Genomic DNA, 72,089 nt, shown 5'->3' on the forward strand with positions numbered 1-72,089 from the left:
AGCAGTAGTATCCATCCCGATGATAAAATCCTTAGACTACGTTCCTTGTATAGGTGTTTAGGGACGTAAAGTGAGGATAACGGGAATGGGTAATCAGGGTTATTGTTGGTTGATGAAATTAATAAATTTATTGTTGATCGATGAAATTAATAAGTTATTATTATTTGTGGGTTGAAAACCCTATATGCTCTCCAAGCTCCCAAGCCTGACCCACTCAACTTTCTGTTTTACAGGTAGTGGACTCAGAGCATAATTATGATGATGATGAGGGACTTTTGGATTATAGGTCATTAGTTGTAAATAACTGTTGTAAGACTTATAATGTACTATTTATACTTATGTACTGTATCGAACATGACATCCCGAGTCTTTTAATGAAATACATTTCTAAGGAAATGCTTTTGATAAATCTTTATCATATTATTATTTTGGGACAAATTCCGCAATTGTTTTATTAAAAATGTTACTCTGATTTTGAAATAAAGTATAAACAAAACCAGTCTTTTCTGGCTGTGAAATTGAGGATGTCACACAAACATAATACTATCAACATTGGTATGAATAGATGACATGTCAGAAGCCATGGCGGAAAGTAGAAAAGAAAGATAGAAAGTACAAAATGGAATATTCTAAAATGACAATTATCCATCATATAACGGAACGGAGCGGATAAGCATTAATTATACTCTTTAATCAAACGAATTCGCGTGACCGACTAATGGAGGGAAGCATTTAATGAAAGCATATACCTGCACCACACATGACGTTCCGTTTACCAAGGAAGATTTAAGTCTAAATAGTAATAATTCGACATCATTATTCACCTTTTAGACCGTAGGACTTAATGGTATACACGGGCTGGCTCACCAAATAAATACCAACCTAGGTAACAAAACCTTGACCCGAGCAACATTCACTTCCAGGAAAGAACAAAACAGGTGTGGTTGTCTAAAAAGCTACCCATAAGCCAACATCGATATACACTAGGCAAAGACTTGTTGGAGATCACATATCCCATGAAAAGCACAAAGTACAGATCGTGGCAATAAACAAATGAAATGTAGTACAAAGTACATAGATGTCTCTACCCAAACCATGTTAGAAACTAAGTAGAACCTTGAATTAACCCATATCCAGACACCAATATGAAGCCGATCGCCCCAGATGAAAAAGGTAAGCTTGAAATGAATGGGAAATCTATCAATTTTGTTAACTTTATAATCAACATCTAACTTAGGAATCAAATACCAATATTGGGGTCCACCCCTCAGTATCGATTTCTAATATGGTGTTGTTCATCTTTGCAGCGTGCCTTCTAGATTGCACATTAGAGGAGGATTATTTCATTCAACTAAAAAGCATCAGGGAGGCCACATATAAACAATTACCGACTCTTGGCTCGGTGGGGTTCAAATGCCTCTCATTCTTATCAATGATAGTACACAACTATTTGTAAGTGAAATCCTGTATCAGTTGATATAATATAAATAAGTGTGTACTTGTTAAACTTGTCTAAATTAGAGACGAGTGTAAGAATTTCCTTAGTAACTACATGCCAATGGTATTTCCTACAAAATCCTTGCTCTAGCATATACAATATAGAGATTCGCATAATGTTTATATCATCTAACTGATGAAGTAAGTTACTAAACATATGCATAACATCGGCCATTCTCATTAAACGAGAAGGCAACACAATGAAAATACACATTTACTAAATTACGCCGAAGATAGAGTATGGTAAATAGTCCTTGAACCGTAAGTCAGTAATAAGGCAGAAAAATTTCCTGTCAAATCAAAGTTGATAGTCATGCACCAGAAATAGAAGCTCATGCAGGTCAACTAGAGCAAAAGTAGTATATTTCTTGCACATAAGATAATGACAGAGTAAATGGTGACATTCGAAAATTATCAGAATCTTAACATAAGCACTAAAACAAGATGTCTTAAACATAGTTGAAGTTTGTGGTGTGTGTTGCAAACGAGCCATGATTTCACACCCAAGTTCAAGCATGTAGGTTTTAGTCACAACTACTACGTATGTTCTGTCATTCTACAATCAAAAGAATTATATTAGACATTTGTTGCATGTTCCGGACTTAAGTATATGTTTCAGAGGACATTATGGAACATAATTACATATCAACTTTCCGGATCAACATATATATGTTCTGAAGGACATTTCGGATCAATATTCCGGAATTTCATTTTGGATTAGTTCTACGCATTTTCGGACGTGTTCTACATATTCCAGGCTTGATCTTCATATTCTATAGTTGTTCCAGATTATGATAACTATCGGGTCGGAACATAATTACATATCAACTTACCGGGTCGGATCCCTATACCCATTTACTCATTACGAAAAACGGGTCTGGAATGGCTCATTGCGAACCGAGTGGTCATTTTACAAAAGACTTTTTTGCGGTTAGTTTTTTTAAATACCATTAAAAGTGTTTAGATTACTCAAATTCTCTTTTTTTAAAAGATGTCTATATAAAATAAACCGTAATACTAATTAAGAAATAATAATAATAAATTTATTTTTTTATGTACAACCTGTGATTAGAAACCAATAAGATGACGTAATTTTAATATATGCCTATGTTATCATATGATTAAAATAAGTGTTTAACTTATTTTAATAAGTGTTATCATGTATGCCTATGTTATCATATGATTAAAATATGATTAAAATAAGTGTTATATATATGATAACTATAATTTTTTAAATCAACTAAGTAATCGTTATTTTTATAATGAGATAATGATTTAAAAGGGTAATATATGTTTTCATTTGTATATATTTGGTCAGTGAGTTTTTTTTGTCAATATTTGACAATTTAATTTTTTTTTGTCAATATTCAGTCCTTATAACTGACTACTACAGGTTAAGCTGAAAAAATGACTTAATAAGTTAATATATTTTTTAGTGTGTACACATTTAGTCATTATGATCGGTTTCTTTAGATTTTACCCACGACATCTTACATGGAACAATTATTAATGATGCATTCTCATGCATGACTCGTTCTTCACTTATGTCAGTAACCTAATTCACAAATCAGTCAAATAATGTTAGGACCCTACTTTTCTCCAAATAGTACATGTCTTTATCTTCGTTTTTATCTATCTCCATAAAATACAACGAGATTTATTTGTTTTGGAATCGCAAATTCGAGTTGGAAGGAAGCAATTACAAAGAATATCGTTGTCTGCTATGAAAATATATGAAACTTTTTGTCAGTGTGTTCTTTTGTTTTGAAAATGCAAATTCTTTTAACATCTTCCTTAATTCTTTTTGTCTTGGAAATGCAAATTTGAGTTAGAAGGAAACAATCAATATTAAGTCATTTTCTCGGCTTAACCTTGAGTAGCCGATTATAAGGACTGAATGTCGATAAAAAAAACAAATTAAATGGTAAAAAAAAAGAACTCAATAACCATATATATATATATATATATATATATATATATATATATATATATATATATATATATATATATATATATATATATATATATATATATATATATATATATATTACTCTTTTAAATCATTATCTATTTTATAATTAATGGCAAATATATACATTAAAGCTAATATATGTTAATATTACATTTTATTTTACGCATCGCATAAATATTAGACTTGTCATAAAAGATAACAAAAAAAACAATCTTGTAAGGCGTTATCAATTAAATTAACTCTAGAATTAATATATATATATATATATATATATATATATATATATATATATATATATATATATATATATATATATATATATATATATATATATATATATATATCAAAGTTAGAAATAGTGAACATGCAATTTTTTTTTGTTTGTTTGTTAATGTTGCTCCTTATTTTTTTAATCATTTTTACACATTTGGTCCTTGCAATAATTTTTTTTTTTTATATTTTTAGGAACCATTTAATATTCAAAGTTTGACCACAAAACTTTAAGGAATTGACAATTTTGATCATTTTTCTAAAAATTTACTAATTTCAATCCCTTTAATTCTTTAGTCATTTTGACACTTTTGATCCTTACAGTCTAAGATTTTATATTTTTTCATAAAAAACACAAAAAATGGTCCGATGCAAAGTCCGGGTTTGTCATCACATTTAATTTTTTTTTTTATGTTTTCACATCCCTTGTACTTTCTGCCATCTGTCATTTTCTTCTTTTAGAATATTTTTTATATATTGGTCCGCATATTTATTTTTTTGTTTTTTTTCCTGTCTCTATCTATCCGTCTTCGTCTGTCAAAATTAAAGGTCGAATTATCCTACCTGCATTTTTTAACAAAACGATACTCAAATCAGACGCACACAACCCATGCGGAGCATTAGATACATATCTAGTTATAAATTATATAGGTTAAAATGGATATAAATGAAAAGTTGAAATATTATAATTTTAATTGAATTCATGTTTGGTATGCCCAATATTAAGATTTTAAATGCATTTATTTTTACGAGTCTTTGTCGAAAAAATAAAAATCGTATATTTGCCAATAAATAAATAAAATAAAACTCTCCTTCACACCATCTAAATGCAAGCCTATTATCTATTTTTATAAGTCTTTTCTTATGGCCAAAAAAAAAAAAAAAAAAAAAAAAAAAAAAAACTTCCCATCACACCATCTAAATGAAAGCCTATTATTAGCGCTAACTGCTAACTGATTTACATTACATATGCATGTTTCCAACTTTCCATGGAATACTTCTAAGGCTTATACAATCTCCAATCCATTTTTTAAAAAAATCGAATAAAAAATTAAGATAAATAGGGTTTCATTTAATATATATATTCCATTCTTGTAGCTTATATAAATTATCAAACATACCCTTTATATTAATTTGGTTTTAACAAATATATAATATATATTTTCTCATTATAAAAATATTAAATAAATAAGATTATATTTATAACATTTAATTATAAGCTTTTGTAAATACATTATCATATTTTAATATTTCAATATGTAATTACATTCTAATATGAATTTGATAAACAAAATGAAACTTTATATTTATAATTAATTAATATAATTTAATTTATAAAATAATATTATAAGTATTAACTATTATATTTAAATTAAAATTAGTAGATAAAAAAACCGTAAATGTATAAATATATAAAAAAAATGGACTAAAATCGACAACTCAGAGTTCATCCTCATTTATGGTGCTCTACGATTCATTTCACCCAAAATGGGAGAATAAATGAGGTAGTGTTTGAAAGGAATGGAGAAAGAAATGGGGGAAATAATGAAAAATAAGAGTGGGTTGGAGATCCTCTTAACATGCGAATATGTCCACGGCATAAGTTACACCAAACTTTTCAGGAGTAGGGTTGTTATATATATATATATATATATATATATATATATATATATATATATATATATATATATATATATATATATGTCTCGAATTATTTTTTTCTATATATTTCTATTGATTTTCTAGGTTTTAGTGTTTCCAAAAGTTTATGTATTTTCTGCTTTTATATATATATATATATATATACATATATATATATATATATATATATATATATATATATATATTCAAAAAATAAAACACTAAATAAATGGAAATTATACAAACATTACTTTAATATTATTATTCTATTATTAATTTTGAACATTCATAATATTATAATAATTATAAAGCTAATATTAACATATGATTATTCATATATTTATTGTTAAATAACGATATAAAGTTGTATATACAAAATTATATAAGAATAGCAACATAATGAAAGTGTTTTTACACTTTCATTTTATATAGAGTTTTTATTTAAACATTCTTTTATATATATATATATATATATATATATATATATATATATATATATATATATATATATATATATATATATATATAAGAACATGATAAAATTGTATGTGAATAAAAGAGTTTAATCACATTTGATTAATACATAATTATAAAAATTATTAAAAAAATCGTATTTTTATAGAAAAAACATTATATCAATATTAATATTAATTTATAGAAAATTTAAAATTTTAATATGTTTAATAAAAATTGCAATACAAAATGAATGGTCAAAATTCGTTCCCACATTATCAATTTCATAATTTTTCTTGTTTGAAATGAGTTCTCTCTCTCTCTCTCTCTCTCTCTTTCTATATATATATATATATATATATATATATATATATATATATATATATATATATATATATATATATATATCAGTAAGTAAACGTTTTTTAGGTTGATTTGTGTCTAATCATACATTACATACCTCTTATAGCTTATTAACAAAAATTCATTCTCCATGGCTCTGCATAGAGCCTCAACATTATTACAGTACTATGTGCTTATGTTACTTACAATCATGTCGATAGTGAATATATATAGCAACAAAAATTATTGTGGGAACGATAGAATGTTAGCAATGGCACAACAACAACCAACAACAGAAAATGAAGTTGGTGGTGTAATTGGAACAGGGGAAAGGGCTCAACAAGTTATGCAATGCTTCACAGGATGTGGCCAAGAAATCATAGGGTGCGGTGTTACATGCACCCTTGGATCATCTCAAAGTATAGAACCTTGTTTTGTTGATTGTGGTCTCTCTACCTTTGTGTGTATGAATAGTTGTGTCCAACCCCCTGCTCCCCCATCTGAGGCCGATTCTAACCCCAGTCCTAGCCCTGACCCCATCTTGGTTCACTAATGACCGATCTAATTATTAGCTAGCTAGTTGTACTAGCACATACCACCACTCTCTTTTCGATAAACTTCGATGTAGTTTTTTTAATATAACTATTCTTATCCTATCATATGAAGAATGAAAGACACATGTTCCCATTTAATTGTAGAAATGATCTTATTATTATAATAATCTCTTACTTTTAGCAATGTAGTATATATAATTTACTTATCGGGTTACTTATTTATGGTTTATTACATGCAAAACATAGTTTGATTTTATGTTGAACTTATTAGCGTCTTAATGACAATTTACTGAAAAAGAATTCCACAATATAGTAGGTGTGAGCATCCGATGTGTTAGTCTTTTTGGGTTATTCAGTTTGGTGATTGTAACCAAACCAATTGATAACAAAACCGCATTAACTTTGACTTATTCAGACTTGGTTTGAGCGAGTTTGGTTTGGTCACCCCAAATAAAAAAAAAAACATTGTATTTTTTATTTTTGACAATTTATGACACACTTAGGTGCTGTTTGTTTTTTCTGAGGTAAAATGTCTGCAGTCTGCGGACCACATCTGTAGACCTCTGCAGTAGAAGAGGTGGACCAAACGTCTGCAGTCTGAAAAAAGAAGACTGTTTGTTTTTTTAACATCTGCGGGCTATTAAAATAAACTGAAATCTAAATAAACTGATTTTTTAAAACTTCAAAGCGAATTTTTTATATATTTTTACGACTTTATTATAAATATATAACGAATCTAGATCAACTTTTATGTATTATTATATAAAAAATAAAAATAAAAATGGTATTAATTCATATACATATTTGATAAAAACCAACAACTTTGATTGTAAAGTTATAACTAAACATTATAATTAGTGATCAAAGAATTTGATACATAAATAGATGGAAATAAACTTCGATTTTTTCAAATAAATCTATTAAAAACGTACGATAAATATTTTCTCGAGAAATTGATGATACTCTATTAAATAAAGTTTTACAAAATTTTGGCAAAAAAATATAAGAATATATTATGATTTTTTTTCATATTTATATAAACAACTTCAACGACTATTATTATAATAAATTTTTATTTATAAATTTGTTAAAAATATCATGTTTGTATCGTCAAATGTTTTTTTTTAAGTTTTGTAATTTTTTTTTTCATATTGTTTATCATTAATAAAGTTGGAAAAAATATAAATTAGAAAAAAACTTAAAAAAATAAAGATATATATGTTTTTTTAAGCTAGAAGATGTCTGAAGATGTTAGAAGACTCTGGTCCATATCTGCGCCAAGAAGAGGGCGCGCAGACATTTTTAGGTCTGCAGTCTTCAAAAAAACAAACAGTCTACGAAGACTAATGTCTGCGCGGCGCAGACAGAAGACATCTCGCAGATCTGCAGACAAAAAACAAACACTACCTTACTTTTTTTACAAACGGAAAACTAATATACTTTTTATCTACTCTTAATATCAGATATGTCTCATATGAGATTTGAACTCACAACCTTAAAAATGAATGTTACATATCAGGCCAAAGATATTTTGATATATATATATATATATATATATATATATATATATATATATATATATATATATATATATATATATATATATATATATATGAAAATGTATAAAACATTTATTTAATTAGTAACTTATAACCACATATTAGAAAAACAGGAAATAAATAACTAACTAAAAATTAGAAAGTGATTCGTAAACAATAATTTTTTTTATACACAACAATTTATGGTTATCCGAGTTTGTAAAATACAATATTTTAAAGTAAGAATTATTATGTATGAAAAACAACTAGTACGGATCAGCTCTCATCAAAACTACCAATGATATTCATGCCTTGTGGGTGACAGACACGAGGATAGAGGGTTGTTAAATTCGTTATGTTTTAGGCCGTCTTATATATATATTCTAATAAATGAATAGTTTTAATCTTATTGTGACAAGTATCACTCTAATAAAAATCCTCGTTAATATTATTTTATGTGTCATGTAAATATATTAGACAACTATTTCAAAATTCAAATTTATATTTTCTAATTATATGTTTAATTTGAAGTTATAATAACTTTAAAAATTTGATATATCTTAATTAATAATTTATTTAAAATCATTTATTTAAAACAATTGATTAATAATTATATATTTTTATTATGAAAATTTAATTAATTTTATAACCGTGGTTTCCACGGGTTTTATATATATATATATATATATATATATATATATATATATATATATATATATATATATATATATATATATATAACACCCATGTATTTATATATGACTACGAGAAGTCATTCGGACGTATAATAAAATCATTTGCAATTCGATTTATCATACAAATGTTTACGGAAGAACTATAAAGATTACATCATATTAAGTGGACCATATATCTATCAAATATAAATTTGATTTTAAACATTTTAAAAATTGGATTTTTGTGGGATAAGTCTCTGAAGTTAACTTTCATTTGTTTGTGGCTAGACGGGGTGTGTTTTGATCCTAATCCAAACCGAACCCATAAAAATTATAAGGGTTTGGATTATGATTTGTGATTCATTTAGCTGTTGACGACCCTTACCCTTTAACCCTTTTATTAAAAGGGTTGGGTATGGATCACTGCCGATCCGATCCGTTTATACTCCGTCCCGTGTATATTTTAATAATATAAATTTATTATTTATATTATATATTTAAGATTTTTATTTGTTATGTTGTTAATTAGCATATACCATTTACACGATAAGAATGAGTCTTGGAATCAAGGAGACATTCTCGAGGACGTATATTCTCGGCTTTGTAGACTTAATTCTTTATATTCAAAATTTCTGATTCCTTCCGATCGTTGTTTTGTTAAATTGATTTCTAATCGAGATCTACGTGAATTCGTCTTCACCATTGCAATCGACTCCAATGATCGACATTACTAGTGATCAACATTACATAATAAGGTTCATATTCTATTTGACTGAAATCGACTACTTTTCTAATTTTCTGAAATCCAGTTTGAGGTTTCTAACTGAAATCGATGTTTCCCTTTCTAATTGAAATTGAGTTTTGAGGTTTAAATCGACTTTACTTAATCTCTTTCACATTCTATCCGTCGATGTATTGTACAACAATGCCTTTGATGTTGAAATTATTTGAAAAAAAAACATAAAAAAAGTTTCTAGATTGAAATCGTTGTTGCCCTTTCTTTCATTGTTATATGTTTCTAATTGAAGTTAGGTTCATATTGGATTTGATCCGATTTACCCTACTGGTTATTGCTTGTTTATGGAATTAGATCAAATACATGATTTATTATTACTGTGAATATGTGATCACCATATTGCTTATTGTTTACTGTTTCTAATATATTTATATGATTTATTATTGCTTTATCAGTTTTAATAAAAGATGGATGATAATGATATGCAAACAAATGGTACTCAGAATGTCGTAAACATAGATGCTAAAACTCAACTGAATGTTGAAGACAAAGATTAGAGTTTTGCCAAGAAAAGAAAATTAACATCTGATGTGTGGGAAGCCTTTGATAAAATAAAGAAGAAAGATGGGAGTGATGGTGTCAAATGCAAGCATTGTCATAAGGTACCTGTTGTTGGCTCTAAATCTTGAACAACCCACTTGAGAAATCATTTAAATAGATGCAATAGCAAAAACAAAACTGGTATTGCTCAATATATGATATCCACCAAGAAAAGTATTTCTAATTATTCAATTTTAATTGAAAATTTCAAGTTCAATGAAGAGAAAAGTAGGATGGATTTTGCAAAAATGTTGATGAAGCATAACTATCCATTTAACATGCGTGAAAATGAGTACTTTGAGCATTTTGTAAATGGTCTTCAACTAAAGTTTCATCTTCATTGTAGAAATACCGTAAAGTCTGATATACTTCGTGTTCACAAATTTGAAAAAGAGAAACTATATACATACCTTGAAACATTACCTGGCAAGGTTTCGCTTACGACTGATATTTGGACAACTGATCATCAAAATATAGGATACATTTGTTTAACATCTCACTTTATTGATGAGGATTGGATCTTAACTAACAAAATTCTTGCTTATAGATGTATAGATTATCCTCATAATGCAGAGACTCTTTTTAGGCACATCATTGACTGCATACTAGATGGAAGCTTAAAGGAAAGTTGTTCTCCATGGTGCTAGATAATGCTAGTGTCAATTACGCAATGGTGAGGACCTTGAGAGGTTGGCTTTGTGATAGGTCTACAATCCCCTAGAATGGTAAATTATTTCATGTTCGTTGTAGTGCTCATATTCTTAATTTGGTTGTTCAAGATGGTTTAAAAGTTATTGGTGAGTTCATTCACAAGGTAACAGAAACCATAAAATATCTTAAAAATTCTCCATTTGCAACACAAAAGTTTAATAATGCGAAATCTCATTACAAGATTAAGGATAAAAAAAAGTAAAAATGGATTGCCGTACTAGATGGAATTCTACTTTTCCGATGATTAAAAGTGCTTTGGAGATGAAAGATGTATTTTGGTGTTTAGCACAAACAGATGATAATTATAAATTCCATCCAACTAAAGAGGAGTGGGAAGTTGCCCAAGTTATAAGTGATTTCTTAGAGCACTTTTGTAAAGCTACAAATCAGTTTTCTGGTTCTTATTTGTAACGACCCAATTTTTACGTCCGAAAATTTCATTTTTAAGGTATTACTTTAGAAAACATTAATAAATAAAAACATTGTTTGTTCACACCATAACACATCGCAGCCATGTTCTAAAAAGTCAAACCATACATCCCATCAAAATATCAGAGTACAATCCCAGTAAATCTCATAAATGCGGAAACCGAAGAGTGTGTGTATGACGTGCCGCTACCGCGCCGGCTCCTTCCCCTTCGATGTAGAGGTACCTGAAAACAAAACTGTAAATGTAAGCACAAAGCTTAGTGAGTTCCCCCAACGTACCGCATACCATACAAACACATAACATACGTACTGCCAGGCTATTCTGGGGTGCCTGACTACCCGGTACGGCCATTCTGGGGTGCCGTCCTACCCATACGGCCATTCTGGGGTGCCGTCTTACCCGTGTCAAGCCATTCTGGGGTGCTGACTACCCATGTCAAGCCATTCTGGGGTGCTGACTACCCATCGGTCCTAACAACCGATCCTCGGGGACTATTTCACCCCCTACTACTACGATCACATATAACATAACAAGCCAGCATGCAAACATATCATCACGTACTGTCAGACGTATCTGGGGTGTCTGACTACCCTTTGGTCCTAACAACCAAACTCTACTACTATCACATACAACATATCATGCTAGCATATAACATATCAGGTAGTAGCAAACTTAGATGATATCACAAAGACAATCATCTATCATACATCTCCTACTGGTGGGTCGGCATTGTGGCCTTAGACCCACTGCTACTGGATGGTAACTCACCTCAAAGTAGCTGTTGAACTGATCGGGAACTAACTGACTGCTGCTGCTCCGGGAGTCCTCCGGCTGCAATTCCCACAACATACTCAATCAAACACTGCTAACTGTCCTTTAGGTAAAATGACCATTTTACCCCCGGTCTAGCTCTAAACCAAAGCTAGAGTCAATTTTTCAGTTGACCCGACTCGCCGAGTGGGTCACCACTCGCCGAGTCCCTAGCAAACCAATGTCCTGGGTCCCTGGTTCTACTCGTCGAGTCGGGCTATGACTCGACGAGTTCACCTTCTAACTGTCGTTCAACTCCTTCATCCTACTCGCCGAGTTGCATGAACAACTCGTCGAGTTCATCTTCATCCGATGAACACTTTATGCTAAGACTCGCCGAGTTGTATGAACAACTCGCCGAGTCTGTTCTTGATCTATGAAGATTGCCTTGGACTCGCCGAGTCAGGGCATTGACTCGCCGAGTCCTAACATGGGTGAGTTCAGCTCCCAACTCACCGAGTCACCCCCTGTGACTCATGGCTCAACTCGACACATGAAGAAGGGACCAAATCGGTGACTCGCGACCAGACTCGCCGAGTCACCTATGCGACTCGCCGAGTCGTCGCCATGCATCCACCAAATACACAGATTTACTCGGTTTCAGTCCATGCCATTCATAGATCTGGACTTCTAGGACACAAATCACACGTAAAGTTCCCAACTTTACGTGTGGATATTCACTAATGTGGATTTTAGGGTGCAAAATGCCTCAAAAGGGTAGATCTAGGATGAACAAGCCACATGGGGCCATAAAGCTCACAGATCTGAGCTCCTGGAGCTCAATATTGCCTAGATCTAAAGGTTAGTCCACTTATTACGAGTCCTTAAGCACAAACAAGCTTGGAGAATTGCTCAAGAGTGTCCCAAATGACATCCTAAGTATAGAAACAGGGGAAAACGAGATATACCTCAAGGGAAATGTTGAAATGACACAAAGATGGCTGATCTCCTTCTCCTCTTCTTGATCTACTCCTCTTACTCCTCAAAACCTTCAAGAACACACCAAGAACACCTCAATCTCTCAAGGAAACAAGGGAAAACGATGTTGGGGGAGTTATGGGGGTGAATGGGGACGAGTTGGGGTGGAATGAGAGTTTAAATAGGGTGCAAACCCTTGAAACTTAGGGTTTCATCCAGCAGCGGTGACTCGCCGAGTCCAGGATGTGGACTCGCCGAGTCGCCTACTTCCTGAGTCTCGTCCCTACTCGGCGAGTCGGACCCTATGACTCGCCGAGTCCAAGGCTAAATTAGGGCAATGCTCAAATAAAATTCACATACCGGAAACCAGGTGCTACATTATTATCCTACTTCATATATTTTCTTTTCCGATGTTTGTAAAATTAATTTGAAAATGATGAAGTGGGAAACCAATGAGTATCAATTTTTACATAAAATGGCCAACCCAATGAAGATTAAGTTTGACAAATATTGGAATGAATGTTCCTTGGTTTTATTAGTTGTTGTTGTATTAGATCCCAGGTACAAAATGAGTTTAGTTGAGTACTACTATAACAAGATCCACGGTTCTCTTGCTATTCCATATGTTGAAAAAGTTTTTAGTGCTTTGTTGGAGCTTTTCAATGAGTATGATGAGTACTTATCTCATTCTAAAGAAGAATCAAGCCTAAAATTTCATGGTTCTTCAAGTGAGGCACACTTTTCTGATGATGAGTTATGTGGATTTGATTCCTGGTATGAAAAAGAGAAATCTAATGTAGTTGCTACAAGAAAAACTAAGTTGGAGATTTATTTAGAAGAATATTTATTTCCAAGAAGCGAGTCTTTTGATGTCCTAGATTAGTGGAAATTAAATAGTGCCAAACATCCTACTCTTGCAAAGATCGCACGTGACATATCAGCCGTTCCGGCAACTAGTGTTACATCCGAGGCAACATTTAGTAGTGGAGGAAGAATAATTGACGAATGTCGTTCATCCTTAGTACCTGAAACTGTAGAGGCGTTAGTGACTACACAATATTGGCTACCCTCGAGGAAAAAAAAGTATGTTGCTTTAACTCTAGAATAAACTTACTTTTTTTACTTGAAATCGCTTAATATTTACTTGTATGTGGTTACTTTTGTATAGGTGCTTAGTGAGTTGAATGGTCGGATTCTTGATTTTTTGAAGATGCATCTCTACTCTAGGTCTACGTTTTGTCATGCATGTTTGCTATAGTAGACATTTGTTTTTTTTTTAAGAAATGTTATTTGAAGTATTAAGTTGTACTACACATTTATTCTATTTAAGAAATGTTATTTTAATTATTAAGTAAAATGTGATTCATGTGTTTGATTATTTAAAATCATGTGGGTTACAGAGCGGGTTTGGATATCCGTTGATTCGGTGGATAAGAGTATGCGTTTGATTATTCAAAATCCTGTGGGTTAAGGAGCGGGTTTGGATCATCTTTTAAAATTAGTTAAAAGGGTTTGGATCAAGGCTGATCCGCTCCAAACCCGCCCCATTTCCAGGCCTATTTGTGGTTGTTAAACCCCTCACGTGCATTGCATACGAGGGCATACATGTCTTTTTACTTGAGGGACCATTTTTACAATTCCTAAGCTAATATATGGAGACTTCCCTAATGTTCAAGTTCTTCCCCAAACATTGTTCTCCAACTTTCAAGTTGTTCTTCCTTCTCTCTTCTCTCTTTGTTATCGATCGTCTTGTCAGTTAATCACACAATGGTTCTATGTTTTTGTGGTAAGTTTGGTGTTGTTAAATGATCATGGACACCGAAGAACCCAGACATATATTTCTATGCTTTCCCTCAAAAGGTAAAGAAATCCGTTTGCACCTATTTTGATTTGTAATCTAATAACATTTGTTTTTTTCCCATTTTTGAAGGATTCTACTTGTCGCTTCATCAGATGGGTTGATCCCCCCATGTGTGAAAGGTCTAATGTCATTATTCCTGGATTATTGAGAAATATGAATCGAATGCAAGCTTGGTGCACGGATCTACAGATTCTGTTGTTGGCTAGTTAGGTGTTTTTTGTGATTTTGTTCATAATGTCTGTTTTGGTTTAGGTATTAGGGAAATGGGTTGGGTTTTTTTTGTTGAAGATCGATAAAAGTGTGGTTTTTGGGTGAATTAATGGTTTTTGGTATTTTGACCTAGGTTCTTTGTAGTTGTTAATAAGGTCAAAGTAAGTTGTTTATGTAGTAACTGACTTCCTGATATAAATGTGAATTTTATGGAATTGCTTTACAAGAAAGGTTAATGTGAATAATTGACTGCAATTGTGACAACCTGGAATTTTTTTCCTTGTAAAGTCAAGCCAATCAACCTTAAGTCGGACTCACTCTTGTTATCTTTTAGCACTGTTTAGAGTCTGTTTGAGTGTTCTAAGCCTAGTAGATTAAAGGAATGTATGTTAGGAAGTACCTGCTAGAGGCACTGTACAACATTCAATCCTTAAACACTACCAAAAGGAGTTCACGGCCACAACACATGAGTTTTCGGCCGTAAACTCCCCCTTAAGTCTCATTTCCTCCACTTTTGTTTCATTCTTACACTTTCAACTCAAGAAACTTCCATTCTGTCTCAAGTATCATCGAGCCTTTCACTTTGATCTTCAAATATGTAAGTGATTTCTTCCTTTGTTTAGTTGATTCACTCTTTGATCTAGCATCACTCCATGATTTCATCCATGAAATCATCACTTTTTTATTAGATCATCAAGAACACCAAGAACACACACTAGTTCTTTGCACCATATTCACCTCTTTTAGCTTCCAAATTGTAAGTATCGTTTCCATATACTTGATCTCTATTAGAAGCTCTCAATTTAATCAGTGAAACAACCAATTTACCATAAAAATCATGAGTTTACGGCCATGGAATCTCCCTTGGACAGAAACCCATGGTTTCGACATATTTTGGCCGCAAACCCTTCTCATATCCAAGCTTTATACCTTGAACCCTAATGGATGATAGATAGGACCATAAACCACTCTCTTTGGCATAATGTTCATGATTTTATGGCCGTAAACTCCTTGCTTGGCCGTAAACTCATCTATCTTGGCCGTAAACACCAAGTGTGTAGCCGTGAACCCTCTTTCATACAATCACATGTGATTCAACACATCATTTCAAGTGTTTCCTTGTCCCTAAAGTTGTTTCCTTGCATATTAGTTGTTTAAAACACTAAAATCATGCCAATATATGCCGTTATATGTCATTAGGACTCGTTTGTGTCTCGAGAGTTCATTCGTGGAACTTCTCATCTATACATGCATCTTTAACTGAATCACCCACATAAGGTGAATTCATACCCCTATAATCAATCTTTTAAACTGTTTTACATGATTTAGGGGGGGGGGGATACAAGTTGAACACAATTTTAATTGTGTAAATGTTTTGTTATAAACATCTTTTAAAGGATTGCTTATGTTTTATTAAGAGATCAAAACATTTCAAAAACTCTTTTATAGTTATGTTACTTTATAGTTTACAAAACTCCGTTTTTAAAGTACAATCATAACTTAGTAGATAAAATGAGTCTTTTCTTCAAGTATCAACTCAAGTAATCATACTAGTAAACTATAATAGGTATAGTTTAGGGGTTCAGTTTACACTAGAACATAGAGAACATACTATAAAGAGAAACAGGGAGGAAGATACAATACACGATAACAGAGAGAACATGCTAAATACTATAACAGAAGAAAAAATCATGATTAACAACATTATACCAATGATCAGCAACTCATTGTTCTAAACAAAAGGTGATACTAAATGTGGTATACAAGAACAAGATAATTTAATGCGAGACTACTTCACGGATCAGTAATTTGTTTGCTGAAGCCACGTTTTGTAACCATAATCTCTTGGAGGGAGAGCGTATAGTATTGGCACAACCACATCACATTATGACATTAATAAAACGAGCTAGTTTTATGGTATTCAATACTTCAGCAGTGTCAATTTAAAAGACAACTGCAAATTTACATCAATACAAGCGACAAACAGAACAGTCGAGTCATAGTACATTCAGTAAAAAGGGGCCTATAATTCTAAATTTATGATTCCTTAGTGCATACATCAACGATATATATTAATCGGATTTGACAGACAGTAGAATGTGTGCTTTCCGCTTCGTTTCCTGTTCCTTGTTTGATGTGGGCTTAGAGCAGATGCACCCAGTCTACCATCGATTCGATCTTAGTTATATATATATATATATATATATATATATATATATATATATATATATATATATATATATATATATATCGTATACACCAAGTAATCATAAGGAGTACCAGATATGGGTCAGTTCACAATATACAAATTCAATACATCGTTTTCTAGTACAAAAACATACTTTTCAGATAGACCATGAGTAAACTAAACTAGAAACTTACCAAAAATGGGCTTAATCCATTTTATTAGACCAATATAACTTAAAGGACCTTAGGTGGTTAATTCTATAATACCTTGGTCTATACATCAGGGTTATATAATTAATACTTGATAGGTAGTTGGATGTATTCTTTCCTCCTTACTTACTGTTCCTTGTTTGGTTGTGGGCTTAGGGCAGATTTACACAGCTAACTATCTATTCGATATTAGATTATATATAGCTAGTATAAACCAAGTGATTATAGAAGGAACCATTGTGGTTGCCATTTTTTACTAAAAGAAATAAGGGTTTTCTTAAAGAATGTTTTCATCAAATATAAAGGAACTATTGTAGTTAACTCCTTGAGTACCAAGTGAATACGCCAGGGTTATATACAATGATGATCTAACAAACAATGGGAGGTGTGCCTTCCGCCTCATTTCCTATTCCTTGTTTGGTTGTAGGCTTAAGGCAGATACACACAATCGATTGTTTGTTTACTCTGGGTTTTATATAACTGGTATCCATTTAGTACTCATAGAAAGGATTGTAGAGTCATTTTTACTTATCTTTCATCAAATAAGGAAATATATGATTTTCTGGAGGAACATGGGAACTTTTCTAAAAAGAAATTACAACTTAATTACATCACTACAATCTTATGAACTCACCAGGTAAAATGTTGATCTACTCTTTCAAAGTAACTTGTATTCCCAGGAAACTAGTAGACAGGTACGCGCTCTGGGATTCAGAAGATGGAGCATAATATCTTCATGTCTTGTTTTGTTATTTACATATGTAGTCTATGTTTTGTGAACCAAATACTTTGTAAACACTTTCTTTAAAATGAAATGGTTTTTTATTACTTTGATTACTATGATGCATGTCTTGTGATACTAAACATGACGTCCTCCGCCCCCCGAACATTTCCGCCGTTCCGGTTTGGGGGTGTGCGGATTGGTATCAGAGCATTGTTTATAGTGAACTAAGTATATCAAACGATAAAAGATATACAACTAGAAATACAATGGGGCCAAAGTGCTCTGGATAATAATATATTTTAAATATATAACGATATCTTATAAAAGTATACATGCATGCTTATACATATATACATACTAGAACAAGTATCACAAGAAGAACAGAATAGAAGTATTTAAAGGTTGAACATTGTGGTCAAACCTAGACAGTTATGTAATCATATCTAGGATCAATATAGCCTGATCAACTATATTCATTTGAGATATGACCGACATTTTTTTGGTAGTGATGTGGTGTTGCAACAGTCTAAAAACTTACGTAACTCTATTCAAGGGATTCTAGATCAGAACGAAAGATAGAATACTATGGGAGTATTTTATGATACTACAAGACAGCAACAAGTTTAAAACATACCAAGTTCATTACATTAAAATACTATAGGAGTATTTTATGCACTATAAATAACTTATGTGAGAATTTAAAAGACCCTTTTGGTAGGTCTATGATTTCGGAGTATATACTTTCAAGGTTCTATATAATTGAGATTTTATAGACTTAGAATTTGTGATGTATGCTTCACTACATGTTCCTTGTTTGGTTGTGGTTATAGAGTAGGATCACTTATTCAAAGGTCTATTTAATCTTAAATTATATACAACTTGTATACATTGCACAATTATAGGAGGAACCAATAAGGATCACCCCATAATGCTACCCTTAATCTCATAGATTCTTTAGACACTAACATTCTCGTACGACAAACCCTTATAGATGTAACCACTCCATCATGGAAGTCAACATAGAAGTCATGCAGAAACAAGATAAGATTCAACAAAAGCTTTCCAAGAAGTGATTAGCCGAATAAACTAAAACATCTTAATACGTCACACTAATAAATAATACCCATGAATGATTTAGTGTGCTAGTGATTACACTACTCACACTATGTGTTAGGATTACTTTCTTTTCATTCATCCATTATCAGTTGCTCAATTCACATATATTCATTCGAGGATAGCCACTCATGATTCATAAAGTCCATTTCGTATAGATTCCCTTTTATCAATTGTTTCCAGAACCCTAGGAGAGTCAGAACCAGATACATTCAGAGCTAGGATAACATTGTCATTCAGCTTCCTACTTATAACCTCTGTTGTAGACTTATTCCGTCTCATCTTTGTATTCATTGTAGCAAAGATGCCTCCTCGCAGATCGAATAGACGCACTACTCCAATAACTCCAATTCAAAATCCACTACCTCCTCCACAATTCGATCCTGCTGATCTCCAAGCGGCGATATCAGTCGTAGTAGCAGCTGCTTTAGCTCACATCAGTGAAGGTGGTACCAACAGAGCTGGTAGTGGTACCCACTTGACAAACCGTGGAGTTACTCATGGACACCCAAGAGAGTGTTCGTACAATGACTTAATGAACTGCAAACCCAAATCCTTTAATGGAAATGGTAGAATCGTCGCTCTGATGCGATGGTTCGAGAAAACTGATTTGGTCTTCGCAATCTGTTCATGCCCAGAAGGGAGCAAAGTTAAGTTTGTTGCCTACACGTTCTCTGAAAGAGCCCTAACATGGTTGAATAGCCATGTTAAGAAACTGAACCTATCAGTGGCTAACTCGATAGGTTGGGAAAACCTAAAAGAGTTGATGTCGGAAGAATACTGCCTAAGGGGTGAAGTTCAAAAGCTGGAACAAGAACTATGGGAGCATACCATGGTCAGCTCAGACATAGTGGCCTACACTGACAGGTTTAGTGATCTGACAGCACTATGCCTTGAGTTGGTTACTCCAAAAAGTAAGAAGATAGAAAGGTACATTTGGAGTTTATCTACCCCAGTTCACGGAGATGTACTGTCTTCTAAACCAACTACATTCGATAGCGCCAAACGCCTGGCCCAACGACTCATTGACCATGGAGTCCACCATGGCGTTGTAGTCCTTGTTCCCGAGCCATTAAAGGGAGGAGACTATAAACGAAAGTCGGGGAAAAAGAGAAAGGAGCGAACAACTCATGAAACCCCGAAGGAGCAATAAACGGGTACTATATACGCTGCTGCAACACCTGCTGCTCCAGGACCTGCCAGTCGATATGCCGGAACTCTCCCGAAGTGTGGAAAGTACAACTATCACCACACCGGAGTATGTCGGGAAATGCAGTGCCTGAACTGCCACAAAAAGGGACACATAGTCCATTTCTGTAGGGCACTGGCTCAACCGATCTCCCAAGTCCCCGAAGTAGAAGTAAACCAGGCCTGCCATGGCTGTGGTGAGACATGACATTTCAAGAGGGACTTCCCGATAACGAAGAACTCAGACGCAGATGGACGGATTTTGATGATCACCACAGGAGAAGTTTCCCCGGAGTCCCCAGCGACCAGCGATATGTCTTCAAATTATGAATTGATTTAAAAATTAATTTATATTTGTATAAGATTAAAACTTGGGGAAAACATTTAAAAGTAAATATAATAACTCGCTCAGATGAAAAAGTCACAACATTCACAAAGGAACTAAAGATCCGTTCAGGGAAGCTATGATGACTTAATGTATACATCAGGGTTGTGTATAGATGAGATGTTGCAGAATCAGAGTGAGTGATTCCAACTTAATTCTTGTTCCTTGTTTAGTTGTGGATTTGGGGCAGAGTTACTCAGTCGACCGTCTTATTCATCTTAATTATAGTATGTCATGCGATCATAGTGGTACCGAGGAGGGTCATAAAATAGAGTATCAACACTAGTTATCAACACACTGCACTATTAGTACTCACTTATCACGGTACGATTTGCGGCAGTGTTAATATCAAGGTGTAACATCTCAAATTTTCAAATAAAATTTTCATTTAAAATAGAACAACATTATTCGACAAAAGTATTCATTCCAAGTTTATTTCAAAAATACAAATAACGAATCCCCAAGATCTCCAACAATGGCAGTGTGTACGCGTCACGCCGGCGCCTTCCCACGGTCATCACTAGTACCTGAAACACATAAACACAACTGGTAAGCATAAATGCTTAGTGAGTTCCCCAGTATACGACTTACACACATACGCCTTTCCAGGCCCTGACCTTCCGGCCCACATAACATTGCCTTCCGGCCCGTAACATAATCGCCTTCCGGCCCATAACATATCGCCTTCCGGCCCGTATTATATTGCCTTCCGGCCCATAGTGTATTGCCTTCCGGCCCATAACATTTATAAAACATAACACATATAACAACACACACATAGCACATATATCATACATCATACCTGTTCCTTCTATCACATAACATCTCGCCTTCCGGCCCGTATAAACATACATAACATGTATAACATCTACCTTTTCAATTATAGCATAAATCACATATATCACATACGACCTTCCGGTCACACAGTCAAACCCTTCCGGGTGAAGTATAGTGAGAAGAATCACCTCGTAGTATGCAAGCTATAAACCCTTGGAGCTACTCGCACTCGATCCGTTAATCTGCATACTCCCTATAATACCACATACCTTTATTAATGATCTTATCAAACAAGACACTGACCCTACGAAATTACATACAGGTCAACGGTCAACTTGACCGGACTCGTCGAGTGCAAAAGCGACTCGGCGAGTCTAGACGTCCTCCCCAACTTCCCTGTTATTCCCCTTTCTACCCGTCGAGTACCCCCTTGACTCGACGAGGTCCTTGTGAAAGAATTGCGGGGCCACCCCGACTCCACTCGCCGAGTCTAAAGAACGACTCGACGAGTCCCAGTAAGTCTTCAAGCTACTCGCCGAGTCTGAAGAACAACTCGGCGAGTCCTAGTGAATCTTCAAGCTACTCGCCGAGTCTGATCATTGGACTCGATGAGTCCACGCCATGCAGTCAATCAACTGCCTCCTGTAATTCGCATGGTTCCGTAATATATAGATATGGGACTTCCTGGACCTTTACACATACCATTACTGGGATTTAAACACTTGTAACAACAGTATAATCTATCTAATCATTAAATGGGTTTCCTAAACCCTAGATTCGTGTACAACACCAAAACTACAGAAATGGTCCGAGGATTACCTGGAAAACGTGTTCCCTGTGTCCCCAACCTTCAGAGCTCAAACCCCTTGATCCTCCTTTGATCACAACCTTGCCTCTTCTTGCCTAACAACCTCTTCAAGCTTCCACTAGCCTTCACCCTTGCTCCAGATGCCCACAGACGTTTAGGTTATCTTCAATCGGCCAAAAGACGAGACATGACGGCCCTAAAGACATTATATACGATCCAGAATCAAAACGGCTAGGGTTTCAGCTGAACAGCATCGACTCGCCGAGTTCCTAATGGACTCGTCGAGTCCAGTCGCGAATCTGTGTCCAAGACCGTGGTCCTACTCGGCGAGTCAGGCATCAACTCGCCGAGTCCCCCCCCCCCCCTAAATATTCCCCAAAATAGTTTAAAGTAATACCTAAAATTCCGGGCTGTTACAACTCTCCCCCACTAGAACTAGACTTCGCCCTCGAAGTCTCACTCTGCGAATAACTCCGGATGTTGCTCCTGCATTTCACTCTCCGGCTCCCAAGTCATCTCCGATCCCTTCCGATGTTGCCACTGAACCAACACCAGAGGTATCTCCTTGTTCCGCAGAACCTTGATCTTCCGATCCCTGATAGCTACTGGTCTCTCGGCGTAATTCAGGCTCGCATCCACCTGAATATCTTCTAATGGAACCACTGCCGATTCATCGGCTATACACTTCCTCAACTGTGATACGTGAAAGGTATTGTGAATCTGACCCAGCTCCGCTGGCAACTCCAACCGATAAGCTACCCGACCTATCCTTGCAATTACACGAAATGGACCTATGAACCGGGGCCCCAATTTGCCCCTCTTTCTGAACCGAATCACTCCTTTCCAAGGAGAAACCTTTAGGAGAACGAAGTCGCCAACCTGGAATTCGACCTCGGACCGGCGTCTGTCCGCGTAACTCTTCTGTCGACTCTGGGCGGTCAATAACCTCTGCCTCACCTGCTGAATCTGTTCGGTCGTCTGAAGTACGATCTCTGTACTGCCCATCACTCTATGTCCCACTTCTCCCCAGCAAATGGGAGTCCGACACCTCCTACCATACAAAAACTCAAAAGGTGGCATACCAATGCTCGAATGATGGCTGTTGTTGTAGGAAAACTCAGCCAACGGCAAATGCGCATCCCAGCTACCCCCGAAGTCCAACACACACGCTCTAAGCATGTCTTCCAATGTCTGAATCGTCCGCTCGCTCTGACCGTCGGTCTGGGGATGGTATGCGGTACTAAAATGCAGTTTAGTACCCAACTCCTCATGGAATTTCTTCCAGAACCTGGAAGTGAAACGTACATCACGGTCCGAAACAATCGAGATCGGTACCCCATGCCGAGATACTATCTCTCTCACGTATAACTCTGCCAACTTCTCTGCTGATGAACTTTCGCTAATGGCAAGGAAGTGTGCACTCTTTGTCAACCTATCCACAATCACCCAAATCGCATCGACTCCTCTGGCAGTTCTCGGCAATTTAGTGATGAAATCCATCGTGATCTGTTCCCACTTCCACTCAGGAATCTCCAAGGGCTGCAACTTACCATGCGGTCTCTGGTGCTCGGCCTTAACCCTACGGCAGGTCAAACACCTCTCAACGAACCAAGCGACGTCTCTCTTCATGCAAGGTCACCAATACTCCTTTCTCAAATCCAAATACATCTTCGTAGCACCGGGATGGATCGAGAATTTCGATCTGTGAGCCTCCTCCATCAAAGTAACACGGGTACCGCCCACGAATGGTACCCAAATCCGACCCTGAAACGTCAGAAGTCCCCGTCTATCTATAACGAACTCTGAAATTAACCCGACGACCCGCTCCTTCTTCTGCATCCCGGATTTCACAACCTCGGCCTGTGCCCCACGAATAGCATCTAATACCGGAGTCATCACCGTCAATCTCAAACATACGTCCCGCAATGAAGTGCTCTCCGCCCTACGACTCAATGCATCGGCTACCACATTAGCCTTGCCTGGGTGGTATAGGATCTCACAGTCATAATCCTTAACCACGTCTAACCATCTCCTTTGACGCATATTTAGGTTGGGTTGATCCATCAAATACTTCAAACTCTTATGGTCCGTGTAAATAGTACAACGAACCCCGTACAGGTAGTGACGCCAAATTTTGAGGGCGAACACTACTGCCCCCAACTCTAAGTCATGCGTGGGATACCTCGCCTCGTGAGGCTTCAGCTGCCTCGACGCATAGGCTATCACATGGCCCCTCTGCATCAACACTGCACCCAGTCCCGAAATCGATGCGTCGCAATATACGACAAAGTCCTCCATCCCTTCCGGGAGAGCTAATACTGGGGCTTCGCACAGTCTCTGACGAAGTGTCTTGAAGGAAGTCTGCTGCTCGGGTCCCCATGAAAATGTAACACCCTTCCGGGTCAATCTGGTGAGCGGTACCGCAATCTTGGAGAAGTCCCTAATAAACCTCCGATAGTACCCCACCAACCCAAGGAAACTCCTGATCTCAGAAGGTGACTTCGATGCCTCCCAACTCATCACTGCTTCCACCTTGGCCGGATCAACCAATATCCCTGCCTGATTAACAACGTGTCCCAGAAATTGGACCTCCCGCAACCAGAAGTCACATTTGGAGAATTTTGCATATAGCTTCTCCGACCTTAGTATCTCAAGGACCTCCCTCAAATGTCCCTCATGCTGCTCTCTAGACCGCGAATACACCAGAATGTCGTCGATAAATACAATCACAGACCGATCCAGCATCGGCCTGCATACCCTGTTCATAAGGTCCATGAACACTGTTGGGGCATTGGTGAGCCCAAAAGGCATCACCACGAACTCGTAATGCCCATACCGTGTCCTAAATGCTGTCTTCTGGACGTCCTCATCCCGCACTCTTACCTGATGGTACCCTGATCTCAAATCGATCTTGGAAAACCAAGATGCCCCTTGCAACTGATCGAATAGATCATTGATCCTCGGTAACGGATAGCGGTTCTTGACCGTCACCTTGTTCAGCTCTCGGTAATCGATACACATCCGGTGTGAACCATCCTTCTTCTTGACGAACAGAATCGGTGCTCCCCACGGCGAGCTACTCGGCCGAATAAATCCCTTTCCCAACAACTCCTGGAGTTGCGAGGACAACTCTTGCATCTCTGGAGGTGCAAGACGATAAGGCACCTTCGCAATAGGCGCAGCCCCTGGAACTAGATCGATACCAAACTCTACTTGCCTCGCAGGAGGTACTCCCGGCAAATCCTCGGGAAAAGCATCTGGAAACTCGCGCACCACTGGAACCTCCTCCACTGTCTTCGGTCTCTCGGAAGTCTCCCGCGTATCCATCACATACGCCACAAAACCGCTACATCCCTGCTGTAGGCATTGCCTCGCCCTAGCGGCCGAACAAAAAGTTGATCCCGAACGGGTACCCTCGCCGTATACCGTAAGAACTCCCCCACTAGGGTCTCGTATAGTCACCAGCTGACGCTCGCAGTCAATGACGGCGCTGAATCGGCTCAACCAGTCCATGCCTACGATGACACAGACATCCCCCATCGCAATAGGAACTAGGTCAATCGGAAACGCGACCCCGAAGATCTCTATCACACACCCCCGAAGAACCTCCGTAGCACAAACCACCCTCTCGGCCGCAATAGAAACGCTTAAAGGCCGACTTAACGGCTCACGACTAATGCCGATATGCTGACTAAAAGCTAACGATACAAACGATCTACTCGCACCCGAATCAAATAACACTAGAGCAGGCATAGAGTTCACAAGAAAAGTACCTGCCACAACATCGGGCGCAGCGCGGACCTCCTCCGCAGTCAGTTGAAAGGCTCTCCCGCGAGCCCTCGGGGCCTCGACCTTCGCCGGTCGGGTCTCAGTAGTCTTGGTAGTAGGTGTAGCTCCCTGACGAAGCTGTGGACACTCGGCCTTCCGATGGCCTGTCTGGTTGCAGTGAAAGCAAACCATAAACCCCTTAGGGCAATCCCTGGCAATGTGTCCCTCCTTGCCACACTTGTAGCAACCACCAGCTCGACACACCCCCTCGTGACTCTTGCCGCACTTCGCGCAAGTGCGGCCCTTCGGACCTCCCATCCTCGAATCAGCGGACTTAGTCCGCTTGGCTGCCGGTTGAGACTGAGCCGGCCGCCGATCCACCTGCCGAGACTCGGCCTCCTCCCTCGCCTGAGTCTCCAACTCGATCTCGCGCTTCCTGGCGTTCGCCTGAAGCTCAGTGAAAGTACGATAGGTGGAGTTTGACACAAACTCCCGGATCTCCCTCTTCAAAACGCCCAAATACCGGCTCATCCGCGACTGTTCCGTAGATACCAGCTCAGGGCAGAACATTGCCCTCTCATGAAACTTCCGCGTGATCACTGCCACGGAATCAGTACCCTGCTTAAGGGTCAAGAACTCCTGAATCAATCGCTCCCTCTCCACCGGGGGAACGTACTCGTCCCTGAACATCTCCGTGAACCTCTCCCACGTCACCGCTGTAATCTCCGCCAAAGTGAAGTTCGCCGTCACGAACTTCCACCAATCCTTCGCTCCCAGTCGGAGCTGGTTCAAGGCGAACCGTACCCTCAGGTGCTCCGGGCATGAGCAAGTATAGAAGCACCCCTCAATGTCGGCGATCCACCTCATCGCTGCAATCGGATCCTGTGTCCCATCGAACTCAGGGGGTTTCGTGTTGCTGAATTCTCGGAAGAGCAACGAATCGCCACCTTGCGGCCTGGCAACGGCCACCGCTGCGGTAGCGGCAGCGACTGCAGCTTCAGTCAGTGCGGCGTACCGCCCCTCAAACTCCTCCATCAGGGTGGTCTTAATGGACCCAAACATCTCCGGGATCTCAGCCCGAACCGCCGCAGCTACCTCTTCCTGAATCATCTGACGAATCTCCTCGTCACTCATACCGCTCGAACTCGCTCCGTGGCGTGTCGTAACCATGATGTCTCTGAAATACAACATAAAATTATCAGAGACTCCATCAAGTACATTTGTACTCGATAACGCAACCCTACTCATTCTCCGGTATCCAGGGATTCTTACTTGGGTCTTCCACCGACCCGGTGTCTTCGGTAGTACGGGCCCAATACTACCGACCACACCGTATCAGTATTCGTCCCAATTCTTCCTCCCCAAACCCCGAATAATGAGTACTCTACCTCTAGTATGCACTATCTACTCGCACGCTACCAAATATCTCATATAAGCAATCTCCCTAGACTAAGGCATCACAAAACAGGCCATTCTAGTCCTATCATGTATACCTAGTCTTCTAGCATGCATAACAATTCATAATTCAGTGCATAACATAACATTGTAAGGTATTCTGGGGATCTTTACCGTTCGGGCGCTGGCTGATCGTACACACTGCTCTGTTCTTGTTTTACCGCTTTACCATTTATGAAATGTTATGTCTTTATTATTTTTAAAAGATTTTTCCTCAAATCCTCGGTCTGAGTTCAGTTGCACCCGAAAGTACACCCGAATCACTCAAACCAAGGCTCTGATACCAATTGTAACATCTCAAATTTTCAAATAAAATTTTCATTTAAAATAGAACAACATTATTCGACAAAAGTATTCATTCCAAGTTTATTTCAAAAATACAAATAACGAATCCCCAAGATCTCCAACAATGGCAGTGTGTACGCGTCACGCCGGCGCCTTCCCACGGTCATCACTAGTACCTGAAACACATAAACACAACTGGTAAGCATAAATGCTTAGTGAGTTCCCCAGTATACGACTTACACACATACGCCTTTCCAGGCCCTGACCTTCCGGCCCACATAACATTGCCTTCCGGCCCGTAACATAATCGCCTTCCGGCCCATAACATATCGCCTTCTGGCCCGTATTATATTGCCTTCCGGCCCATAGTGTATTGCCTTCCGGCCCATAACATTTATAAAACATAACACATATAACAACACACACATAGCACATATATCATACATCATACCTATTCCTTCTATCACATAACATCTCGCCTTCCGGCCCGTATAAACATACATAACATGTATAGCATCTACCTTTTCAATTATAGCATAAATCACATATATCACATACGACCTTCCGGTCACACAGTCAAACCCTTCCAGGTGAAGTATAGTGAGAAGACTCACCTCGTAGTATGCAAGCTATAAACCCTTGGAGCTACTCGCACTCGATCCGCTAATCTGCAGACTCCCTATAATACCACATACCTTTATTAATGATCTTATCAAACAAGACACTGACCCTACGAAATTACATACAGGTCAACGGTCAACTTGACCGGACTCGTCGAGTGCAAAAGCGACTCGGCGAGTCTAGACGTCCTCCCCAACTTCCCTGTTATTCCCCTTTCTACCCGTCGAGTACCCCCCTTGACTCGACGAGGTCCTTGTGAAAGAATTGCGGGGCCACCCCGACTCCACTCGCCGAGTCTAAAGAACGACTCGACGAGTCCCAGTAAGTCTTCAAGCTACTCGCCGAGTCTGAAGAACAACTCGGCGAGTCCTAGTGAATCTTCAAGCTACTCGCCGAGTCTGATCATTGGACTCGGCGAGTCCACGCCATGCAGTCAATCAACTGCCTCCTGTAATTCGCATGGTTCCGTAATATATAGATATGGGACTTCCTGGACCTTTACACATACCATTACTGGGATTTAAACACTTGTAACAACACTATAATCTATCTAATCATTAAATGGGTTTCCTAAACCCTAGATTCGTGTACAACACCAAAACTACAGAAATGGTCCGAGGATTACCTGGAAAACGTGTTCCCTGTGTCCCCAACCTTCAGAGCTCAAACCCCTTGATCCTCCTTTGATCACAACCTTGCCTCTTCTTGCCTAACAACCTCTTCAAGCTTCCACTAGCCTTCACCCTTGCTCCAGATGCCCACAGACGTTTAGGTTATCTTCAATCGGCCAAAAGACGAGACATGACGGCCCTAAAGACATTATATACGATCCAGAATCAAAACGGCTAGGGTTTCAGCTGAACAGCGTCGACTCGCCGAGTTCCTAATGGACTCGTCGAGTCCAGTCGCGAATCTGTGTCCAAGACCGTGGTCCTACTCGGCGAGTCAGGCATCAACTCGCCGAGTCCCCCCCCTAAATATTCCCCAAAATAGTTTAAAGTAATACCTGAAATTCCGGGTTGTTACACAAAGGAAAACAGAAAGCACTAGAACATTTACACAGAGTACATTGTCGAACACACTCGGGATACATCATCGTCTAACAAAAGTTTCTTTCAAATCGGCCAAACTTTTGTTCAGTAAAGAGTCCGTTGCTATCATTCTTCATGATTTGGCGTGGTCCTCACCATACTAAGCTCATATGTTTCCAACGCATCGACCGTAAAAATCCCGAAACCCTTGTAATTCATAACGACAGTCCGACCCAGACCTCGAAATCGTCTATCTCGTATTCTAAACCCCGAAGTACTCATGCGAAGAGTACTTTGCTTTCCGAAGCCTTGCTGCTATATATTCAGCAGACCTTTCCGAAATACCACTCGTTCAGCTAATCAAGTTCAAGCATAGAGGCTAAGGAGAAATACAACCCACCTATTACTATTCAGCGTATACGCGAGGGTGGTATATGATTATGATTATGCAGATTTAGTATGCGTGCTTCTGCCCTATGATTTGCTCCTTGTTTGGTTGAGGACCTGGGGCAGAGTTGCACACCCGACCGTCTAACTAATCTTAATTATATACGACTTGTATACACGAGGTAATGATAGATGGACTATGTATGAATCCTATCATGAACATTAATGCAAAGTTTCCAGGGCTAAGAGTAGATATTCTGCCATTCAGAAGAGCACAAACCCAATAGTACTACTAAGAATGCTAATTTCGAGACGAAATTCCATCTAATGGGGGGATGATGTGACAACCTGAATTTTTTTTTCCTTATAAAGTCAATCCAATCAACCTTAAGTCAGACTCTCTCCTGCTATCTTTTAGCACTGTTTAGAGTCTGTTTGAGTGTTCTAAGCCTAGTACATTCAATTAATGAGTATTAAGAAGTACCTGCTAGAGTCATTGTACAACATTCAAGCCTTAAACACCACCAAAAGGAGTTCACGACCACAACACATGAGTTTACAGCTGTAAACTCATGGTTGGCCGTAAACTCCCCCTTAAGTCTCATTTCCTTCACTTTTCTTTCATTCTTAACTTTCAACTCAAGAAACTTCCATTCTGTCTCAAGTATCATCGAGCCTTTCACTTTTATCTTCAAATATGTAAGTGATTTCTTCCTTTGTTTAGTTGATTCACTCTTTGATCTAGTGTCACTCCATGATTTCATCCATGAAATCATCCCTTTTGGATTAGATCATCAAGAACACCAAGAATACCAAGAACACACTAGTTCTTTGGGCCATATTCACCTCTTTTAGCTTCCAAATTGTAAGTATCCTTTCGATATACTTGATCTCTATTAGAAGCTCTCGATTTCATCATTGAAACAACCACTTTACCATAAACATCATGATTTTACGGCCATTGAATCCTCCTTGGCCGTAAACCCATGGTTTAGACACATTTTGGCCGCAAACCCTTCTCATATCCAAGCTTTAGACCCTGAACCCTAATGGACGATAGATAGGACCTTAAACCAATCTCTTTGGCATAATGTTCATGAGTTTATGGTCGTAAACTCCTTGCTTGGCTGTAAAATCATCTATCTTGGCCGTAAACACCATGTGTGTGGTCGTGAACCATCTTTCATACAATCACATGTGATTCAACACTTCATTTCAAGTGATTCTTAGTCCCTAAGGTTGTTTCCTTGCGTATTAGTTGTTTAAAATACCAAATTCATGCCAATATATTCCATTATATATCATTAGGACTCGTTTGTGTCTCGGGAGTTCGTTCGTGGAACTTCTCATCCTTACACGCATCTTCAATTGAATCACCCACATAAGGTGAGTTCATACCCCTATAATCAATCTTTTAAACTGTTTTAAATGCTTTTAAGGGGGGAGGGGGGATACAAGTTGAACACAATGTTAATTGTGTAAATGTTTTTTTATAAACATCTATTAAAGGATTGCTTATGTTTTATTAAGTGATCAAAACGTTTCAAAAACTCTTTTAAAGTTATGTTATAGTTTACAAAACTTCGTTTTTAAAGTACAATCATAACTTAGTAGACAAAGTGAGTCTTTTCTTCAAGTCTGTATCAAATCAAGTAATCATACTAGTAAACTAAAATAGGTATAGTTTAGGGGTTCAGTTTACACTAGAACATAGAGAACATACTATAAAAAGAAACAGGGAGGAAGATACAATGCACGATAACAGAGAGAACATGCTAAATACTATAACAGAAGATCAAATCATGATTAATAGCATTATACCAATGATCATTAACTCATTGTTCTAAACAAAATGTGATAATAAATGTGGTATACAAGAACAAGATAGCTTTAATGTGAGACTACTTCACGACTCAGCAATTTGTTTGCTGAAGTCGCGTTTAGTAACCAAAATCTCTTGGAGGGAGAGCGTATAGTATGGGTACAACCACATCACATTATGACATTCATAAAACGAGCTAGTTTTATGGTATTCAATACTTCAGCAGTGTCAATTTAAAAGACAACTGCAAACTTACATCAATACAAGCGACAAACAGAACAGTCGAGTCATAGTACATGTAACACCCGTGTTTCCAGGCTAGGCATTATCATTGATGTAATAGTCTAGGTTAACCCTTGTAACTCTTTTTGGAGTATTAATGATGAAATATTTGAGTATTATGTGAATTATGTGTTTGTTTTCTTAATTATTATAATTTAATGAATTAAGAATAAAATAAGTGTCAAAATTGAAGTGTGAGATAAGCCTGATATTTTTGCATAAAGATGTAGTGGTTGAATCAAGGATTCCGAAGATATAAATAATGTTGAAATCTGAGTTATAACGAAGAGGTTATGACCTGTCGAAGTTTCGCCACAGAACCGGCAACACTCAATGATGTAAAAAGTGAAATTTATGTTAGAGCGATATTTAGCCTTAGTGATCTAAACTAAAGTCGTAGAGTTCGTTAAACCGAGAGCGCGCATAAAAAGAACGCCCAAATCTAACTTCGTATGAGGAAGTTATGATTTTTCCAAGTTTCGACTTAGCAGTATGCAGCCCGAATACTCGATTTGAGACCGAGCGGTTTTTAGTCGAAAAAATCTAAACGAGAATCGAAGATCTCGTTAATAGTAGTGAAACAATAAAAAGATAGGCGAAAACGGACGTCGGATGAAGAAGTTATGAATTTATAACAGAGTTTTCGTGTCATGGCCTGCTATAAATAAATAATAAAAATAAATCAAAATTAGCTGACGGATTCTAAACAAAAGTTGTAGAGTGTAGTCTCACCTACGCGAGGATATAAATAACATCGAAAATGGATTTCATATGAAGAAGATATGAATTTTTGAAGTTTATTAAATAATTTCGGTATTTAATTTAATTATAAAATACCCGATATTATCCAAAGGGGGGGAGTCAGCGAGCTTATCCAAGTTATGTCCAACGTAACCTTAATTACACCCAACGTAATTCAGTGGTTCAGCCCCTATAAAAGGAAGTCGAGGCTGCCGAGTTTCAGTTGCTATTTTCTTTCCTTCTCTCGCGTTTTTACCTCATTTCCTGTGCAAGAATTATCCTGAAGCCCCGGTATCATTCCTAAGACCCGAAGCAAGTCCCGAAGCCCTGAAGATTCCGAGAAGTAAGATTCCCGAGTCGAAGCTCTGCCCACGAGGAGTCCAGTTTTTGTGAAGATCTTCCAGATCTACCGAAGAATACTACTTTTACAAGTCGTAGTGATGTCCGATCATCTTCTGATCAAGTGAGTGTGTGGTTACTTTCTTCTAACGCATAATTACGAAGTATTTTATACGAAATACGTGTTATGTGTATATTTTGTTATTATATGTGTGAATGTATATTCACTTTCTTCTATCTCATAGATATGATTTATTCTCTATGAAATACGTGTTATGTGTATGTGTCTCATCTGTTGTTTGGAATATGTATTGAATGAGAATGCTATACATGTTTTAAACTATGTATAAAATATATATATTTTTATCTACTACTATGTCGGGTAGAAAATGGGTAGATAGATGCGTGAGAAACAGATGAGAGGCCTCGATGTTGTTTTTGATTCAGTCATCTAGCGGAGTTTAGATGACGACCACATAATTTTCTAGACAGTCATGTGGAACGATAGCAGGTTCACCACCTGTAGGTGTTAATGAACTTGGGTGTTCATTCGCTGTACTCCATTGTGACAACCCGAAGTTTGCTCCATCGTCGTAACCCGTTTCCATCCATAAAGTTTCGTCTTTTTCGAATTGTTTCCGTTCGTTATTAAATTAAGTCATTAAATTGAGTCATTTATTATGGCTTAATTGGTATCCAAACACGTTAGAAACTCATGAAAACATCCCAAACTATTATTTAGAAAATTTTTAGTTTCAACCATATCGGGTTACGACATCTTAATCGGGTGCGACCAAAAGCCCCGTTTGGTATCGGGTAGAATTCCACCGTGTCCCGAACTTAGGACCTATTTAAAGCTCAAAAGACTTAATTTGAAGCCTTTTTTCTCTCTCACTACTCTCTCTCTAACCTCTCTCCTCAAACTCAAGATTAAGGTCCAAAAACATCAAATTTAGGCTTCAAATCTTCAAGGTAACTTCCTTAACTTGTTGTTCAACCTCATTAGCCTTCAAATACGAGTTTGATCTATGAAAATGAACCTTAAACATGAGTTTATGGCCCTGGAACATTCTTGGGCCGTAAACACATAATAAGGGGGTTTTTGTGCCTTAAAGACCCTCCAAACCAATTTTGGGACTTAGATATGACTTTGTGGCTAACCAATTCGGACTTAGAACACCCTAATCATCATTTTTGAGGAGTAACCATGAGTTTACTGCCCAAGAACATGGTTGGGCCGTAAACTCATCCTCATGAAGAGTAAACTCACATTTGAGTGTTTAAAAGCCACTTAAACACGCCAATGGCCTTGGAATAAATTCTAGAATCAACCACAATCAATTTAGGGGCCTTAAACTCGATGAAAACATCCCCTTTGATAGTTCATGACCGTAAACCCCCCTAGAATGGGTTCCTGGGCCGTAAAATCATCTACACTAGCCAAATGATGCCCTAACTTCATTATAAGGCTTGTAATATTGGTTTGAATCACATGTAATTGTCATAGCACCACCAAAACACATAAGGTGTAGCACCTGGTTCTTGGTATGTATTCTTGATTATTAACTCTCCTTATGTATTGCATTTTAATCTTGGACTCGGCAAGTTGAAGGACTAACTCACCGAGTAGAAGCAGGACTAGACACGGGATCAGCTCTATCTACTCGGCGAGTAGGCTCGTGGGACTCGGTGAGTAGACCCTGTGTGAACTAAAACCCTAACCCGGGTGTTTGCACCCTATTTAAATGATCTAACCCAACCTCCATTTCCCCTACCACTCCCAGAGATCTGTAGAACGAAACCCTAGCCCTTTGTGTCCTTGTGGGTGATTTTTTTTAGCATTGTGAAGGTGGTTTGGAGCTTGGGAGAAAAAGGAGAAGGTTGAGGAGTGCAAGAAGAGAAGAAGATCTTGAATCTACTCTATGAGAGGCTTCTATTCAGGTAGAAAAGTTCCTACCTTGATCTTTAGTTCATTGAACCCCCATTCTTGTCCCTAAAAAGAGGTTTTAAGCCCTAAGATCCTAAATCTCTATGTGTTTATGGTTAATGTTCTGCAAGGACATCGGATTTGGACCTTTAAGACATCCTAGTAGCATAAAGTCTTTGTGGTTGAGGTGATTGAGGTCCCTATTGAGTGTAGGACCTCTTAAAGAGCTTGGAATTGCATGTTTGAGCTCATAGGGCCGTGCATGCACGTAAAGTTTTCAACTTTGCATGGTAAACATGCCCTAGGACCATAGATCTGTGGTTTTGAAGCATTACATGTCTCAGATCTGGCCTACTCGGGAAATAGGTCGAGGGACTCGGTGAGTCCCAAAGTGGAACTCGGCGAGTTCTATGAAGATGGTCTTAGACTCGGCGAGTTAGATGAACAACTCGGCGAGTCCTATGAAGATTTCCTGGAGCTTGCCGAGTTGTTCTTCAAACTAGGCGATTCATATGAACTTTCGCAGAACAAGGGGGGTTTAAGCATTGAAGGGTCAACCCTTCGTACCCGAACGAGGAATTAACCGTGTAGCGAAGTCCCCAAAACCCTCGTATGGGGTGTTCTGGTGTGGATTGGAAGTGAGTAGGGGATCCGCTCGAGGAACTCGGCGAGGGTTTAGGGTTTAGGATTTAGGGTTTAGGGTTTGGGGTTTAGGGTTTAGGGTTTAGGGTTTAGGGGTTTAGGGATTAGGGTTTAGGGGTTTAGGGTTTAGGGTTTTAGGGTTTAGGGTTTAGGGTTTAGGGTTTAGGGTTTAGGGTCTAGGGTTTAGGGTTAGGGTTTTTTTTTGGATAAAAGGGGAAACCCCTTGGCAAATTTTATTGAAAAGATAAAACAATACAAAGGGAAGGGGGCAACCGCCCAAAAAACTAACTACAAAAAACCTAACAACTAAACTACAAATCTAAACATTAAAATACGAAAGCAACAAAAACCTGACTAACAAATCCAACCAATCCACTTCCATGTCCAACTCCAAAGCAAGGAGTGAAACCAAACATAACTTCCTAAGAAATAAACAATGAAATCAAACCCAAAAAACTTCTATCTCGCAAAATCTTCAAAATCTTCAATCTTCATGTAGCATTTAATCCTCCACCAAGTCAAACCCCAAAAAATGGCCTCATACTCAAAATAATCCAAGGTTTGAATAATTCTAATCTTCCAATACATCCAAGGAGCTTCCAAATCAAGAGAATCATTGGCCAATTCAAACACATCATCAATAACCTTCAAAGTTCTCCAAACCAAACTAAAATCGAGAATAGCAATCAACTTTGAACTTTGAGCTTTACTCTTCATGCAATTCTTCCCAATCTTCTCCAAAATATAATTATTAAACTTCTTCCCAATCTTCACTTTAAAATCCAATAAGCTCCAATAAATAATCCCATTTTCCATCACAAAATCCTTGAGACAATTCCTAAAAAAATCCTTTTATGTCTTCCAAAATATTTCCAATTTCCTCTTTATCTGAAAAAAGAGTCTTCAAAATCCAAGAAAGAATGATGCTAGAACCGATGTATCCCAACAAATCCCACCATTTCCAAAACATCTTCTAATTGTCTCCAACTTCTTTCTTGCCCAAACTAAGCCAATTAGTCTTCAACAAATCTTCCAATATAATAATCCAAGTATTCCGAAAATGCCCTTGAAGAAAAACCCATCCTCTAGCAAATAAGTAGCTCATAAACGCAATTATACCACAATCCTCTAGCAAATAAGTAGCAAATAAGTAGCTCAAGACTAAAAAATTCCAAATCGCCAACTTTCTTCTTTGGGATCAATCCAAAGATATGAGACCCGTCAATTCCTTTTTTAATGGGAATATTCCAAAAATACCCCTGAAGGTTAATCCTTAAAAAATTAAGAATAAAACCTCCTAATTCCACTTCAAAGGTAAAAAAACCAATGATAACCGGGATGGACCGGTTTGCATTAAAGTTTTGGTAATACCAAAAAGAATGTAAGGTCCAAAAGTGGTTGTTTTTGTGTAAACAAGGGAAACAACCAACCCAATTATGGTACAGTCTAAGGTTAACGTACCCAATCTAGTGTATTGACGGGTAAATATCCCACCACTTGCTAATCGAACTAGCAGTGGCACCCACTAAAGTGGAGATTCCTAGTTGCCTAGGAAGAAAATTCCGACTAACGGGGATCAAACCCGTTTTCTTTAAAAAATTGACCACTTCAAAGGAAAAAAAATCCAATGAAATCTGGGATAGACCAGAAAGCAAATAACAAAAAAGGATCCATAAGGCTCCAAAAGTGGTTGTTTTTATGAATACAAAGGAAACAACCAACCTGTGAGTGGTACAGTCTAAGGTTAACGTACCCAATCCCGTGTATTGCCGGGTGAATATCCCACCACTTGCTAATCGAACTAGCAGTGACATCCACATAAGTGGAGATTCCTAGTTGCCTAGGAATAAAGCACCAACTAATGGGAATCAAACCCAATTGCAATAAGAAAAAATCCACTTCAAAGGAAAAGACTCCAGTGAAATCCGGGATAAAGCGGATAGCAGTAACCATACAGTTATACCATAAAGCCATAAAGTGGTTGTTTTTATAATTACAAGGGAAACAACCAACCCATTTGTGGTACAGTTTAAGGATAACGTACCCAATCCCTGGTATTGACGGGTAATTATCCCACCACTTGCTAATCGAACTAGCAGTGGCACCCACCAAGGTGGAGTCTCCAAGTTGCCAAGGAGGAAAACAACCAATAATGGGGATGAAACCCATTTGCAAGATGAAAACCACTTCTAAAGGAATAATCCTCAAGAAAATCGGAATAAAACCGATAAGCAAAACAATTTTTAAAGGAAAATTGTTAAACCCAAAACCGTCAATTCCTTCAATCATCAAAATAATCCTGATTTTTCTCTCTCACAGGAACACCCCACTTCTTCTTGACAACATTATCAAAACCCAAGAAATCACCTTTGAGACCAATAAGCTTTAAGAGAATTTCTTCAAAAATTTCTGAAATAACTTTCAGCTCTTCCGATTTTCCTTTCCTAAAAAACCTTCGATTTCTTTCTCTCCAAATATAATACATTGAAGCAGCAAAAGCAATCTTCATGATAAAAACAAAGATGCTTTTTCCTTTAAACTTATCTTGAAACTCTTCAATTAAATCTTTCCAGCCATGCGAGTCACTAATAATTCCCGCTTTGTCTTTCACAGCTTTCCAGACACAGTTAGAAATGGAACATTCAAAGAACAGGTGAGAATGCGAATCAGGCTGTCTATTACAAAGGACACAATAAAGATTTTTATTTTTGTCCCAAAATCTCATTCTGTCCTGCGTCATAAGCCTTTCCTGAACAGCAAGCCAAAGAATAAAGCTATGTCTTGGAATTCGATGCTTGAACCAAACCAAATGGACCCATGAAACTTCAGTACCAAAATTCGAAAGATCATCACAAACTTTTTTTATGCTAAAATCAATTATTCTCCCAGAATTACTCCTCCACATAACTTTATCAGGAATTGAAGGGTTAAGAAAAGGAAGTTGGAAATTCCTCAATTGGGGAATAAGATCACACCATTCATCCGACCAGAACCAAGATTCATCAACTATGACATCTCTAACCTTGTCTGAGATACTAAACCCAGCTTGCGAAATTTCCCTAGGAGATATAACATAAGATATAGGTCCCAGAGGATGCCAATCATCAAACCAAATAAACGTGGAAGCACCATCTCCTATCTTATTACAGAAATGATTTCGAACAGCATCCTTTAGCTTAATAAGATTCCGCCAGCTCCAACTCAACCCATTCTTTTTCTCTATATCCCAAAAACTTCTACCTTTTAATAGATTAATCTTGACCCACTTAACCCATAAAGAATCAAAATCAGAGAGAATCATCCAAATTCGTTTTGAGAGAATAGCTTTATTCCACATTCTCAAACTTCTAAGACCCAAACCTCCATTCACCACCGGCTTACATATGGAAGACCATGCCACTTTCGCTCTTCCTCTTTTCGATTCATCATGATTCCATAAAAAATTCTTTATCAACTTTTCAATGTCCTTTATGATGCTGATGGGAATAAGCATGCTGGAAGCCCAGAACACAGGTAACGAAAAGAGGACCGAAGAAATAGGCTGTAACCTGCCCGCATAAGATAAAAACTTATTCCTCCAATCACCAATTCTTTTCCTAACTTTATCAACCAACCTGTTGCAGTCCCTAATAAAAAGTCTGGTGGAAATCAACGGAAGACCCAAATAACGCATGGGTAATTTGCCTTCCACAAAAGATAGAGAATCAAGAATCTTCTTTTTAGCATTGGGCTTGACATTTCCAAAAAAAAATATGGCTTTTAGCAAGATTAGGTATAAGCCCAGCCACCCCAGCAAATTCATCAAGCGCCTCTTTAATCACCCTGACCAAAGCAACGTTGCCATGACAAAAAATCATTAGGTCATCCGCAAAACAAAGATGGGTGATCTTTTGCTTCTTACAACTCCAATGATACTTGAATAATTTCTCTTTAAGGATCTTCCTTTGAAGAATCAAACTGAATGTTTCCATAACAAGCGTGAAAAGATAAGGAGACAACGGACATCCTTGCCTAAGACCACGCTTACCTTCAAAATACCCATGAAAAGAGCCATTTATACTTAGCATGAACGAAGGAGTAGTCACACAGCTCATTATCCATTTGATCATGACAGGATGAAAACCAAAAAAGAAAAGGATGTCTTGAAGAAAAGACCAATTAACCGTATCATATGCTTTCTGAATATCCACTTTCATAGCACAACGAGAAAACCCACGATCACGATGATACCCACGGACTAATTCTTGAGACAACAGAATAGTATCAGTGATTGATCTGCCAGGAATGAAAGCCGATTGATTATTTGAAACAATGAAGCTCAAATAATTTCTTATACGTCCAACAATGATCTTGCTAATACATTTGTATATAACAGAGCAACAAGATATCGGCCTATAATCACTAACTTTCCCAGGGGTATCAATCTTCGGAACTAAAGCTATCACGGTAGCATTGACTTCTTTAAGCAATTTCCCCATGCAGAAAAATTCCTTAACAGCTTGACAAAAATCGTTGCCAACTATATCCCACATAGCTTTGAAAAATTTAGCAGAAAAACCATCAGGTCCCAGAGCCTTGTCATCATCAATATCAAACAGAGCACTCTTTATTTCCTCATCAGTCACCACCTTAAACATCTCAGTAGCATGCACAAGATCAAGCTTCTTTAAAAATAACGACTGAGGATTGTCAATTTCAGTGCAAGGAACCTCAGTCCCCAAAAACTCACTGAAATAATTAGTAAAAACATTAGGAACATCTTCACCTTCAACCCAATTCCCCTCTTCATTCAAAACAGCTCTAATGCTATTCTTATTAATTTTACCTTTAACAATTTTGTGAAAAAATTTAGAATTGCTATCACCCTCCTTTAACCAGCCAACTTTCGCTTTTTGCTTTAAAAAACATTCTTCATCAGCGTAAGCTTTGTTGAATTCCCCCAGAAAAATAGCCTCTAACTCCCTTAGCTCGAGATTAAAAGGATCTTTATCAAGATCAACTTGCACAACATTAAGTTCTTTACGGCAGTGTTCAACTTTTTCAGACAAATGGCCTTGATTTCTGAATAATTTCCGAATTGGTTTTTTAAGAACTTTGAGTTTTTGAACCAAACAGAACATCTTAACACCTTTAACTTGATACTTCCAATGTTCTTCAACCACAGACTTTAAATCCATACAATTCACAAGGACATTAGGAAACTTAAAAGGCAGGACTTTAAATTTCATTTTCACCAGAATTTTAATGATAATAGGGCTGTGATCAGAAATGCCGTAAGGAAGAAAAGAGGCATAAATAGAAGGGAAATCCTCAATCAGCTTACTATTACCCATCACGCGGTCTAATTTCTTTAGAATACCATTACTTCCCCGAGGTTTTTGATTCCATGTGAAATTCAATCCATTGCGATTAATATCTTGAAGGTCAAGACTATTAATACATTCAAGAAAATCTGCCATGCCTTTTGATAATCTAGAGGAGCCTGCCGAACTTTCATTAAGATTAAGAATTACATTAAAATCCCCTCCAATAATCCAAGGATCATCTCTAACAAAACTCTTATGATGCAACAAAGAATCCCACAAAACTCTTCTTTCAATATACTTGTTAGCCGCGTAAACAAAAGAACAGAAAACATAATTATTATTAGGATAAAAATTAATCTTACAATGTAACACTTGATCATTTTGATCAATCAAGTTTACATCAAAAAGATTAGAATTCCATCCAATAATAATTCGAGTGGTATTTCTAGAATTACCCTTATTAGCAATCCACTTCCATGATCCAAATATTTTATCACACTTCTCATGAAGCTTACTAAAACTGACTTGAGGTTCAAGAACAGCAAGTAAACTCAACTTATTCATATTAATTAAATTTCTTAATTCTTTTTGCTTAGGAGATTGATTAAACCCCCTAATATTCCAAATTCCAAAGTTAAACATCATTGGAACCAGCTTCCATTTTGGTATCATACAAAGGGATACCACCAATTACTTCCATTTGATCAACCGTGTCCAAATAATCAAGATCGATATCAGCAACACCCCTTTTCGAACTCCCGTATTGATTCTCCTCTTTCAAATTCATTAAGACATCGAATTTATTTTTAGAAACAAACTCCACAGAACCGGTATCAATAACATTCTGATTGTTCAAATCAAAATTTGAACTAATCTTTATGTCGGGACTAGATCTTGGAACATACTTTTGCCCATTATCTTCTTTTTTCCCCAGCTCCTCTTTATGATTAAACTTTTGATAACTTTTTTCCACTGAAACAGCTCCTACAACATTTCCTTTTTTCACAGAATAATTACTTTTGCTGCTTTGCCCCTGCTCTAATTTTCCACCAGAAGAATTCCCATTATTGCTATAATTTTTCCCATTATACCCCTGAACTGCTTTTCCTTTAATCCATTGATTCCCCCCATTATTATTCCCCTGTTTCAACCCATAATTCCCTTTCTGCCCCTGACTTCCAACATTAATACCAGCCCCATTTTTTCCATTTCTCTGATAATTCCCATTTTGCCCCTGAACCGGCATTTGGTTCTTTTTTTCCATTTCCTCCTTACCTTGTCCTCCCACATTATTCCCCTTATTTCTTTTACTAACAAGTTGAAACCCTTCACTGTCTTCTTCCACTTTTTTCGTGCTAGCAATGAGAACCTCCATTAAATCTAGTTTCTTTCCATCCTTATTTTCCTCATTCCCAGTCGCAATATTGCTTTCCTTTGCTTCCTTAGCTAATAATATTCCACATTTAGAATCCGTATGTCCATAGACTTTACAATGAGAACACTTAGAAGGATTCCAAGCATATTCTATCTTACATTTGGAGAGAATTCTTTCACCTGTGGTTAAGTCCAAAGAGTAAATGAGCACCTCTTTAAGCCAATCTTTAGCTGCAGACATTTCAATTAAAATTCTCATAAAAGCCGGTCTTCCCCAATGTTCTTGACACATTTTGGCAGTATGAGCATCAACATCTAGAGGCTTTCCAATCTCCCAAGCTATATGGCTCAATCCTGTCCCATTCCAATACTCCAAGGGTACATTATATATCTTAACCCAAACAGGAATTTTATCATGCTGATCTTTAACTGAGCTAACACATGTGGTCCATCTTCGGATAATGAGAGCACTATCATAGATCATCCACACTCCCCCTTCCAGCACCGAAAGAAGACCTTGTTCTGAGCTGAATCTGAAAAAATAAATCCCTTCGTCATTTACCATAACCTCTTCCAAGCCATATTTCTTCCACATATTGTGAGCAAACTTGTTAACATTGAAAAAGTTAACATGTTTGTCAATAAAATAACCATACAACGTTGTCTTGAAAGGGCTGCAGCCTTTAAGAATGTCACTAATAGGCATTTCCACAACTCCTTTAGGAAGATCAACATTCTTTTTAACTTTAGAGATAAGATTTGCTGCATTCATTTTCTTTCCACTCATTTTTTTAGCATACGAAACTTTTCCATCATTTTTTTCTTCCACAGAATTTTGCACAGGGATAAACTTCTCCTCCTTACCCTTGACATTACTAGCCTTCATTTCTTCCAGCATATCCTCGGTTATAAGAAGCCCTCCATTTGTATTATAACCAGTTGTTCTAATCTCTTCCTTATCATCTATATTCATTTGTCCCTCATACTCCTCTTCATCAGCATCAACATACTTGAATTTAAATTCACCATCATTAGCAAGCTCTAAGTGATTAAACTTGCTAGGAAAGTGAAAGATAATCTCATTACAAACTTGTTCAAGTTGTTGATTAACTATCTCATCAATTTCAATCTTCTTCTTTACCTTCTTCTCCTTGTCCTGTGATCGCATAGAACAAATTTCTTGAAGATCCACAATCACAGGGGTATTATTATTCGAGATTGGGACACCTTCAGGAATGAGGTTTAACACAGTTTCTCCCACTTTCTGCAATCCATCCGAAGCTTCAAAATCGGATGTCTTCTTCATATCAATTACCACAGGAAACAAAGAAGCAGAAGATTTAAAGGGCACACGGTTCTTCCCAAAATTAGCTTCCACCTGTTTTTTTATTTTGCTAGTACACAATTTATGAACCACCTTCTCCTTCTTCTTTTGATTGAGATCTTTCCAGTTCATCAGAATATCATTCCTTTGACTAACAGAGGAGAGTTTCTCGACATTATCAATAGAACCATCATAAGAAGAATCAAACTCACCTTCCTTGTTGTATTTTTTCTTGATAAACCTTAAGCCATGGACGAATCCTTCCTTTTCGCTCATAGTTAATCCATTCCAAAATAACATCATCGCTTCCTTCTCTCCTGGGCTACAAAATTGCGTGATATCCTTTTCAAATTCAAGAACAGGGGAACTCAAATCTTCAATTGAGATCTCTTCCTTCTTAATCGTGATGTAATTAACCAATGGAGCCATTAGCGGGGCCATAACATCGACTTCAGAACCATTTGAAGACCTCGCAATCTCACTCCCACCATTTTCGATTTTGTCGGCCTTAACTTCATCCTTAGACTCAGAAGAATTGACATCAGGATCAAATTGTTTAACAAGTAACGAGACCGATTTAGGTTGATCAGGACTTGCAATTTTCTCTTGAATGATTTTAGAAGCGTTCAATTAAACATTAAATTGATTGGAATCAACATCCAGAACGGGCTTGAGCTTATTCTTTGACTTCGTATTTTTTCCTTTTTTTTCATTATTACGTCGGGTTCCAAATCAGGTGGAACACCCTCCATAAATCAATCAAACTATATCCACAGATCAAGCAGGAGAAAACAAACAAATTGAGATCAAAATCAGTGAAAACTGACGCCGGAGGAATGATCGGTGCCGGAAAAACGGTTGAAAAACGAGGGAATCGCCAGAGAAGAGAGAGAAACGGGTTTAGGGTTTAGGATTTTAGGGTTTAGGGGTTTTTTTTTTGGATAAAAGGGGAAACCCCTTGGCAAATTTTATTGAAAAGAAAAAACATTACAAAGGGAAGAGGGCAACCGCCCAAAAAAAAAAGAAAACAAAAAAAACTACAAAACCCTAACAAACTAAACAAACCTAAACACTAAATTAAGAAAACAACAAAAACCTAACTAACAAAAAGCCAACCAATCCACTTCCATGTCCAACTCCAAAGCAAGGAGTGAAACCAAACATAACTTCCAAAGAAATGAACAATGAAATCAAAACCAAAAAACTTCCATCTCACAAAATCTTCAAAATCTTCAATCTTCATGTAGCTTTTAATCCTCCACCAAGTCAAACCCCAAAAAATGGCCTCATACTCAAACAAATAATCCAAGGTTTGAATAATGCTAATCTTCCAATACATCCAAGGAGCTTCCAAATCAAGAGAATCATTGGCCAATTCAATCAAATCATCAATAGCTTTCAAAGTTCTCCAAACCAAACTAAAACCCAAAATAGCAATCAACTTTGAACTTTGAGCTTTATTCTTCATGCAATTCTTCCCAATCTTCTCCAAAATGCAATTATTGAACTTCTTCCCAATCTTCACTTTAAAATCCGATAAGCTCCAATAGATAAGCCCATTATCCATCACAAAATTCTTGAGACGATTCCTAAAAAAATCTTTTAAGTCTTCCAAAAAATTTCCAATTTCCTCTTTAGCTGAAAAACGAGTCTTCAAAATCTAAGAAAGTATGATGCTAAAACCGATATATCCCACCAAATCCCACCATTTCCAAAACATCTTCAAATTTTCTCCAACTTCTTCCTTGCCCAAACTAAACCAATTAGTCTTCAACAAATCTTTCAAAATAATAATCCAAGTATTCCGAAAATGCCCTTGAAGATAAACCCATCCTCTAACAAATAAGGAGCTCATAAAAGCAATTATACCACAATCCTCGAGACTAAAAAATTCCAAATCACCAACTTTCTTCTTAGGGATCAATCCAAAGGTATGAAACCCGTCAATTCCTTTTTTAATGGGAATATTCCAAAAATACCCCTGAAGGTTAATCCTTAAAAAATTAAGAATAGAACCTCCAAACTCCACATCAAAGTTAAAAAAACCAATGATCACTGGGATGGACCGGTTTGCATTAAAATTTTGGTAAAACCAAAGAGAATGTAAGGTCCAAAAGTGGTTGTTTTTATGTAAACAAGGGAAACAACCAACCCAATTGTGGTACAGTATAAGGTTAACGTACCCAATCCAGTGTATTGACGGGTAAATATCCCGCCACTTGCTAATCGAACTAGCAGTGGCACCCACTAAAGTGGAGATTCCTAGTTGCCTAGGAAGAAAATTCCAACTAACGGGGATCAAACCCGTTTGTTTTAAAGAATTGACCACTTCAAAGGAAAAAATTCCAATGAAATCTGGGATAAACCAGAAAGCAATTAACAAAAAAGGATCCATAAGGCTCCAAAAGTGGTTGTTTTTATGGATACAAAGGAAACAACCAACCTGTGAGTGGTACAGTCTAAGGTTAACGTACCCAATCCCGTGTATTGCCGGGTGAATATCCCACCACTTGCTAATCGAACTAGCAGTGGCACCCACATACGTGGAGATTCCTAGTTGCCTAGGAAGAAAGCACCAACTAATGGGGATCATACCCAATTGCAATAAGAAAAAATCCACTTCAAAGGAAAAAATTCCAATGAAATCCGGGATAAACCAGATAGCAGTAACCATACAATTATACCATAAAGCCATAAAGTGGTTGTTTTTATAATTACAAGGGAAACAACCAACCCATTTGTGGTACAGTTTAAGGAAAACGTACCCAATCCCTGGTATTGATGGGTAATTATCCCACCACTTGCTAATCGAACTAGCAGTGGCACCCACCAAAGTGGAGACTCCAAGTTGCCAAGGAGGAAAACAACCAATAATGGGGATAAAACCCATTTGCAAGTTGAGAACCACATCTAAAGGAATACTCCTCAAGAAAATCGGGATAAAACCGATAAGCAAAACAATTTTTAAAGGAAAATTGTTAAACCCAAACCCGTCAATTCCTTTAATCATCAAAAAATCATGATTTTTGTCACCAACCGGAACACCCCACTTCCTCTTGACAACATTATCAAAACCCAAAAAAACACCTTTGAGACCAATAAGTTTTAAACGAATTTCTTCAAAGATGTTCAAAGCAATTTTCAACTCCTCAGACTTTCCATTTCTAAAAAGCCTGCAGTTTCTTTCTCTCCAAATGAAATAAACAGAAGCAGCAAAAGCAATCTTCATGATAAAAACTTGGATGCTTTTCCCTTTTAACAAATCTTGAAATTCTTCAATTAATTCTTTCCATCCTTGAGAATTACTAGTAATTCCCACTTTATCTTTCACCATTTTCCAGACAAGAGAAGAATACGAGAATTCAAAGAATAGATGGTTATGCGAGTCAGGCTGCATATTACAAAAAACACACTTGAGATTCTTATTTTTATCCCAAAATCTCATTCTATCCTGAGTCATCAATCTCTCTTGGATAGCAAGCCATAAAATGAAGCTAAGCCTAGGGATACGTTGTTTGAACCAAACAAGATGAGCCCAAGGAACCTTCTGACCACAAAAATTTAGGTCACTCCAAACTTGATGAATATCAAATTCAACCACTTGACCATCCCTTTTCCTCCATAAAACTCTGTCAGCCACCATTGGATCAAGAATCGGCAATTGATAGTCATTCAATTGAGGAATAAGAATGAGCCACTCAGGAGGCCAGAACCAAGAATTGTCCACAATAACATCCTTGACCTTGTCAGAAATTCTGAAACCAGCACTAGCAATCTCTCTAGGAGAGAGGACATGAGAGAAAGCACCCAATTGATGCCAATCATCAGACCACATAAAAGAGTTAGCCCCATTCCCGATCTTGGTAAAAAAATGATTTCTAAATTTGGGTCTCAATCTAATCAAGCTCCTCCAACTCCAGCTAAGATCCTGTTTTTCCTTATCATCCCAAAAGCTTCTACCTTTAAGAACATGAATGTTTATCCATTTAACCCACAAGGAATGGATAAAATCTCTCCTGGATAGCAAGCCATAAAATAGCTTTATTCCAAACTCTAAGATTTCTGAGACCCAAACCCCCATACTCAACAGGTTTACAAATAGAAGACCAGGATATTTTGGCTCTTCCCTTCTTAGATTCATCATAGTCCCACAAAAAATTCTTCATCAGTTTCTCAATTTCCTTAGTGATAGAGGCTGGAATAAGGAGACAAGAAGCCCAATAAACAGGAAGGGAATACAAAACCGAAGAGATGAGCTGAAGTCTCCCCGCATAAGAAAGATATTTGTTTCTCCAATCACCAATTCTGCATCGGACTTTATCAACAAGTCTTTTGCAATCACGGATAAACAATCTCGTAGAAATGAGGGGAATACCCAAATATCTCATTGGGAGCTTCCCTTCAACAAAGGGAAGAGTGTTAAGAATTTTCCTCTTCACATTAGCCTTGACATTCCCAAAAAAAAATATGGCTTTTAGAGAAATTTGGGTGAAGACCAGCCACCTTAGCGAATTCATCAAGGCTGTCTTTAATCACTCTGACAGAGGCTTTATTTCCATGACAGAAGATCATTAGATCATCCGCAAAACACAGGTGCGTGAGTTTGAGTTTCTTGCATTTCCAATGATACTTGAACAACGGTTCATTCCTTATTCTTCTTTGAAAAATCAAATTAAAACTTTCCATCACCATGGTAAAAAGATAAGGAGATAGTGGGCAACCCTGACGGAGACCTCTTTTTCCGTCAAAATATCCGTGAAAGGATCCATTCATACTAATCATATATGAAGGAGAGCTCACACACTGCATGATCCACTTTATCATCGCCGGATGGAATCCAAAGTGAAAAAGAATATTTTGAAGAAATGACCAATTCACCGTATCATACGCTTTCTGGATATCCACTTTGAGAGCACATCTAGAATAACCACGATCTCTGTGATAACCCCTAACCAATTCTTGGGATAGGAGAATATTGTCAGTGATGGATCTTCCCGGAATAAAAGCAGATTGGTTATCCGCGACAATAGAACATAAATGATTTCTTAATCTTCCAACAATGATCTTACTGATGCATTTGTAAATGACAGAACAACATGAAATAGGTCTAAAGTCACTCACTTTCCCAGGAGAATTAACTTTAGGGACTAAAGCAATGACAGTAGAATTTATTTCCTTGAGAATTTTCCCATTAGCAAAAAATTCCTTGACAGCCAAACAAAAGTCCTCTCCAATAATAGCCCACATGGATTTGAAGAATTTAGCCGAAAACCCATCCGGACCAGGAGCTTTATCATCATCTATGTCAAAGAGAGCAGCTTTAATTTCTTCATTTGAGACAATCTTGACCATCTCAACAGCATCAATGAGGTCCAGCTTTTTAATAAAAAGAGAATCAGGCAGAAAAATCTCATCACAAGTCACCTCTTTTCCAAGAAAATCCTGAAAATAGTCAACAAATTCTTTATAAACAGCTTCACCTTCCAGCCACTCTCCACGACAATTCATTACAGCTTCAATTCTGTTTTTATGCATCTTTCCTTCAACAATTCTATGAAAAAATTTAGAATTGCTGTCACCCTCCTTTAGCCATTGGATTTTAGCTCTTTGTTTTAAGAATTTCTCCTCCTTATCATGTGCTTTTTTAAATTCACCAAGAAAGATGGCCTCCAAATCACGAAGATGAGAATTATAAGGATCCAAATCCAAATCCGCTTGAACCGCTTCCAGCTCCTTACGAAAATGATTTACATTTTCCGAAAAATGCCCCTGCATCTTAAGAGTTTGCGAATTGGCTTTTTGAGAATTTTAAGCTTTTGCGTTAAAATGAACATTTTAACGCCTTGAATATCTATATTCCAGTGCCTTTCAACAATCAGCTTCAACTCAGGGCAAAGGGTAAGAACATTGGGAAATTTAAAGGGAAGCACCTTAAATTTAGTTCTTAAAGGAATTTTAATAATGACCGGACTATGATCGGAAATCCCATAAGGAAGAAAAGAAGCACAAATTGAAGGGAACTGATCCAGAAGTTTACAGTTGCCCATGACACGATCAAGTTTCTTCATAATTCCATTGACTCCTTTAGGTTTTTGATTCCAAGTGAAATTCAATCCATTACAATTAATATCTTGAATTTCAAGAGTATTAATGCAGTCATGAAATTCCACCATCCCTTTAGAAAATTTGGAAGATCCAGCAGAACTTTCACAAGGATTAAGAGTGACATTGAAATCACCTCCAATAATCCACGGATCATCATTGACGAAACCTTTATGATGCACAAGGGAACACCACAGAGCTCTTCTATCAATGTACTTATTGGCTGCATAAACAATGGAACAGAAAACATACTTATTGTTTGAGGGAAAACAAACTTTACAGTGAATAACTTGATCATTGTGATCAATCAAGTTAACATCAAAAAGAAGAGAATTCCATCCCAAAATAATGCGATAAGTACGCCCTAAATTCCCCTTAATAGCAGTCCACTTCCAATTCCCAAAAATCTTATCACACTTCTCATTGAGTTTATTAGAGCTAACTTGAGACTCGAGAATAGCTAATAAACTCAAATTATTTTCCTTAATTAAATTTTTTATTTCTTTTTGCTTAGGAGACTGATTAAGACCCCTAACATTCCAAATTCCAAAACTAAGCGACATTGGAAAAGCCTTCCATGTTGGTATCATCCGAAGGGATACCACCTATAACTTCCATTTGATCAACAGTATCCAAGTAATCAAGATCAATTCCTTGAACACTACTTCTGGAAAAATCCATTTGATTATCATCTTCCAAATCCTTTAAAACATCAAATTTATTGCTAGATAAAATAATCGCAGGATCTTGATGTTTCTCAACATTTGGGATTTTATCAAAGTTAGAGCTAATCTTAAAATCATCTCCACACTTTGGAACATACTTCAGCCCACTGCCAATGTTTTTTCTCTTTTCAATATTCGAATTAAGTTCCTTATGAGAGGAGAACACATGAGAAATCCCCTGAAAATTATTTCCACCTGTACCGATCCCAGCATTGTTGATTTTGCTCGAAAAATTAGTACTTTTACTATTCTGCCCCTGTTCAAAATTGAAACCATTAGTTCTTCCATTCGCACCTTGATTTTTCCCATTTTGCCCCTGGACTCCTTTACCCTTATTCCATTGATTGCCACCAATTATTTCCATTTTTTACTGAACTATTCCCTTTTTCCCCCTGACTTCCAACAGAATTTCCATTTTTTACTGAACTATTCCCTTTTTACCCCTGACTTCCAACAGAATTTCCAGCCATATTCTTTCCATTTCCTTGGTTTTTCCCATTTTGCCCTTGAAAAAAATTCTGATTTTTGTTCCCTAATCCTTCCTTATTCTTTTCACCCATATTTATTCCCTTATTCCTTTTAACCACAGTTTGAAACCCATCCTTGTCTTCTTCAACTTTTTTAGTACTCGCAATAAGAACCTCCATCAGGTCGACTTTAATACCATCCTTTTTTTGATCATCAGATTTAGGATTCACTAAATCACTGGCCTCCTTAGCAAGAAGAATTCCACAATTACTATCTTTATGCCCATAAACCTTGCAATGAGAACATTTGGAAGGATTCCAAGCATACTCGACTTTACATTTTGACAGAATTCTTTCACCTGTAGTAAGATCCGAAGAATACACATGAACTTCCTTAATCCATTCTTTAGCAACGGACATTTCAATTAAAACTCTCATGAAGGCCGGTCTTCCCCAATGCTCTTGACACATTTTTGCTGTATGGGCATCAACATCCAGTGGTTTTCCAATCTCCCAAGCAATGTGACTCATCCCTGTTCCATTCCAATATTCAAGAGGAACATTATAAATCTTTACCCAAACAGGAACTTTGTCATGTTGATCTTTAGCCGAACTCACACCAGTAGTCCATCTTCTAACAACAAGAGCGCTGTCAAAAATCATCCATACTCCACCCTCCAACATAGAAATCATTCCTTGTTCAGTACTAAATCTGAAAAAATAAATCCCTTCATCATTTACCATCACCTCTTCTAATCCATATTTTTTCCACATATTATGAGCAAACTTGTTAACATTAAAGAAATTAACATGTTTGTCAATGAAATATCCATAAAGAGTGGTCTTAAAAGGGCTGCATCCTTTAAGAATATCACATATTGGCATTTCCACCACTCCATCCGGAAGATCCACATTCTTCTTAACCTTAGTGATAAGATTAGCAGCATTGAGCTTCTTTCCACTTACTTTCTCAGCATACGAAACAGGTTCATTTGCATTCGATTCCTCCAAAGGAGTTATAGGAATAGTCAAATTCACCTTGTTCTTCAATTCCCCATTCTTCATTTGTTCCAGCATATTTTCAGTGATAAGAAGCCCACCATTACTATTCCGGATGATTCCTTTATTTTCCTCATCTTCATCAACCGCCATTTGGACATTAATACCCTTATCATCCGGATCAACATAATTGAAATTAAACTCACCTTTTTTAACAGTATCAATATGATTGAACTTCCTGGGAAAGTGATAAATAATCTCATTGCACACTTGTTCCAGCTGTCTACTCACCATATCATCAATTTCAATTTTCCTTTTCTCTTTCTTTTCTTTAACCACAGTTTGCAAAGAGCAGATATTTTGAAGATCAACAATCACTGGCTCATTCAAATTCAAATTAGGAACTCCTTCAAGAAAAAGATTACTCACAGTTTCACCAACTTTTTGAAGACCATCAGAAGCTTCAAAATCAGAGGATTTCTTCATACTAACCGAGGAAGGAAAGAGTGAAGAAGATGGCTTAATTGGAATACGATTCTTCCTAAAATTAGCTTCAACCTGCTTTTTAACTTTACTAGTACAGAGTTTTTGAATAATTTTCTCTTTTTTCTTATCGGTAAGATCTTTCCAATTCAACAGCACCTCATTCCTTTGACTAACCATGGAGATCTTCTTTACATCGTCAATTGAATCCACCATGTCATCATCAGCTTCAATACCACTGTTATATTTCTTCTTCGTAAACCTCAATCCATGAACAAATCCTTCTTTTTCACTTACAGATAATCCATTCCAAAAAACCATCATAGCATTTTTCTCTCTAGGGCCACAAAATTGAGCAATATCCTTCTCAAATTCGATAACTGGTTGACTTAAACCATCAATTGAATCCTCCTCTTCTTTAATAGAATTAACAGAGCCATGAAGAATTATAGAAGGGGAGGTGCACTCGGTATTAAACGAACAGGGACTAACATAATTTTTCAAATTAGCAACATCAGGAGCAATTAGCGTATTCAGATTCGAACAATTAGGAAGAATAGCTTCATTTTTCACAACAGGAGAAGAATCTAAAACCATGCTAACCAATTTAGAATTTTCGGAATTACCAGCTTCAGACGGGATTTTAGAAGTGATCGGATTAGCTTCAGATTCAAACTTATTGACAAGTGAGGTGACCGATTTAGCTTTCAATGGATCATTCAATTGATTGGAATCAGCATCCAGAACGAATTTGAGCTTATTCTTCGACTTCGCATTTTTTCCTTTTTTTTTCATTATTACGTCGGGTTCCAAATCAGGTGGAACACCCTCCATAAAATCGATCAAACAATATCCACGAATCAAGCAGGAGAAGACAAACAAATTAAGATCAAAATCAGTGAAAACTATTGCCGGAGTAATGATCGGTGCCGGAAAAACAGTTGAAAAAACGAGGGAATCGCCAAATCGCCAGAGAAGAGAGAGAAACAAAGAGAGAGAAAGTTTGGGTTTGGGTTTAGGGTTTAGGGTTTTTTTTTGGGAAAGAGGCCGAAGCCCCGGCAAAGATTTTATAAATTCAAAAAAAGAAAAACAAGAGTTATGTCATTTTTGGACAAACCCCAAAAATGACCAAAATCCAAATGTCACGTAAATACCAAAACCAAATGCTAACCCTAGCAACAATATATGCAAAGAAAGTACAATTTATTCTAGTCCAACTCCACAATCCGGAGTGGTCATCAAATTTCCTCTCGCACACGAATTGACCACGCCATCTCTTCTTCCAATCTTCAAAAATGCCATCTCTATACATGCTCTTCCCCTTGCCAATGAAATCCACAATAGCAATCTTCTTTCTTCTTTCCACCCTTGTATCTTTGTTATCTTTTATGTACCTCAAAAGTATATTGCTATAAAAAGCCAAACTATCATCCTCTCTATTATCTCTATTCACAATCTTCCAATTCTTGCAATCTTCAACCGACCTTCTTTGGTTATATTGCTTATCCAAAATTCCGTTCCAAATGTCATCAACATTCATCGTCCACAAGCTTTTGATACAAATCCCATCTCTAGATTTTTTATGGATAAAATCATAAAACCCACCAATTAAATTACTTGGAATTGAACCAAGATTTTTGAACTTTTTACGGAAAAAGTTGGAAAACCAAACTATAATTTCCGGAATTGAACCGGTTAAATTCATCCTTTTTTGGAAAAAAGGGGCCAACCACATGACTAAACTACTTGGGTTTGAACCAAGATCTAAGTTCTTTATATGGAAAAAGAAGAAAAACCAACCAACTAAATAGTCCGGATTTGAACCGGTAAAAATCATCCATTTTTGGAAAAATGGGGCAAACCACATGACTATACTACTTGGACTTGAACCAAGATTTAGATTCTTTTTATGGGAAAAGAAGGAAAACCAGCCAACTAGAATTTCCGGGTTTGGACCGGACAAAAAGTGACATTTTGTTAACCAAAAAAATGGTAGTACAGTCTAAGGATGACGTACCCAAGCCTGGTTATTGACGGGTGAATATCCCACCACTTACTGATCGAACCAGTAGTGGCACCCACAATTGTGGAGAATCCTAAATGAATAGGATAAAAAACACAACTTATGGGGATAAGACCCATATGCAATTTTATGAATTCCACTTCACAAGAAAAAATTCTTATGAAACTTGGGATCAAACCAAGATGCAATTCATTTTTAAGGGAAAAAATGATAAAACTCCCAAATCTGTCAATTCCTTTTATATACACACCTCGTTTCCAAGGCGGAGGATCATAACAATTGAGAAACCCCATTTGAAAATGATAAAAGTCCACTTCATAAGGCATTAACCAAATGAAACTCGGGATCAAACCGAGATGCAATTCACTTTTAAGGGAAAAAGTGAGAAAAATCCCATGCCCGTCAATTCCTTTAGGATTATAATGATTATATCTATCATCCATATCAATTAAGATCATCCAATCCCAATAATTCCCATTTTGCCCTTCTTTTCCATCACCACCAAAAAAATTCCTTCTTCTCTTGTTTCGTTTGTTAGTTCTACTATCCTCTCTCCCACAATTATCTCTAAAAAGAATAAAAAGCCTGTGCATTTCAGAATTACCGAAATACCCCTCCATCCAAAAACCAAAATCACCATCATTTAGAAAATTCCAAATATGCCCCTGCTTATTATTTTTTCCTTCTCTGTTATAAATATCTCTAATTTGCATGCTCCCCCTCCCTAAACAATTGGAATTATCTCTCATGACAAGAACCATCCCAATCGCTCCTTTACTTGTCCAAATTCCAAACAGCCCCTGTTCAAAAATTAAGTTCCTGCGATTTTTATTTTCCAACTTCATCTCCTTTCTATCCCCCAACTCAGAAAACCAGCCGAAACCTTTAACAAGCAAACCAATCGCTATGTGATCATCCAATTTATTAAAATTCTAGATTTGACCAAAATACCCTTTGATCAGAATACTTAAAATCCCGCTCTTATTAATTTTCTTCCTAATTTTCACCATCGGAATTCCAAACCATTTCTCCTTCCACCGATTCCAACCCAGCCACCCTAACAAATCCTTACACAATCCAATTCTCATATTAATATCAACTTCCATGGAAATAATCATTACTTTGAACAGGAACATTCCACTTCTTACAAATTTCTTCATTAAGCCCAAGATATCCCAATTTAAGGCTAAAAATCTTCAATCTAATGTCTTCTGTGATAGTCTTGACAACATTTTCCACTGAATTACTCTGTTTCCCAAACAATCTTTTATTCCTTTCATTCCAGATGTGATAAACAGAAGCCGCCAAAGCTATCTTTTTAATGAAGTCATTGATATTTTTCCTTTTTAAAGAACATTGGAGTTCAATGATGATATCAAACCAATTGCCAGATCTATGATTAATTTTCACCTTATCTTTCATCAAGCTCCACACTTCCTTTGAGTATTTACATTCAAAAAACAAATGAGAATGAGAATCCATTTGAGAATTGCAAAAAACACAGCTGAAATCATTAGAACCTTTCCATCTCTTCATTCTATCTTGTGTTCTAAGTCTTCCAAGAATAGCAAGCCAAAGAATGAAACAATGACTTGGAATTCTGTTTTAAAACCAAACCAAGTCATACCATTTAACAATTGACTCATGGCATATAAGAGAAGAAGAGACCTGATTAACCGCAAATGGGACAATTTTACCTTTGTGATTCCTCCAATATACCTCATCCTTTTTCTCTGTAATAAGTCTTGGCACAGGAAAATCACCTAACTGAGGAATCATTTCAAGCCATTCAGCAGGCCAGCTCCAATTTCCATCAACAATAACATCACTAACTTTGTCCCTTATGTTATATCCAGCATTAGTAATTTCCCTATGCGAAAGAACATAACTCAAAGGTCCTAGTTGATGCCAATTATCAAACCACATGTTTGTTCCCTTTCCATTTCCAAGCTGACTAACAAAAAAATCCCGAACATAAGGTCGAATCTTCATTAAGTTTCTCCAGCTCCAGCTCATTTTGTCTTTTAAACCCACATCCCAGAAGCTTCTCCCTTCAAGAAGATAAAATTTAACCCATTTGACCCATAAAGAGTTCTGCCCACTTATGATATTCCAGATTCGACTAGAAAGGAGAGCAATGTTCCAGTCTTTAAGATTTTTTAACCCAAGACCACCATAAACCTTAGGTTTACAAATCTCAATCCAAGATACCTTAGCAACTCCTTTTCCATTTTGACCACTATTCCAAAGGAAATTCCTCATGATTTTTTCAATTTCCTTAGTGATGCCCTTTGGTAATAAAACCACTGAAGCCCAATACACAGGGAGAGAAGTAAGTACAGCACTAATTAATTGGAGTCTACCAGCAAAAGATGGGTTTAGGGTTTAGGGTTTAAGGTTTAGGGTTTTAGGGGTTTAGGGTTTTAGGGGTTAGGGTTTAGGGTTTAGGGTTTAGGGTTTAGGGTTTTAGGGTTTAGGGTTTAGGGTTTAGGGTTTAGGGTTTAGGGCTTAGTGTAACGACCCGTTCCCGGTACGTTAATTCATTGGTAATAGTTGTAAGTTTTCAAGAGGGACTCGGCGAGTTCTAGCCTGACTCGCCGAGTAGGGTCGCGTCTTCGAAGCACGCGTGAGCCGGGGACTCGGCGAGTCCATATCCCTGACTCGGCGAGTCCATCCGTCTGGGTGAAACCCTAAATCCTCGGGTTGCCCACTATTTATACCACCTTATAGCCCCCATCCTCGCCTTCCTCACCCTGAGAACACAGTGAGAGAACCCTAATCCTCCCTTGAAGAGCTTATATGTGTTTTGGTGCCATTTTGTGAAGGTGTGAAGAAGGAAAAGAAGAAAGAAGCAAGGAGAAGTGTGGTAGTGCAAAGATCCAAGGCCAAATCAGAGTTAATTGAGCCGAGCAGATTCAGGAGCAGCAGCCGTTAGCTTCCCGAGCCACACACTCAGCAGCCAGCTTACGAGGTGAGTTTCCTTCCAGTAGGAACGGGTCTAAGGCCACAATGCCGGCCCGTTCAGTTAACAGTAGTTTCCGGATTTAGGTCCGATGCAGTAGCTAGTATGTTCGATGCCTTCGTGGCCCGAACAGGATTTGTGTGCTATGTTTTATGCGTTAAGTATTATGTGTTCCGGGCTACGGCCCGATGTAGTATGCCGTATATGTGTTATGCTAGTTAATGTGTTATACTATGCCCTGTTCAGTCAGTCAGCTCCGGACTTCGGTCCGATGCAGTTAGTTCCGGACATTGGTCCGATGCAGTCGGTTCCGGACTTCGGTCCGATGCAGTATGTTCCGAACATTGGTCCGATGCAGTTAGTTCCGGACTTCGGTCCGATGCAGTTAGTTCCGGACTTCGGTCCGATGCAGGGGACAAGGTCCCAGTTAGTTCCGGACTTCGGTCCGATGCAGTTAGTTCCGGACTTCGATCCGATGCAGGGGACAAGGTCCCGGTCAGTTCCGGATTTCGGTCCGGTGCAGTTTCCGGGCTTCGGCCCGATGCAGTGGGCAAGGCCCAATATGTGTTTATATGTTATTGTATGGTATGTAGTAGTTTGGGGGGAGCTCACTAAGCTTCGTGCTTACAGTTTCAGTTTTGGTTTCAGGTACTTCCGCAAGCAAAGGGAAGAGCTCGGGGTGACGGCATCGCACACACCACAGCTTTAGCTTTTAGCCTGGGATTGATTTAGTTTGTTTGATTTGCCGTACTATGATACAGTTTCCGCACAGTGTTTTCTATTATGTTGGATTACGTCACATATGGTTTTATTATATGACACTTTGATTATGGTTCTGATTATATCGAAAAATGAAATTTTTTGGGTCGTATTTTTGGGTCGTTTCACTTAGGGTTTAGGGTTTAGGGTTTAGGGTTTAAGGTTTAGGGTTTAGGGTTTAGGGTTTAGGGTTTAGGGTTTAGGGGTTTAGGGTTTTAGGGTTTAGGGTTTAGGGTTTAGGGTTTAGGGTTTAGGGGTTTAGGGGTTTAGGGTTTAGGGTTTAGGGTTTCGGGTTTCGGGGTTTAGGGTTTTAGGGTTTCGGGTTTAGGGGTTTAGGGTTTTAGGGTTTAGGGTTTAGGGTTTAGGGTTTTAGGGTTTTAGGGTTTAGGGTTTAGGGTTTAGGGTTTAGGGTTTCGGGTTTAGGGTTTATTTTTTTATTTTTTGGGAAAGAGGCTAAAGCCCCGGCAAAGATTTTATAACTAATAAAAAGAAAAATACAAGAGTTTAAGTCACTTTTGGACAAACCCCAAAAGTGAACCAAAGCCAAACATCAAAAAGATACCAAAACCAAATACAAGGTTTAAAACCAATAAAATCAAAAAAACACCACTTTATCTTCTTCCATCTCCACAAGCCAGAATGATCTTCACCTCTCCAAGGATCCAAGTATCTATTTTGACTACTAATCTTCAAATATCTTTGACTTCTAATCTTCATAAATCTTCCCATTTTAATATCCTCAAGCTTCAACCCAATCCAAGCTCTCAAAAAATCTTTTTTAACTTCAACACTTATCCGCATCTTCAATCTCTTGTAACAAACCTTCCAAGACACAATATGCTCCAAAATAGCAATGCACTTTTTACATCTTATTCTAATTTCCCCATCCTCCGAAAATCCCAACAAAAATAAACCAATGTATATAATAAAAACGTCATTTCTCATCCTTCCTAAACTCTTAAAAAACCAAAAATTTAAGCTTTTGATCCAAATCCTAGTATCAATAATTAACTTTATATCTACATCACTATCCCTCCCAAAATTAACAATCTTCTTTAAAATCTTCATATCCTTGCCATCTTCAAATGACCATCTTTGACGAAATCGAATATCCAAAAAAACATTCCAAGTATCATCATCTATTATCATCATCCAAAAACTTATAATGCAAATCTCATCTCTTGATTTTTTCCGGATAAAATCATAAAACCCACCAACTATGATACTTGGAATTGAACCAAGATTTTTGAACTTTTTACGGAAAAAGTTAGAAAACCAAACTATAACTCCCGGATTTGAACCGGATAAAGTCATCCTTTTTTGGAAAAAAGGGGCCAACCACATGACTAAACTACTTGGAATTGAACCAAGATTTAGATTCTTTTTATGGAAAAAGAAGAAAAACCAAACGACTAAATGTTCCGGATTTGAACCGGGAAAGATCATCCTTTTTTGGAAAAAAGGGGCAAACCACTTGACTAAGCTACTTGGAATTGAACCAAGATTTAAATTCTTATTATGGAAAAAGAAGAAAAACCAGCCAACTAAATATCCTGGGATTGAACCGGACAAAAAGTGACATTTTATTAACCAAAAAATGCCAAAAATGTAATGGTACAGTCTGAGGATGACGTACCCAAGCCTGGTTATTAACGGGTGAATATCCCACCACTTACTGATCGAACCAGTAGTGGCACCCACAAATGTGGAGTATCCTAAATGAATAGGATTAAACCGACTATTTTCGGGAATTGAACCCTTATACACATGAAAACCAGTTTTTTTAAGGAGAAAACTGAAAAACCATCCGTCAATTCCTTTATTTTGCAACCCTTGAAACCAAGGATAATAATCACAACTTATGGGGATAATACCCAACAGCAAATTCATGAAAACCACTTCATAAGAAAACATTCTTATGAAACTCGGGATCAAACCGAGGTGCAAATCACTTTTAAGGGAAAAAGTGTGAAAAATCCCATGACCGTCAATTCCTTTAGAACACCCAATAATGAATAACCCAATCATCTTATGACCAATATGCCCCTGTCTCCAAATAATGAAATACCAATGCCAAAACTTCAATTTGAACAAAGTTCCAGTCATATACGAGGCCAACAAAATCCACCCAACTTCAATTATCTTGTAATTCTTTATCATCAAACAAAATTGACAAAACTGCCCCCGCCTCCAAAGTTTAAAAAATAAGAATATATCCCAATCATGAAAAAGTTCCAGTCATATACGAGGCCATACCATCTCGCCACCATTTCCCACCAAAAATAATGAACACCAAATTTTAATAACTTCCCAATATACCCCTGCTCATTAGTTCTTCCTTCCCGATAATAACACTCTTCAAATCGCATATATTTATCCCACCAAAAAACCTGCGGACATAGGCTTGAGATAAAAAAATCCACTCCTCTTTCATGATCAAAACAAATCTCTATCATGCCCTGATCCTGCACCCTCTTCCAGCCGCTTTTATTCTTCAGTTTCTTTTTCCACCAAGAATCCAAAAGAATTACTAAAAAATCAAAATTTTTTAAAATGTAATTCTCTATAAACTCTTCCAGCTTTCTTATTTTCCAATACCACCATAAAAACCCTTTATGCCAATTGCTCATTAAGACTTTATTATTAAAACCCTTCTTAATTCTCGCCATACAGATCCCATGGACGTGAACCTGCCAGCCCTTTCTTTTTGCCTTCTTCCAATTATTAAATCCGATCATTCCCATTGATATTTTTTATTGGAATGTTCCATCTTTTACAAATCTCAGCATTCAATCCCAGCTAACCAAATTTGAGACCAAATAACTTCAATCTAATGTCATCCATGATTCTAAGAACTATAGAATCAATAGAGTTAGTTTCTTTACCAAATAATCTTTTATTTCTTTCATTCCAAAGATGATAAATTGTAGCTGCAAGAGCACACTTTTTTATAAAATTCTCAATATTCTTCTTTTTGAGGGTAACTTGAAGTTCCTGAACAATCTCGAACCAGTTACCATCCATATGAGTGATATTCAACTTTCTCTTCACCTTACTCCAAACTTCCTGGGGAATATTGCATTCAAAAAAAATATGACAATGGGAATCAATTTGGTCATTACAGAAAGCACATCTGAAATTACAATTATATTTCCACTTTTTCATTCTGTCTTGTGTTCTAAGTCTTCCAAGAATAGCCAGCCAAAGAATAAAACAATGATTAGGAATTCTCTGATGAAACCACACTAGATCATACCAGCCAGCTTTCATCTCATGAACAATAAGGGTCTTGAAAACTTGATTCACTGCAAAAGGAACAGGTTCTCTTCTCTTATTTATCCAAAAAACAGTATCCTTCTTTTCCCTTAAAAGTCTAGGGATAGGAAACTCTGCAAGCTGTGGTATACATCTAATCCAATCAATCGGCCAATTCCAATCGTCATTAGAAATCACATCTCTGACTTTATCCGTAATATGATAACCAGCATTAGTTATTTCCCTAGGAGTCAAAACGTAACTCAAGGGACCTAATTGATGCCAATTGTCATACCACATGAAAGTATTTTCACCATTTCCAATATGAACAACAAAAAAATCTCGAAAATAAGGTCTAATCTTCAACAATTTTCTCCAACTCCAGCTCATTTTGTCATTGAATCCTACATCCCAAAAGCTTCTTCCTTTTAACAAATAAGAATCCACCCATTTCACCCATAAGGAATCATACCCACTAATAATCTTCCATATCCGACTAGATAGAAGAGCAATGTTCCATTCACTGATATTTTTTAGACCAAGGCCTCCACTTTTTTCCGGTTTGCAGATCTCACTCCAAGAAACTTTAGCAATCCCTTTCCTGTTATCCCCACTGCTCCATAAAAAGTTTCTCATGATTTTCTCAATCTCATTTGTTATAGACTTAGGCAGCAACATAACCGAAGCCCAATAAACAGGGAGAGAGGAAATAACTGATCTAATCAGTTGAAGCCTTCCCGCATACGACAAACTTTTATTTTTCCAATTATTAATTCTCATCTTCACTTTTTCCACCAGTATTTTGCAATCTCTTTTAAATAGTCTCGTACAAATAAGAGGTATACCAAGGTATTTCATTGGAAATTTACCTTCAACAAACGGCAGAATATCAAGAATGGCTTTCTTAAAAGGCTCTTTAACATTCCCAAAAAAAATGTGGCTCTTAGACATATTCGGATACAACCCAGCAACACCCGCAAACTCATCCAAAGTATTCTTGATTATCTTGATCGATCTAACATTACCATGACAAAAAAGCATCAAATCATCGGCAAAACAGAGGTGTGTGATACTTTGGGCATGACATCTCCAATGGAACTTGAACCCTTCACTCTCCCTTATATTCCTTTTGATCATCAAATTAAAAACTTCCATAACCAACGTGAACAAGTAAGGCGATAACGGACAGCCTTGCCTCAAACCACGTTTTCCTTGAAAAAAGCCATGAAAATTTCCATTTATGTTGATCATGAAAGAGGATGTGGTAACACAGTTCATAATCCAAGAAATCATAGACCTGTGAAACCCAAAATGAACAAGGATGGACTGCAAAAAACTCCAGCTAACCGTGTCATAAGCTTTTTGTATATCTACCTTTAATGTACAACGAGCATAACCTCTTTTAATGTGGTAGCCTCGAACCAATTCTTGAGATAAGAGAATGTTATCCAAGATAGATCTACCAGGTATGAAGGCAGATTGATTATCCGACACCAAAAATCCAAGAGAGTCTCTTATACGATTAACAATTATTTTACTTATGCATTTGTAGATCACATTGCAACATGCAATTGGTCTATAATCACTAATTTTCCCTGGTGTCTGAACTTTAGGAACAAGGGCCACGACAGTAGCATTGATTTCCTTAAGAATTTTCAATTTGCTGAAAAATTCCTTAATAGCCAAACAAAAATCTTCTCCAACAATCACCCAGGCAGCTTTGAAAAATTTGGCAGAAAATCCATCAGGTCCTGGAGATTTATCATCATCAATATCAAACAAAGCAGTTCTAATTTCTTCATACGTAATCTCTTTCACCATATCCCAAGATTGAGAATGAGATAATTTGTTGGCAAAGAGATGCTCAGGCCTTGAAATTTTGTTACCATTATGCTCAACCCCAAGAAAATCCTGAAAATAGTCAACAATCTTTTTGCAAGCTTCTTCTCCTTCCCACCATTTTCCTTCACCATCCATGACAGTTTCGATTCTATTGCTGTTAATCTTTCCTTTTACCACTTTATGGAAATAAGAAGAATTACTATCTCCTTCTTTTAGCCACTGCACTTTAGCTTTCTGCTTTAAATAACTCTCTTCTTCTTCTCTGGCTTTGATAAAAGCTTGCAAATAACCACCTTCTTCATTTTGGATCTCACAATTAAAAGGATCCATATCAAGCTCCAATTGAACTCTATCCAATTCTTCTCTGCATTTTTGTACTTTCCCGCTGTAATTTCCTTGACTTGCCATCAACTTTCTAAGAGGGCCTTTTAACATTTTCAATTTTCGGCACAATCGAAACATATCAAAACCTTCAACAGGCATATTCCATATTTTAGCAACTGTAGAGAGAAAATCATCTTTCAACACAATAGCATTAACAAACTTGAAAGGTCTTATTCTAAACTTCTTTATAGGAAATTTAATCACCATCGGACTGTGATCAGAATTCCTATAAGGCTGGAAATTAACAAACACATTAGGAAATTCTTCAAAAAATTTAAAATTTCCCATCACTCGATCTAACTTCTTTAAAACCCCATTATTCTTTTTAGGTCTTTGATTCCAGGTAAAATGAATTCCATTTTTGTTTAAGTCTTGCATCTCAATATTATTCATGCATTCATTAAAGTCGACCATTCCCCTAGACAACACAGAACCTCCAGCAGTCGAATCAATCAACTCCTTAGTAACATTAAAGTCCCCAGCAATCAACCACGGAAGCTTATCAACAATCGAATTATGTTTCTCAAGATCATACCATAATCTTCTTCTATCCATGTGATAGTTACAAGCATAGATGAAAGAAGCGAAAAACCTTTTATTATCTTTGATGAAAAGAATTTTGCAGTGCATAACCTGATCAGAAGAATCAACAGGCATAACAACTAATTCTTCCGGATCCCACCCAATAATGATACGAATACCCTTATTGCTATACTCATGATTAGAAATCCACATCCAATTGCCATAAATCGAATTGCACACCCCTTGAAGCTTATCAAATCTGACTTGAGACTCTAGGATAACAAAGAGAGACAAATTATTGCTTCTAATAACATTTTTTATTTCCTCTTGCTTAGGCCTTAAATTTGTACCCCTCACATTCCAACAACCAAAGCAAACCGTCATTGATCAATATCTTGAATTTTGGTGTTTGACTCCTGGACACCACCAGTGATTACATCTTGATCCATTTCATCAAGATAAGACACATCCTTCAACCCCATATCATCACTTAAAACATCAAAAGGATTCTTAGAGATAAAACCCTCTTGATCTTCCTTTCCAGATGTAGACCCAATATGATCAAAATTTGAGCTTATTTTCATTTCTACATGCTTCTTCGGGACATACACTTTCTTTTTTTCCACTGCTTTCTCTTGTTCTTCAGCTTTCCTTAGATTAAAGTTATCAATTACATTCCTAACTTTGTCTCCCATTTTATTCTTTGGCAAAAAAACCCTGTCCCACTTGTTTTCCCATTTTTTCCTTCCTTTGACTGAAATACCCCTGCTTCCTTCCCATCTTTTTTGAGATTTCCAACTGCAAATTTCGAAAAGTAACCACTATTTTTCCTGTTACCTAACCCTGCATTGCTTTGCTTCTCTTTTTGATTACTTTTTTGGTTTCCTTGTTCTTCCACTTGTTTGCCTTTTTGCTTTTCTTGAACTCCAACTTCTTTTATAACTTCTTCTTTGTTTAAGACATTTGATTCTTCACTTACAGGAATCGAGTTCTTCTCCAAAGATTTAATTAAGTCAACATTGCCATTCTCTTGAATAACCACACCAGAATTAGCCTGTTTACCTTTATTGTTTTTCTTAGTAACCAATATAAAACCTTCCTCATCAACTTGATCTTTTTTCTTGTTTTCTTCTGTATCCACAGCTCCCTCTCTTTTATTTTCTAAATTCATACTATTTAAGATCCCACAGTTACTATTTTTATGCCCATAAGTTTTGCAATGAGTGCAAACATCTGGCATCCAAGCGTATTCCACCCGGCATTTTGATTCAACTTTTTCTCCTGATCCAAAATCAGTTGAGACTACATTAATTTCTTTTAGCCAAACAGATTCCACTGACATTTCCACCAAAAATCTCATAAACGCAGGTCTACCCCAATGCTCATTGCACATTTTTTGAGTAATCTTGTCCATACTAATTGGCTTCCCAATTTCATTAGCAATTAAAGTGATTCCCTTGTTGTTCTAATACTCCAGGGGAACATTAAAAACTTTAACCCAAACCGGCACTGAACTAATTTGTGGTTTGCTTAAAACTAGCCCAGGCCTCCATCTTTGAATGAATAAAGGCACATTATTGATGAGCCATGGCCCTCCTTCCAGAACACTTGTCATGCCTTCCTTAGATTCAAATTTAAAGAAAAAGAATCCTTCATCATTCACCATTATGTCCTTCAAACCAAAGGCCTTCCACATCTTGAAAGTAAAATGGTTAACAGTAAGAAAAGCTAATTTCTTACCCACAAAAAAACCATAGAGAGTAGCATGATATGGAGCTCCTCCTAACATCAAATCCGCGTATGGTAATTCAACTTTACCAATAGGTTTCCCATCAGCTTTAGGGATTACTTTGATGTTAAGGTCAACCACACTATTAGAAGAATCAACCATTCTAGCATAAGACTTCTTGTTATATTCACTAACCAATTTAGCTGCTGTAGACAAACTTGGATTCAAAGAACTATCCACAATCTTTGGATCTTTATCCCATTTCAAATTCAAAAAATTACTCCCCTGTTCTGTTTTTAGATTCATATCCTTATTCATAGATTTATCTCCCTGTTGTATGTTTGATATATTTTCATTCTCATCATTCAAATTGGAACCCTCAATATTAGAATCATTCATAACAGCATCATTCAAAGAACTATCCACAGAACTCGCAATCACAGGGGAAATATTTGGAAATTTACGTGAATTCATAAGGATTGAATCTGAACCAGGGAATACATCTGACTTCACAAAAGTAGGAGGCAATGTAGCATTAGGCACAGAGCTCATAGGATTAATCCCAAAAATACCCTTCTCTTTGCTCACGTCATTCCCAGTTTGAACAGTCCCTGGATTCACCTCTTCACTCGCTAAAATTGACGAGTTATACCCTTCCACCATATCCGATGTAGCTTGGATCAGCACAAATCCCCTTTCCTTTACTAACTCATTTATTGTTTTGCAATTCTCATCAGGAAAAAAATGAAACTTGGAATCAATAGTCTGCCCGCTTTTAATCGCATTTTCCATAGCTTCCAGTTCTGAGTCAATGAAATTCGGATCAATATTCTCATTTCCATAACAAGACTTGATAACCTCACGCACACCAGCTCTTAAACCAAATATCGATCCATCCTTATAGTTTTTCGAATCCAAATATTTCATCTCCATTAAATTCCGATTAATTTTCAATTTAATTTTCTCCTGCAACCGAAGAGGTTTATCTCCACAGTATGGTGAGTAATCCTTATAAACAACCTTTCTTCCTCGTCGAACAGCACCTGGTTCAGCATCGAAATCTTCCTCATAAAGTTTTTGACGATCTGGATCAGGGGGATCAGACTTCTTCATTCCGAACATATTTCCAAATTTTCCGAACATCACTTCTCCGATCACACTAACGATTGATGATAGTTACAGAGTAAAATCCGATCAAGAAAGGTGAAATTCCGGCACCGGAAAGAGGTCCGATCAGCCAGAATCCCAACCAAGTCACTCACGAAAACTGGAACAAACGAGAGAGAATCCTAGAGAGAGAAAGTTAGAGAGAGAAAAATTTTAGCAAATGACTTGGTTTGGGTTTAGGGTTTTGGGGTTTAGGGTTTAGGGTTTTTTTTTTTTTTTTTGGATAAAAGGGGAAAACCGCCCAAAGGGAAGAGGGCAACCGCCCAAAAAAAAACTAACAACAAAACCTAACAACTAAGCTACAAACCTAAAACACTAAAAACACGAAAGCGACAAAAACCTAACTAACAAAACCAACCAATCCACTTCCATGTCCAACTCCAAAGCAAGGAGTGAAACCAAACATAACTTCCTAGGAAATAAACAATAAAATCAAAACCAAAAATCTTCCATCTCGCAAAATCTTCAAAATCTTCAATCTTCATGTAGCTTTTAATCCTCCACCAAGTCAAAACCCAAAAAATGGCCTCATACTCAAACAAATAATCCAAGGTTTGAATAATGCTAGTCTTCCAATACTTCCAAGGAGCTTCCAAATCAAGAGAATCATTGGCCAATTCACTCAAATCATCAATAGCTTTCAAAGTTCTCCAAACCAAACTAAAACCGAGAATAGCAATCAACTTTGAACTGTGAACTTTACTCTTCATGCAATTCTTCCCGATCTTCTCCAAAATGTAATTATTAAACTTCTTCCCAATCTTCACTTTAAAATCCAATAAGCTCCAATAAATAATCCCATTATCCAACACAAAATCCTTGAGACAATTCCTAAAAAATCCTTTTATGTCTTCCACAAAATTTCCGATTTCCTCTTTAGCTAATAAAAGAGTCTTCAAAATCCAAGAAAGTATGATGCTAAAACCGATATATCCCAATAAATCCCACCATTTCCAAATCATCTTCAAATTGTCTTCAACTTCTTTCTTGCCCAAACTAAGCCAATTAGTCTTCAACAAATCTTTCAATATAATAATCCAAGTATTCCAAAAGTGCCCTTGAAGAAAACCCCATCCTCTAGCAAATAAGTAGCTCATAAACACAATTATACCACAATCCTCAAGATTAAAAAATTCCAAATCGCCAACTTTCTTCTTAGGAATCAATCCAAAGATATGAAACCCGTCAATTCCTTTTTTAATGGGAATATTCCAAAAATACCCCTGAAGGTTAATCCTTAAAAAATTAAGAATAGAACCTCCAAATTCCACATCAAAGGTAAAAAAAACCAATGATAACCGGGATGGACCGATTTGCATTAGAAATTTTGTAAAACCAAAGAGAATGTAAGGTCCAAAAGTGGTTGTTTTTATGTAAACAAGGGAAACAACCAACCCAATTGTGGTACAGTCTAAGGTTAACGTATCCAATCCAGTGTATTGACGGGTAAATATCCCACCACTTGCTAATCGAACTAGCAGTGGCACCCACTAAAGTGGAGATTCCTAGTTGCCTAGGAAGAAATTTCCAACTAACGGGGATCAAACCCGTTTGCTTTAAAGAATTGACCACTTCAAAGGAAAAAAATCCAATGAAATCTGGGATAAACCAGAAAGCAATTAGCAAAAAAGGATCCATAAGGCTCCAAAAGTGGTTGTTTTTATGGTTACAAAGGAAACAACCAACCTGTGAGTGGTACAGTCTAAGGTTAACGTACCCAATCTCGTGTATTGCTGGGTGAATAACCCACCACTTGCTAATCGAACTAGCAGTGGCACCCACATAAGTGGAGATTCCTAGTTGCCTAGGAAGAAAGCACCAACTAATGGGGATCATACCCAAATGCAATAAGAAAAAAATCCACTTCAAAGGAAAAAATTCCAGTGAAATCCGGGATAAACCAGATAGCAGTAACCATACAAATATACCATAAAGCCATAAAGTGGTTGTTTTTATAATTACAAAGGATACAACCAACCCAATTGTGGTACAGTTTAAGGAAAACGTACCCAATCCCTGGTATTGACGGGTAATTATCCCACCACTTGCTAATCGAACTAGCAGTGGCACCCACCAAAGTGGAGACTACAAGTTGCCAAGGAGGAAAACAACCAATAATGGGGATAAAACCCATTTGCAAGTTGAGAACCACTTCTAAAGGAATATTCCTCAAGAAAATCGGGATAAAACCGATAAGCAAAACAATTTTTAAAGGAAAATTGTTAAACCCAAACCCATCAATTCCTTTAATCATCAAAAAGATCATGATTTTTCTCACCAATCGGAACACCCCACTTCCTCTTTACAACATTATCAAATCCCAAAAAAACACCTTTGAGACCAATAAGCTTTAAACGAATTTCTTCAAAGATGTTTAAAGCTATTTTCATCTCCTCAAACTTTCCATTTCTAAAAAGCCTGCAGTTTCTTTCTCTCCAAATGAAATAAACAGAAGCAGCAAAGGCAATCTTCATGATAAAAACTTGGATGCTTTTCCCTTTTAACAAATCTTGAAATTCTTCAATTAAATCTTTCCATCCTTGAGAATTACTAGTAATTCCCACTTTATCTTTCACCAGTTTCCAGACAAGAGAAGAATACGAGCATTCAAAGAAGAGATGGTTATGCGAGTCAGGCTGCATATTACAAAAAACACACTTGAGATTCTTATTTTTATCCCAAAATCTCATTCTATCCTGAGTCATCAATCTCTCCTGGATAGCAAGCCATAAAATGAAGCTAAGCCTAGGGATACATTGTTTGAACCAAACAAAATGAGCCCAAGGAACCTTCTGACCACAGAAATTTAGGTCACTCCAAACTTGATGAATATCAAATTCAACCACTTGACCATCCCTTTTCCTCCATAAAACTCTGTCAGCCACCATTGGATCAAGAATCGGCAAATGATAATCACTCAATTAAGGAATAAGAATGAGCCACTCAGAAGGCCAGAACCAAGAATTGTCCACAATAACATCCTTGACCTTGTCAGAAATTCTGAAACCAGCGCTAGTAATCTCTCTAGGAGAGAAGACATGAGAGAAAGCACCTAATTGATGCCAATCATCATACCACATAAAAGAGTTAGCCCCATTCCCGATCTTGGTAAAAAAATGATTTCTAAATTTGGTTCTCAATCTAATCAAGTTCCTCCAACTCCAGCTAAGATCCTGTTTTTCCTTAACATCCCAAAAGCTTCTACCTTTAAGAACATGAATGTTTATCCATTTAACCCACAAGGAATCAAAATTAGATAAAATCATCCATATTCTCTTGGATAAAATAGCTTTGTTCCAAACTCTAAGATTTTTGAGACCCAACCCCCCATACTCAACGGGTTTACAAATGGAAGACCAGGATATTTTAGCTCTTCCCTTCTTGGATTCATCATGGTCCCATAGAAAATTATTCATCAATTTCTCAATTTCCTTAGTGATAGAGGCCGGAATAAGGAGACAAGAAGCCCAATAAACAGGAAGGGAGAACAAAACCGAAGAGATGAGCTGAAGTCTCCCCGCATAAGAGAGATATTTGTTTCTCCAATCACCAATTCTGCATCGGACTTTATCGATAAGTCTTTTGCAATCACGGATAAACAATCTCGTAGAAATGAGGGGAATACCCAAATATCTCATTGGAAGCTTCCCTTCAACAAAGGGAAGAGTGTCAAGAATTTTCCTCTTAACATCAGCCTTGACATTCCCAAAAAAAATATGGCTTTTAGAGAAATTGGGGGAAGACCAGCCACCTTAGCGAATTCATCAAGGCTGTCTTTTATCACTCTGACAGAGGATTTATTTCCATGACAGAAGATCATTAGATCATCCGCAAAACACAGGTGCGTGAGTTTAAGTTGCTTGCATTTCCAATGATACTTGAACAACGGTTCATTCCTTATTCTTCTTTGAAAAATCAAATTAAAACTTTCCATTACCAGGGTAAAGAGATAAGGAGATAAAGGGCAACCCTAACAGAGACCTCTTTTTCCATCAAAATATCCATGAAAGGATCCATTCATACTAATCATATATGAGGGAGAGCTCACACACTGCATGATCCATTTTACCATCGCCGGATGGAATCCAAAGTGGAAAAGAATATTTTGAAGAAAAGACCAATTCACCGTGTCATACGCTTTTTGGATATCCACTTTGAGAGCACATCTAGAATAACCACGATCTCTGTGATAACCCCTAACCAATTCTTGGGATAGGAGAATATTGTCAGTGATGGATCTTCCCGGAATAAAAGCAGATTGGTTATCCGCGACAATAGAACCTAAATGATTTCTTAATCTTCCAACAATGATCTTACTGATGCATTTGTAAATGACAGAACAACATGAAATAGGTCTAAAGTCACTCACTTTCCCAGGAGAATTAACTTTAGGGACTAAAGCAATGACAGTAGAATTTATTTCCTTGAGAATTTTCCCATTAGCAAAAAATTCCTTGACAGCCAAACAAAAATCCTCTCCAATAATAGTCCACATGGATTTGAAGAATTTAGGCGAATAACCATCCGGTCCAGGAGCTTTATCATCATCAATGTCGAAGAGAGCAGCTTTAATTTCTTCATTTGATACAATCTTGACCATCTCAACAGCATCAATGAGGTCCAGTTTTTTAATAAAAAGAGAATCAGGCAGTGAAATCTCATCACAAGTCACCTCTTTTCCAAGAAAATCCTGAAAATAGTCAACAAATTCTTTATAAACAGCCTCCCCTTCCAGCCACTCTCCATGACAATTCATA

Source organism: Lactuca saligna, chromosome 4 (genome assembly GCF_052625555.1).
Source record: "Lactuca saligna cultivar CGN05327 chromosome 4, ASM5262555v1, whole genome shotgun sequence".
NCBI lineage: Eukaryota > Viridiplantae > Streptophyta > Magnoliopsida > Asterales > Asteraceae > Lactuca > Lactuca saligna.